Below are 60948 nucleotides of genomic sequence, written 5' to 3' on the forward strand. Positions count from 1 at the left end.
GTGCCTCAAAATTAAAAGTCAAAGTCCATAGTTATTATCAGTTATTGTGAAGCATGAATAAAACATGTCAGTCAGCTAATGCAAATGTGAGTTCAGTGCCATGCCTGCTATTCTTCACCTGTTCTCGATATGATGGGGACCAACTGGACTCCAAGATGGAATAAACTTGAATAAACTTTAGCTTGCTGAGCACATAAGCCAAAAAGGTTTTCTAACTTGTTTTATTTATGTGCTGTGCGGCCCACTGCACATGTGCACATTCATAGTTTTAGCCACGGGGCTGTTAATGCAAATTGCGCAATACTTTTGTTTATTTGAAACGCATGACTGTTGCACTACTGTTACTGCAGTAACATGCATCATTTTGAACGGCAAAATACAGAATCATTTCATCTTAGCAAATCTTCGACAAACATTAAAGTGATAGAGTCCTCTATGACTCTTGGCCATTGGGAGCAAATTAGGAAGAAGTGAGATATCGTTATAGAGCCTCGCAGGGCAAGGTTCGCTTCTTGTATCGTGCTTCCAGTCCATTTTAAACATGGCCATGATTGTTCCCTAGATATTACTTTAACAATGACAACGAAGGTTCTCTTACCTCAACAAAGTAGTTCTTTTTGTACCTAAACCTAACCAAACCTTAATCATTGTGGCGTCAGATAAGAAAGGCACCACGTCACTCTGTCAATACTACTTGCATGAAGCAAAGAATTTATTTACTCCAAAAATACTGAACATTATGCACAGAATGCTTGCATTCACATGTACATCACCTGCTGATAATGAACATATGTGCTTATCTGTCAGCAGATATTATCAGGCAGAGTTATCCCTGATCATCTTGCTGTTGCTCTGGTCCGGCCTGGGCCACCAGATGTCAGGCAGGTTGTAATATTAAACAGTGTGCTTTAACATTGAATGGCAGAACACCTGCAACAAAAGCAACTACAAAGAGGTTTCCTCTGACAGCATTTCCTCTCTTCTCAGCCTTCTACATGACCCCGGCACCATCTTGGAAAAAGATCTCAGCGCTGTTGCTCTGGACCAGACGCTGGTCCCTCGAGGGAGCTCAAAAGCAGCGCTTGCAAATTGAGCACCGGCAGGCAGAAATTGAGGGTGGAGTGATGGAGGAGGGCATGGTGCACCTGCCCGTAAATCTTGCAGAAGTTTTCCTTTCAGGAGAAGCACTTGAAGAGAGAAATAACAAACGCTGGTCAGAGGGCTAAGGGATAAAGCTGAGAGAGAGCGAGCAGCCAGTTGGCCAAGAATGATGTTTAGGAAATCCTTTACTGAGACGACACAACAGCCGGGGCCAAACTGGACACCTCAGAGATCCAAAAGTCAACCATGCAGACACTAAACGCCTGTATTTTCCAACAGTCTGTCTGAATGTGGATTGCTCTTGTAATGTTATACGCAATAAGTTTTGAAGATGACTAACAGACATCAATAACTTGAGAATGTCTGCGAACTATACCACTGCATACTTAAAGTAATACTGTTATTATCACGATTCTGACACATAGTGATGAAACGGCAATGCTGTTATCACTACTGGTATTAATAATGATGATTATTAAGTGAAAGAGTAAAAAGGTGAAAAAGGCGAAAAAGAAAGAGGAGACAAAGCCTGGTCACACCAGCATTTAAAGGTCCAGTGTGTTACATTTTGGAGGATCTATCGGCAGAAATTGAATATAATATTCATACGTATGTTTTGATTTGTCCCTTTCAAACAAATATTTACCTCAGAATGAACCATTTTTTATCTATAGATAAAAACAGTCACTGCTAGATGCCACTAAATCCTACACACTGGTCCTCTGAAATGGCAAAAGTTAGCCAGAAGGCTATTTGCTCCATTGACAAATCAAATCAAAAGGTGCTTGGAGAGTGTTGTGAGTGAAGATGCAAAAAGAGTTAGATGTAAAGATAATAAAAGGGAAAGGAAATACAAGAAAAGAAAAAGCAGAAAGGGGAGAAAAGGAACAAGAAATAGAATAAGAAAAAGGACACATGAGGAAGTTCTTTCAGCCGCTAATACCAATCATAATTTCTATACAATGCTTGCTGTAGTAAAAACCTAAACAAGTAGCAACAAATCAAATGTAAACTGTTACTAAACAAGCACAAGTGTCTGCTCTTAGTAAATATTGCCTCTTTATTATTTCGATGCCAGCTGTCTTCTCTGTTTAAACAACCACTCCATCATCTGATTCAGAAATAAAATAAGTGCACCACAATGTAAGCATTGGTTATTCAAATGGGACTCTCAGATAACACAGAGTAAAAACAAACAGCTCGCTGCCAAATGTGGCTCATGTAAAGCTAATTATAACACACCCTTTGTTTGCACACACCTGTGGATAACAACACAGTGCGTGTGCACATGCACAAGTGTGTGTAGATGTCTGTGCATGTCTGCCTGTTGTGTGTCTGATGCTTGACAGTAAAACTAAATGCAAACAACAGACAGACAAAATCCTTTCATTTTTTTGTAAGGCTCCTAAATATAATACAATACAAATACCATATAATACATGAAGATTAATGATACACAGATTTGTTCCAATATGTCATAGTTAAAACTATTCACTGTTTAAAAAATGATGCTAAACAATTTATGCCAGAATCTGCTATATTTTAGAGACATAATACATTTTCCGTCACAGTCTCATAAAAGATACAGCAATTTATCACTGAAATATTTTTGTAATGTAGTTTCTAGTTCGTTTTTAAGCATTTGCATTTAGCATTTTGTGTTTAAAGTAACTTGTGGTTCATTTAAATCCACTTCGTCTCATTTAAATGTTTCACTTACAGAAAACGACAGCAGGATATAAGAAAAGGCCTTGTCTCACTGCATGCTTTATTTGTGTGTTACCTTGGTACTTTATTCATACAGGAGACAGACTTTGTTTTGGGGCATATTAATTATGGTGTGTATGTATGAGATTTAACAACTGACCAGAGATAACTATTTACACACATGTATTTTGTAAACTACATATTTCTAAGAACTTTTTTTTTTCATTTTTAGCTTTGCTTAAATCAAATCAATCAATAAACTGGTTAATCATTCAATCCATGAGGTATTAAAAATAATGTCAATTGCTGCCCAGAGTGATGTGTGACATAAATGACATAAAACGTAGGAAAGCAATTTAATCTTGCCAATAGTAATGCTGTAACCACCAAATATTAACAAAATGATTGCTCTATAAATGAACAAAATCACTTGTGCTATCTAAATTCTAATACATTGGGAAGAAAGTCAGTTAAGCTCAGTTTAATCCCATTAAGATCAAGATCTCTTGTGCATATACAACATATACAAGATAACAAAAAGTCACACAAAGCAGCCATCACACACGGACCCACTAATTAAAACAATCAAGTTTAAAGTCTCTCACAGAAATTTTAGTTTCTAGCTAAAGTTTGGGTAACTTTTAAAGCTATCAAATTACCGTCTATTGCTAAAATAATTATACTTTTGACTAATTGTATTTGCTCTATACTGGGATTAATTGCTATTTAGAAAGTAAAATGACAAAGCAATGAAAAGAAAAGACCCAAAAGAAAGGGAAATATGTTCGAGTATTATTATTGGTACAAGGGTATTTATCAAAGAAAAAGAGTGAAGAAGGATGAATTCAAGGGGCCTTCTTTGCATCTGTGCCATTGTTCAGCCCATCCATTTAAAGTCCTGTAGACTTTGAATAAAATGTCACGCTAGTGATTCACCGGAGCCTTTTACGGAGGGTTTCAAGGTGAATGGAAGCCACAACCACTAATCCTTTCACTGCCAAATGACTGCGGCTGAGCCCTTTCCTGGCTCGGTGAATTTGAAGGGGGCGGCGGTTTTAACCACAAAGTTAATTAGGTTTGTTTATTTGGGTAAAATTTACATTCAGGAACTCTGTGCACATCCTTTATGGAAACTTATAAAAAAGGGCAGAATTGTTGAGGAGGGGAAGTTAAGATCAAAGTTTAAATGTGCGGCTTTGTTTATTGATATGTGAGGTATTCAAATGATGTGCTATCAGGATGGAGTGCTTTGAATGTCTTACAAGGTCATCTAAATGTCATCACTTAGATAGATAGATAGATAGATAGATAGATAGATAGATAGATAGATAGATAGATAGATAGATAGATAGATAGATAGATAGATAGATAGATAGATAGATAGATAGATAGATAGATAGATAGATAGACAGATAGATGGATAGATAGATAGATAGAAAGACAGATAGATAGATAAATAGAATACAGCATCTTGTGGAGTTTGGGTGTATTTGATGGAGCCAATAACACATTAAAAATATGTATTTCCTTATGACTTATTTACTTATTTACTTACCTAATATTGACACATTTCTGTCCTAAAAAGGTTTGGTTATAATATTTATTTTAATTTATTTGGATAAGATACACTTGATGTAAATGCAGACAAATTATGAACTGTGCTACTGTGCTAAAACAGGAGAGAAAAAAAAGAATTGCTCAGTCGAGTTCAAACAAACAAATGTCCCAGTAAAAACAGCTTTATCTTTTCATGATGAAAACAAAACAACGTTTCTGATATCAGAAGGATGCAAATGGGGCTTAACTAAACCTGTGCATTATTTGCATGGCCTTGCCTTTGAAACTCCACATTGCCATCATCAGACTTAGTTAGTTAGTGTATGTAAACGAGAGGTAGCACTAAATCACTCTGGGCTTGGCATGTTTGTTTAGAGCTCAGATGTCAGTGGTAATTCATTACCTGCCAGGTGCTTCTGTGTAACAGCACAGAGCTGCAGAGGCCAGTTTACTGAGGCAACTTCTGGTCACTGCTGCCATCTTGTGTTCATTTTAAGGAGAGCCTATAGACCTTTCAGAACTTTTCCCCAAAGTAGCTTTAAAGTTTTCACATAGAAACATCTACATCTACATTCTCCAAACTTTAACATGACCAACATGTATGAAAATGTCCAAATATTAGACCCTCTATCAAATGTTGGACTGTGAGTGTCAATTGCTGAAGTTTTCTCTCTGATCACACCTAGAAATATAAAACCATTCCGTAAATAAGCCATGTTTCATTCGATTTATGACATTAAATTCTATCGTTGACATAAATTCTTCATTGTAACGTGTTAATATAGACTTTTTTTGCTCATAGGTGCTGTACTTCTCTCTACTGCATAGCCCCGTGGCTTCATGTGTCTAACGAGGGTGGGTTCAGAATCCGAATCCGAATTAGAAATACTTTAATAATCCCAGGGGAAATTACTTTATTAAGTTTTAAATTTTATTTAAGTAAAAGTAGCAATACTACAATGCAAAAATACAAGTAGTAGTCCTGCATTCATAATTCTATTGAAGTAAAACTGCAGAAATCTTATCAGCAACATTTACTGAATGTATCAAAAGTAAAAGTGCTCATTATGCAGCATTAAGCGCCCCCTCAGTATTGTATTATTGGTGCTACTTTATACACAGTTACAATGCATCATATTTTATAAGCTTATGGGTTCTGTATGTAAACTGGTGCAGTTACAGCTGTAAAATAACTGTAGTGTTGCAAAAGTACAATATTTCTCTCTTAAATGTTGTGGAAGAATACAACAACGTAAAATACAACTACCTTTAAATAGTACTCTGTTACATTCCACCAGTGTATGTATGTAAACAACCGTATATATCTATAATTATAGAACATTTTAGGAAATAAATAAGGTTTATTAATGTTTTGTTAAAAGCAGGAAGAGGATTTAGCACTAATAGTAGATCAACACCTCTTTCCCATTTGCACTGGTATTTAACACAGTATTAAACACTGGTTGTCGGAATAATATTTTAATGATATTATTAGTTGATGCTTCAAACTAAATCACCAAGCTTATACTAAACCTTTACTCAAATATCGTCCTGTTTGCACTCAACCATGAACTTACAGAAATGGTTACAGGGCACGTACACGCCCCCCCCAAAAAAAAACACAACATAAGATGATTGACATGTGATTCAGCCAATCACGGTGGAGGTAGGCTGGATTTCCGGTGACATTGACAAATCAGTAATGGCTACACACAAAAAAGTTTAATATGTCAGCGAGACAACACCGAGGGGGAGTGAACTTATGGATAGCAGTCATATTTTGAAGAAACATTATATTTTCACCTAATTGTGTGCAGTTACAGTTCAGCCGAAAGGTAACATGACTAACAGCGCTTCATTTAGATAACTACTGGCATGTAACTAATTACTCAGCGTACAGCTAACTGTCCAAACTTTCTGACTTGGACTCAGTTCGCTTGATGGAGATTGTGTAACCAGAACCAGCGCCACCCGGGCTAAGCTAGCAGGCTAGTTGCTATGCTAGCGAACGTCAGCTAGCTAGTTAGCTGTTAGCTAAGTTCCCCAACGATCGAGCGATGCAGACAGCCTAAAGCGTCCCAGTTGCTTGTTATGTGAAACCGTATGCTTTAGAGATGTAACAATAAAGTTCTAGTCTATAGATAATGTCGCCAAGGTCATGTGAAGAGCTTGACTTTCATCTAAACTTTGATTTTGCCTGCATATCCGTGATGGCCACCAGTTTTGGGGAAGCCATGATCCAATCAGAGTAGCGTTAGTCCCACAGAGTGATCGTTACCAAGCTAACGTTACTATAACGACAGGAATAATCCGAAAACAGCCATACAACGCGAACGCTAGCTCCTTTATATGATCTTTATCTTTATCTTTATCTTTATATGATCTTTATCGTGCTGTTTTTTCTGTATGCTCTTGGAAATTGTGTTATGTAACGTTAGACATCTGTTTTAACGCTGTAAATACGGCCTGTCCAAACGTTACTTTTGCTGGCAGTTAACGTTAGTTGACAGCCCTGATGGTGGTCGTAGTTACGGTACGATACTGACACCCTTACTTGTGTAATGCTTACAATTATAATATATATTATAATGAATTATATAATTATATTATTAGTGTGAGGTTTGACAGCAGAAAGTAACAGATTGACAGTTTCTAGTGTGGCGAAGACAAGTGGCCAGTCAGGCTGAAAGATGTCCAGTGAGGGCACAATCTGAGCAGACACAGTGATAACCACTGCAGACAGACATTTGTTTACATTAGGGTTTGCAGTCCGTATACTCAGTGCAGCTCATATGTGATGGTGGATTTGATGTTGACATTACTCCGGGCTCTTCCTGGTTGAAAATGAGGCTTGAAGGTGGCAACACTGGCTATGATTCCAGAGGAGTTTTGGGGGGATTTTTGCCTTTATTGACAGTGGATATTAGAGAGAGGAGAGAATAAAGGGTAATGGCATGCAGCAAAGGTCCCTGACTGAAATTAAACGTGGATGTTGTGCTTACAGTATATGGCAAATACTGTAAACACTAGGCTGCCAGGATGCTGCTCGGTTTAAGTAATCTTTAAAAAACATAGGACATTTACAAGTTGTAAAAAAAGGGTTAGTTTTATTTTATATGATAAAGGGGCAGACATATATAATATATATATTCCAAAATATATATATTTTTTTACAGGCCACCTCAATTTTTTACACTAATGCCATCCAAAGCAGGTACTGTGTTACTGCATAGTGCTTAAAATGAAAATGCACAGTGAAAGGCTGCAGAAGACAACATAATCCTGTGAAACAGCAAAAAAAAAGCTTATTATGATCAGATTTTATTGACACTGCCTCAGAGGAGTTAAATTAAAAGACTTTCATAGACAAAATGCAGCTCAACTTGTATTGTTTGCCTTTCATTAAAATCCTGTCTGTACTTTTTCTCCCCTGAAGCTGTGTGGTGTCCTCCCAGCAATTCGGTAGATGTCCACCCCTTCAGACACATCAGGTGGTATGTCCCATCCTGGCCCTTCTCCTGGGGCAGGTCTATCCCCAGGGCCCATCTTGGGCCCCAGCCCTGGACCGGACCCCTCACCAGGCTCTGTCCACAGTATGATGGGACCCAGTCCTGGACCTGGAACACCCAACGCACCTCATGGCATGCAGGGCCAGGGACAAAGTGATTACTCTCAGGACAGCATGTATCCAATGCACAAGGTAAAGTGTGCCTAGTGTCTTTTGACATTACTACTGGTTACAAGGGCAGTGTTGTGGTAGTTATCTTATATCTCTGTGATGTCTTCAACAGGTCAGTTGTTTCTGTGGAGTTTTAATGAGACATATAATTAGATTTAAGGTAATTTAGAAAGTATCTCTTGGACATAGCAAGAAAGCAACGATATGTTTCTTTTATATTTATTTTAGGATCTATATGTTTACGTTATGCTTAATGTTATGTATACTTGTTATTGAATAGAAAGAGAAATGTGGTTTTGCTCTGTGCAAGGGGTAAGATGAGTCATTTGCTTTTAACAATATTGATATTTAATTATGTGGGATATTTGATTGATAGATTGATTTCATCCCACTTCAGTATTCCAGGTGTTAATTTCAGGGTTGCATAAGAATAAATATGAATTCTGAGAAAATATGTTGAATGAATCTTGAATGTTTTTTTTCCTATCTTCAGACCATGGAGGGGATGAATGACAAGTCCATGGCAGATGCAATGCACTTCGGTCACATGAAAGGTGTAGGGATGAGATCTCTGCATAGTGGTATGGGGCCGCCACAGAGTCCTATGGACCAGCACAGCCAAGGTATTTCATTGCATTGTTTTTAAAACTAAAAGCTAAAAGCAGGGATGTTTAATTATAATTGTTTTATTGATTCAAATTTGCATTAAGGCAACTTTTTAGCATTAGGAACTAAATCAGTAGTAATTCTTGTTCAAAGAGGTTATGATCCAGTCATTAACAAGAAAAAAAGCGAATATTAGAGGAAAGTCTTAAACAAATAGCCTAGTTTTGTGTCAGAAAAATATGTATTTTCTGCTTTTCTGTCTTTTTAATAATGTTTTAGCCCCTGAAATTTATTTAAGATGAACCACTGCTTTAAGAGTATTAGTGCAAATTCTGAGTATGTGAAAGTATTAAGTAATGAAGTCCTTCCTGTCTACTGTAGGATACATATCCCCACATCCATCCCCCATGGGTGTGCATGAGCATGCTTCTAGTCCCATGTCAGGAGGTGGAGGTGGTGGTGGACCTACACCGCCCCACATGCCTCCTTCCCAGTCAGGCCCTATGATGCCCATGGATCCCCAGGGAGCCATGTCCAACATGGGCCAGCAGGGGCGCGGACCTTCTGCTTTCAGTCCGATCCAGCTGCAGCAGCTCCGAGCTCAGATCCTGGCCTACAAGATCCTAGGCCGTGGGCAACCCCTGCCTGAAAACCTCCAACTGGCTGTTCAGGGCAAGAGGAGCCTACCCACAATGCAACAGCAGCAGCAGCAGCAGCAACAACAACAACAGCAGCCGCAGCAGCAGGCACCTAGTGCTAGTCCTTACAACAGGCCTGCAGGTAAGAACATATAGTTGTGAAGTGACAGAAACAGGTTCATTTGGTACTGTGGGTTGCTTTATTATGAGCAAGTGAATCTCGGTTGTTCAGGATTGTCTTGTCACAGAGAATGTTCTCCAAAAATTTAAAGATAAACCAGAATTGGCATGGTATTTTTTTGTGACTTTGCGATCCGATGCAAGAGATCAGAACATACTTGACAGCTCCGTGTCCTCCATTGAATGTGAGCCATGCCACCTCAAAACATGAACGGTTTATAGCTCAGTGTGCCCAAGCTCTCCCCTGAGAGCTTCCACACCTGTAATATAACCTGGCAGTTGCTGTAGTCTGGCATGAACAATGTGTCAGCTTGCAGTCTAAATACAGGTGTAATCATAACCAGAGACTTGATAAATTCAAGCTTCTCAAATCCAAATCATTTTCAAGTGTGAGAGATGTTTTTCATGGTAACACTCAGTCAAACACAATTTTGGTGTCAAATAAACTAACAACATATTTGGTATTTCTCACAATTTTTTTTATAAATGTAATGTTTGTTGCTTATATTAAAAAATATGATATCCGCCAATGTGTGTCGTGAAAAACATATGATGGAAATTATGCAGTATCACAGTGTCTGATGCATCCAAAATCCAAAAATGATTATAATTTCATATTTTGTCATATTTCTTTCTGGTGATGTTTATATTGCTGTAATTACTGTTTTTATGAAGGCGTTCTGTGGCAGATGATCTATAAAGTGTCAGATGTTTTTCCACCCTGATATCAATGAACTATCAGAGAAACACTAAACATTTGGGGGTTTATTGGTGGTTTAAAATGGGCCTAAAATGGTCAAATGGAAAGTAACGGGATATTGGCACAGATTGTTGGGTATACAGACAATCAATTCAAAATATTTTTTTATTATTATAAATTATTATTTAATAAAACTTGTTTTATCTAATCAGCAGTCCAAAACCTACATTTATTCAGTTTACAATGATATGAAACAGAAAAGCAGCAAATCTTTGAGAAGCAAGAAACAGAAAACTATCCATTCCACTTTATTACACTACTAATTTGGTATCCAGGTACCCTGCCCTGTATAGATAATGTCTTATATATTTGTTTTATGTAGGTAGTAAGGTTGGGAGGGGGAGAGAAAAAAGGAAAATGTTTGTCAAGACAATTATCGATAACAAGAAAGAAACGGCATGCAACAAAAATAAAACACATTTGTCAGTCTGTAGCTACCATTTCATCACATTATGTGTTTGGTTCACAAAACAGGCTCAGAGGATATTACCTCATAATTTGAAAATGCATCAGATTAATTATTACATATATGAATTGTTATTGTGTTGAAAGGTATGCCAATGGCACCTATGGGTGGTCCCCAGTCAAGTCCCTGCCCTACCCCAACCATGCAAGGACACAATCAAAGCACAGGACCCAAGCCTTGGTCTGATGGTAAGTCTCTATAAGTGTAATTGGTAGACCAATTACCAACCAGTGTGTAACATTTCATTTCATTTCGAGGATCTATTGCTAAAAATTGAATAAAATATTAGTTTTTTTTGCCATTTTCAAAGGCACTACAGGTTCTCCTACACCCTTGGAATAGGAGGGTTGGGTGAGGGGTATTCAGTTGGTTCCTCACCACTAGATGGCACTAAATCCTACCCACTGGTCCTTTAAGTGAATGTGTGGACTACTACTATGTTTTCATTCCACACATCATAATCCAGCGAAGTGAAAGGTTTGCAGCTGACCACGCTACACCCATCTGTTTGATGTGTAGTCTTACATCAGATTCTCTTTGAACGAAGACTAAAGTACATTTTTTTAACTACACTGGATATTGTGGAAAAATGCTGCAATCCAAGGTTGACTTAAAATACAGTGTACTTCCCTGGCTTTGAACTGCACAATTAGTGGAAATCAATTCCAAGTAGTAAGAAGAGTCTTTCTCATTGAAGCAGCTCTTTTTTCAGTTTTTGTTTCTCTAGGAAGCATTAAAAATGTATTCTTTGATTTCCAAGCTTTTGAAGCTTTTTATAAATATTTTTAAAAACATTATACCTTGTGCCAGGGGATCCCAGGTGGAAGGATTGTAGCCATCATTAAAATTAAAGGATTTATCTACCTCTGAAGGATTTCATATCTTTATTCATCCATCCAGGTTTTCTGTAGCTGTCAAGGTTACTACCACACATATAGCAACAAGAACAGGCATTTGCTTAAGGGACCACTGTGTAGGATTTAGTGGTGAAGTTGCAAATTGCAACCAACTGAATACTGAGAAACTTTGGTGTCTGCGAAACTCATGAAAAACGCAAAAGGCCCCATCTACAGCCAGCCAGCTACTGTAGAAACATGGTGGTTCAACATGGCAGACTCCGTAGAAGAGGACCTGCTGCCTCTGTAGATATAAACAGCTAATCTTATTCTTATTGTCAGGTAATTATACACGAATGAAAACATACCTATGAATATTATATTTCTGCCAATAGAAAAACACATCATAACCATAATTTAAATGTAGTAGTATAACAGTTAGACTCTAAAATAGTTCTATCATATACTGGGGGTACAAGTTAATGCTGCGTTATACATACATGTTTTAAAGTTTTAAATTTCAACAAAAGTTTGGAGAAAATCTAATGTAATAGTCAAATAAACATAAAGATACCAAAAAAAAAATCTCAACTCCCACTGAGGTCAATTTAAAAATGAATAAATACAAGAAATTAGGTAGTCAAAACAACAATAGCACCTAGAAGATGGCAAATTGGTCCCAGGTGAGGCACCAGACGGTAGAACAGGCCTCTCTTCTCATTTCTCAGTTTATACATCCTTGATTCCTTTCCTTGCCTCCTCTCCTCGTTTCTCCCTCCAACTTCAGATTCGAGTAGAGGAGTCGAGACAACAGGCATTTAACAAAATTACACATCCCTGTTTTGGAGCTACATGGTTTTGTTATAGCCTACCTCTGTATTTTAAGATCCTTTTCGGATGAGCATAACAGTGTTCATGACATCTTATATATTTACTTTTGATTCAATGTGACAAGAATGTAAAGATGTCTTACATTTTTATTTTTTTATTTAACACACACACACACACACACACGTATCCTTTAAATATTTTATTGTCTGAAGCACTACAAATGTTTGTATGTAAAGTTGATCATCTCATCATAACTTTTCCCTTAATCTACAATAACTAGTACAACTTATGAATTCAAAATGAACGCTTACATTTGTACAGTCCTGCTCCCGCCATGGTTTGTATATATATATATCTGGTTCAGCTCTTTTTTACGTCATAGACTTCCGAAAAAGATACACCTATGTATCCTCACTCATTGCTAACCCCACAAGCCTCCTCTGTCCTCGCTCTTCTCTCCTCTCTCATCCAGATGCATTTTAGGAATTGAGACATCCTTAAAGGGGGCCCTTGATTAAGCTAAATTGATTTTGGGTCACAGGACGGAGGAGAGAGGACACAAGGTGGCACAAAATAGAGAAATGAGAAGAGCCAAGGGAAGAAGAATATTAGTTTTTAGTTTTAAGTATAACCACCAAAATTTAAGGCACATTGTTTTGTTAAAGTACAAAAGTTCAAAAGCCTTTATTATCATGGCTACAATATTAACTGTGCAAGACCACAGTGTATTGCCATCACACAGGTCTTCACCAGGATCTTAAACCCAGAAGAAGAACGATGTGTGGTTAAAAGCTTTTTAAAGTGTGTACTTCGATAAAGAAACATGCCTGTTTTTTGTGTTTTTTTTGCAGGGAATCTTTTTCCCCTCTCGTGGACAGTGTTATGCTTACCGATAAATTGGGGAAGAAGGTTGCACACTGAAGATGGGTTCAGAGGGTTTTTTGTTTTATACTTCATTGTGTAAAAACAACAACCACATTAAAACCTTAAGGAACAGCTGGTAGAGCTAAAAAAAATACAAATATCAGATCAGTACTGGTAGATACTCAATATTAAATGATGATTTATTAATTATTTTGTGATTCTGGTCATGTCTGTATCTACCTGCCCCATTGAGAGTTGTCCCAATAACAGACAGTCATTGCTCTCCAGGTCAGGTTGGTGAAAATCAAGCCAATGCTCAGAAGCACCTCACCCCTGCTGCCAGTGGACGCCCATCCCCTGCACCTCCTCAGGCCTCTGCTGTGCCAGCTGGGCCCATGCCGGGCAGCTCAGTTGCCCCTCAGCCTCCCGGGCAGCAGGTGTCCCCCATGCTCCAGATGCAGCAGAAACAGAACCGCGTCACGCCAATCCAGAAGCCCCAGGGCTTGGACCCAGTGGGGATCCTGCAAGAGAGAGAATACAGGTATTTATCTTTATTACCCAATTACCACTGGTCTTATACATCACATACAGAACACATACTGCATATAAAATTCTTGAACAAGTCTTAGTCTTGAGAGCTTCCTCAGCAATCATCTAATTTTGTAATAAATTAACCACATAATTTACTGATTAATTACTAATGTGAAAGAAGACTTACCAGCCATTGATTGGCAGTCATTGTAAGTAAGTTGTTATGCTGTTAAAAGTTTAAATTCAGCTTCCACCTTGTTGGATATATTTATTGAGCAGCATTGTAAAGATTATATAAGACTGTGGCAGCTTCTGGGTCCTACATATACCACAGACAAACATAAAACACTCCTCACATTATATTCCACCAGTTGTTGGAGCTCTGGAACAAGTGAAGGTATAAAGAGTTTTTTTCCATGTCCCTCTTTGTTGAAATAATTTGAGATCAAATGTGATAGAGCAACCAAGATTTCAGGCTGCTTTGTGCATGGTAGAGTCAGAAACTTTCTTCACGTCTGAAGTTGTTTCAGTAATTGGCTCAGAGGAGGTAAGTGATTGAAGAACCTAGTAGGAGACATGTGGGTCACAGTCATGTCAAGTCATTTTTTATTTTATCACAAAGCCCATTATCACTAATCACAAGAACAAAGTGAGAGGGAGAGAGTTGGTGTTTTATCTCCTTTCCTTTGAACTGATTTAATTCGGACTTGAGCTGTGGAGGAAGCGGTACAGAAATCTTATGGCTCATCTTGCATGTGTTACCATTGAACTAAATAACGTGAAGGACGTTTTGTGTTGGAGCCTCTATGGTCTTTGGTAAAGTTGCTGTGTGCATACACAATCACAACTCACTGTCATCGTCTGTCATATTAGCCCGCAGGCTGTATCATTTTCTAGAAACAGAGACGTCTGATGGAGATTTAAAGAAGACGTAATCCTGTTGTGGCCTTAAGGCTTGTTTTTCTTCATACGACTTCAAGGCTCTTGTTTTGATGATCTCTTTTTCATGCTCTCAGATCACCCTTGACAAACTGCATTGGTCAAGAATTACTCAGAGACCAAAGAGAGCTGATCTCTCTTCACCTAGTCTGTCCAATTAGGCCATCTGAACATACAGTACCTCTGTGAAACTATTGGGAAAAAAACCCATCAACATTCATGCTACATTGTGATAGTTTATTGATAAACATCTGTGGCAGCCTGAGAGTTATAAAATCAAATCAGAGTTTATAAATTATGATGCAATGTTCCCCTTGGGTTAGTACGAGGTGAGTTAACTTGCATAAAAATACTACCAAATATTGATTTACGATTTGTATATAGATTCTCTGCTTTCCTGAACTTTTTTCTTTTTAGATGACAAGAAAATGTTAGCAGGTGTTGAATTGTAATGAGGGAAACAAAGTAAGCAAGTCACAGAGTATTTGCTGTAGATTTCAACATACAGAAACATTCTGCCAAGGTTGTGTTCATACAGCTGTACAAAGATACTCATCTGACTCTGAGAGCCAGTCCTCCCAAATTATACTAGCACTTCGAGTCCTCAACTGTAACTTCACTGGTTTTTAGAATACTAAATCGGTGACAGTAGGAATATTTTACAACCAGTACTAAAAGAGTCTTCACAACCGGCTGTATCTTACAATACAGTGGTATTTCCCCTATAATAGGGTAAATACTTAAAAATTATATAAAATAATTGACGTTTTGTGTGGTTGGTTAGTCAGTTCAAAGGATTGCACCACTATATCATAGATTTATTTTTCTATTATAGAATCAATTGCACAGATTATAGCCTAGCAGACACTTGATTTTGAGCCTGATACAGATAAAGAAAATGGGTCTAGCTCTAATTAGATCAATTCTGATTCTGATTCTGATCCTTATGACGATACTGGTAACCTCCATAATACTTATTCTGTCAGACCAATACTCTAATATGTAACAACAATGTTCATAATCTATATATTGTGTAAGTCACAAAAAGGCTGAACATTTTCTTATTCCAGTTTCTCAAATGTGAGCATTTACTGTTTTGTTTTGTTAATTGAATATCTTTTTGTTTTGGACTATCGTCTGGACAAAGCAACACATTTTAAGATGTCTCCTTGAGGTAGTGCATACCACGCTGATTCCAGCCAGGGAGCCTGTTGCATATCGTACCCCTCTCTGTCCACTTCCTTTCCGGTCTGTCCTATTTATGACATACAAAAATAGCAAACACATTTTTTTTTATTACACAGCCCTAATAATTTAGTGCACATATGTGTACACATACATTAACCTTCTTATGTCATGCATTTGTTATGTGGTCTTTCCATAGTAGTTGTGTTTTATTTCAAATAGTGTGCTGAGACCAGTTTGTTACAGTTTGACATGTCATCTTCATGATCCTCAGATTGCAGGCTCGGATTGCACATCGAATCCAGGAACTGGAAAGTTTACCAGGCTCTCTGCCCCCTGACCTGAGGACTAAAGCTACAGTGGAGCTCAAGGCATTGCGTCTACTCAACTTCCAGCGACAGGTATGCAGCAATTGCTCTATTTCGTGTTGTTCAGTGTTAATTTACCCAGAACGACTTGAGCGAGGGAGTTCAACCATTGACACAGTGTCAGGACACGTTTCTCATTTCTTTATTGACTCGTGCTGGTTGAATCCACACTGTAGGTGTATGTTTTTTGCCCTGGGTTTACTCTTTATGATCAAAGTTCCTCAGCAGCCGAAAGGTAAAGAGTGATGAAAGATAATTTTACTGTATAATAATGCAGTTTACAGAAGCTTTGAGCAAGATACTGAACCCTGAATTGGTCCAGAGGCTGTGCCATCAGTGTATGAATGTGTGAGAATGGGAGAATGTGACATGGAGTATATATATAAGTCTATATCATTTTTATTAAACTATGTTTAATATTGCTTAGTTTATTATTCTTTTTAGCTCTGCTTATTATTCAACATTAAATGTTTACATACCTAGAAATTGAATTTGATGTGTAACCTCATATCTTCAGCTGAGGCAGGATGTGGTGGCATGTATGAGGCGAGACACGACCCTGGAGACGGCCCTCAACTCGAAGGCTTACAGGCGCAGCAAGCGGCAGACGCTGAGGGAGGCACGCATGACTGAAAAGTTGGAGAAACAGCAGAAGCTCGAGCAGGAGAAGAAGCGCAGACAGAAACATCAGGTGATTCACACTAGAGTGTTCATACTAAAACTCAGAGAGGGGCTGCTTTCAAGATTTAACAAAAATGGTCCAGTGTGGTCTTAGTGTAGAACCAGTAGAGCAGCAGCACTATTTTCTTGTACTGGTTGCACAAACCATGAATACCCTGGAAACAAGTTTTGTCAGTATTATTTAGATTTTGATACAAAGTATGAATTACTATTACTTTAATGTTTGAAGCAAGATACAAAACTTTTGCCATTCAAATGTTTTCTGCTAGCTGCAACTGAAAAGTTTAGATGAAGAAGAGGAAATGTTGAAACAGACATCAGCTGTCTGTTTCTTGACAGTCGACATCCACATTCAGAACAAAATTTAACAATGCCAGACAGCTGAAGGCTTGCAAGGCAGCATCAAACACTTTCTGCATGTTGAAATGAAGTGGATGACAAAACTGACAAAGAAAGTGGAATCTGGCAAGACAGCGCCAATTGAGATTTTTGTAGTTTGCCGTGTTGTCAAAACAGTATTTTTACTTAACAAATTTATGACTTTATTTTTCAGGAATATCTCAACAGTATCCTTCAGCATGCTAAAGACTTCAAAGAGTATCACCGCTCAGTGTCCGGTAAAATCCAGAAAATCACCAGAGCTGTCGCCAACTGGCACACCAACACAGAGCGGGAACAGAAGAAAGAGACTGAGAGAATCGAAAAGGAGAGGATGAGGAGACTGATGGTGAGGACCCGGAAGTTTTTTCACATTATATCAGGAATAATATCACAATCCTAACACCCTAAGCCAATTTTTGATGTCAGTCTCTGCTTTATTGAAATTGATTGCAAAGAAAACATTTTAACAAGTGATTTATTTTAAATTAATTTACAGCTTTCAGAGGTCAGAATAAATCAGGTCAACTGACCATATGCAGACATACTGACTGGACAGCATTCTATGTGCAGATGAAAGGGACACCCAGAGCAAACTGACAAACACTGAATAAATATATCAGTGTACAGCACTGCTTAATTAATGGTGTACTGATTTAAAAGTAAAACAAAATCTATGACTCCGAACAATAAACTGCACCAAGTACAGTGGGTATAAGTGATGTACAGTGCACAGGACGGTTGGTTCTTTCACAGTTGGTTAAAGATTTGAGGCACTCATGTGATATATTGGATTGATGCATAAGCACACCAGAGCTGCACTAATCATACAAAGCATATACTAACTAGTTCTGAATGAATATTATCAGATCAAATTTTTTGGGATTATGATCCTTTAAGAAGCTCTGATCCTCTTCCACCATTAATCTCCTGTCACCATCCCCCACTCAGGCAGAAGATGAAGAAGGCTACCGAAAACTAATTGACCAAAAGAAAGACAAGCGTCTGGCCTACTTGCTGCAGCAGACAGATGAATACGTGGCCAACCTCACCACCCTGGTGTATGAACACAAAGCTGCTCAAGCTGCCAAGGAGAAGAAGAGGAGAAAGAAGAAAAAGAAGGTAGTAAGAGAAATCGTCAAGTGGTAATTATTCTGACAGAGATTCAGAGGATGTTGCTTCATGCTGATGTATGTCAGATTTCTATTCTTCTACTTGTTTACTTGTTTGTGTTATTCTGTATTTTTCCTATTGAGTCAATAGCAAAAATGCTACAAATGCTCTGTATTCTATTCTATTTATTCTATTTCTATATGAATCACATAGTTTAAATATAGTTTTATTTTTTTTGGACCTTGACCAAAGCTGTAATGTTGTTGGTGCTCTTGGTCTTTTAATATTGCTGGGTATACACCAATCAGCCTATAACATTATGACCACATTGGCACGCTGGTGCTCATAATGTTACGCAGCCCCATACTCAACTAACTGTGATGCAGTGTTTGAGTGTTTAATTTACCGTAGTTTGTCTCTTTGATCGGACCACACGGGCCAGCCTTTGCTCCCCACGTGCATCAATGAGCCTTGGCCACCCATGACCCTGTCTCCAGTTCACTGCTTTTCCTTCCTTGGACCACATTTGATATTTACTGACCACTGCAGACCGGGAACACCCCACAAGAGCTGCTGGTTTGGAGATGCTCTGACTCAGTCGTTTAGCCATCACAATTTGGCCCTTATCAAAGTCAGTCAAATCTTCACGCTGCCCACATCAACTTGAGGACAAAATGTTCACTTGCTGCCTAATATATCCCGCTCACTGACAGGTGCCATGGTAACCAGATAATTAGTGTTATTCACTTCGCCTGTCAGTGCTCATAATGTTATGGCTGATCGGTGTATATCCTTACATAATATCAAGCCAACCCTCCCTCGGAGCACTGACCATGGTTTAACTGTGACATAAATTATGCGTTATAATCACTTTAATCTCATGGTTCATTATTTTGTTATTTTCAAGCGTCTTTCAGAATGCAGCGTGGTTATTGTCAGATATCACGTGGCCGCCTTGTGATTTAAAGCGTTAAAAGGGTCTCAAACACAGTGACACGGTGGGCTGAGAGTACACGCTACCCTGCATCATTTCACACCTTTCTGTCTGAGAGGCATAACTAATCAGTGAACTCATCTGGTGTTGTATCTGACTGGAACAAACACCTGCAGACTCTCAGCCTGACTCTCAACACCTGGTCTGCAACCCCTGACACTGATGTTAGGCATTTTAAAAGGCTCTTTCTGTAACCACATACTGTTTCACCTCAGTTGATCATGTATGATTATGATTCTGAGACTAGCACATAAAAAAAGGAAGAAATGTATACAACATGATATTTAATCATCTCTAAAGAGCGAGTGACTTTGCCCTTTAACGGAGTAACGGAGGAAACTATGCCACTGTAAGCAACAAAAGGTATTTTAGAGCCACAATCACTAATAAGGCTGGTGTTACCTATACTTTAAACATACCCTGCTGTTATTTAGAATAACATTTGTAATGATATGTCAGCTGAATTGGTTTATGTGTTTGATGTCTAGAAGGTGGATGGAGATGGTGAAGGCACCAGCGCCATTGGACCTGATGGAGAGGTGAGCTGCAGTCCTTTTTGTTGTAGCTTTTATCCCATTTTGGTAATTTAACATGCATACCTATTGTGTAGCTGTTTAAAGTGGCTATAATCAACACTTCTATAATGTATCAAATGACAGTGTGCTGTCAGTGTGAAAGGGGTCGCTTGTAGAGATGAACTGACAGAGAATTGTCACCCAAATCTGCAGCTCCCCTCTGCCTTATGTAGCTTTATAGTGACGCACTGCTCTCATCGCATTGTTTACAGCTGCAGCAAGCAAAAAATCTTTAAAAACCCACTATACACTACTGCTCAGCACCAAACAGCAGACAGACATGGTTAGAGACTAGCTGGTGAACACAGTGGAGCACTCAGCAGCTGAAGAGCATAGAGAGAATATTTCCCTCAAGATGATGATGTGTTCACAGCTTGTTTCTGCTACCCCTGAGTGGCCAAAAATTATTATTGGAATAATTAGTGTAGATTCAAAGACTATTTCACATTTCACATTCCTACCTGATTAACAGATGGATCTCAGGTTGTTATTTTATCCTTGTTCTTTTGAGGATGTTTAACTATCAAACAAATCTTGTTATGGTGATATTAATTGCTTTGCTGCTTTCACTGATGTATTATGTCTGCTGTAAGATTAAACCTGCACTTTACCTCACTCCTCATAATGTGCTCTGGCAGCAATGATAAAAAATAACATCAGATGAAACAGTAATTATCCTGTCAGAGCCAGACTACACCCTAGGTGCAACTGAAGCAAAGTGAGTCTCTTGTAAGTAATGCAACAAAAAGAAAAAACTTGCAGTGTTTGTTTTCCGTCACAGCTTCCATCAGCTTACAGCTAGCTCCTGTGAGAAATAGATACACTAAGGCTTGATGGCTAATGTTTGAAGAAACACTCATTAATGTTGGATTCTGCTGAGGGGGGTAATGACAGGTTTGGAACTGGGATTTATTATAGTTTAAAACAATGTACTGGTGAAGCAAGGACAGAACCTAAAGCCATGTTAATCTGAATTAGAATATAGACAGAAATTCAGGCTTCAGGTGATTTAGTGTCCCTAATATAATGATTTTATATTGTGAATTTGGCTACATTAAAACTCAGTATATGTGATGACAGTCACCAGGGAGAGATTAAACTGAGGTTCAAATAAGACCGTCTCCCTTCCTCCTTCTCTCAGCCTCTAATTACAGCATTTGTATACATTCACAAGTGAATTTCACTCTTTGTCCTTGTGGTTTGTTTTTCCTGCAGCCCATGGATGAGAGCAGCCAAATGAGTGAGCTGCCAGTCAAAGTCATTCAGACGGAGACTGGGAAAGTTTTGCAAGGAACGGATGCTCCCAAATCCAGCCAACTGGAGGCCTGGCTCGAAATGAACCCTGGGTGAGGAGACACATTACTGCATAGAAATGTTGTCAGCCTCTGACATATTACACAAATTAAATTAATGGTATTTTTGTCTTTTGCAAAGTAATTATAAGTGAGTTTCTGCAGGTGACACTCTGTTCAGCCCAGTGTTAATTTTGACAGCAAATTCTGATTTAGTCTTAGTCTTAGTCTTTTGAATAACACACCATTTAGTTTTAGTCATATTTTAGTCATCTGAAATCTTTTAGTCTTAGTCTAGTTTTAGTCGACTAAATATCATAAGAGTTTTAGTCTTAGTCTAGTCTTAAGTCTTTTAGTCTTATATTAGCAGATTTTAGTCGACTAAATCACGGTGGTTTATCTGATGAAATAATCTTAGCGTGTATGCTAACCTTTGCATGTATTTCTGGATGAGTCGTCTGTAAATGTCACATTTTTATTTAGTTTTCGTCCGTGAAAAAGGTTCGCTGACGAATATTTTTCATCATAGTCTTCATCAACGAAATTAACACTGGTTCAGCCATGGTGGTTATCATTGCTTATGCTAACTATGTAGTTTTAATGAATAAAGAAGAACTGTTAGTAATGCAAGGAGCAAATCCTCTTGCTTGCCTAATGATTTCTCTGCTAGAAACTTCTTTCTCATGAAAGTGTTGAATCAAGACATACCCATTTACAAAAAAAATACAGAAATAAATAATTGCTTTTGCAGGTATATTGTGACCTTAAAAAAGTTTAGAATGATTGAATTGTGAAGCTTTGTGCTTATTAAGGGTGTATAGACTTTCAAGGTTGAGTGAGGATTCAACCAGATGCCATCCCAAATTAACTATTGGGTGCTGCTGCTTGTTAATTGTGCTGAAGGTGTGTATTATTTTGATGTGTGGCAGATATACTAAGTGTACTTTTTATTTCCTTTGTTTTCCTATTCCTGGCGGTTCCTCCTTTAAAAACCAGGTATGAAGTGGCCCCGCGGTCAGACAGCGAGGAGAGCGGCTCAGAGTTTGAGGAGGAGGTCAGTGACTTTTTCATTAATGAACTCCCACAGTGGAGGATTTTAGATCAGCCTCCCTCCCCTGTGGGGCTTCAAATCGTGCACATTGTTATGTTATTAAATGGGATTTTTTGCACATCTCAGTCGGACCGACTCAGTATATACATACACACACTAAATACACACATCAAAATCCACCAGGGGGCTGTAGCTGTATGCACTTCAGTAATGCTATTTCTGATGATTTTGCTTTATCCCTATCAGAGCTACTTCTGTGATTTGTCTGTGCTGTTATTATATGTATACTCTCAGTCATGTGTTATCAATTTTTCCTTATAAGGATGAAGAGGAGGTAGCCAAGGCAGAAGCAGAGGAGAAGATAATTGATCCCAATGGAGACCTGGTGTTTGTGACGGCTGCCAAGCACATTATTGAGTATTATACTTACTATACTTATCACTATCTCAGATTTATTTGGCATAGCACCTTATTTTTAGTCCAGGAATTGGATCAGTAGAACAGAAATTATAATAAAGTCATATTGTATGTTAAGATATTATCATTTAAATTTAAGAACAGTTTTTTCCTTCTTGAAACAATTTCAAAGAAACTCCTTCTAATTTTCCCAGCGGGATCCTCACCGTGGGGGTAGATTAGTTAGTTGTAGACACTAAGATTAAAGAAAAAATAAAATTGGATGAACATATAAATAAAGCTTTATTGGGCCTTGTACTGAATCTAGATGTTTCCAGAGGGGATCTTAGTGAGGAGCTCTGGCTGTACTCCAGCTGAGCTCATGGCGCCAGACTCAGCTAAGCTTTGAAAGTGATCATTAAGATCAATCTAAGGTGCACAGTTCAGTCGGGGGTTTCAAATTCTCTCTTTTTTTTCTCCTACATCTCACACACATTTAGGTCGGCCAAGCAGGACGTGGATGATGAGTACAGTGTTCCTACCGGACAAACCAGCTCCCAGTCTTATTATGGTGTGGCCCATGCTGTCATTGAGAGGGTGGAGAAGCAGTCGTCGCTGTTGATCAACGGCACACTCAAACATTACCAGGTACACACATGCACGCACACAAATTCTCTCTTATTTCAGCTTTTTGCTATTTGTATTGCTCACCTTTAAACAGTGGTTGTTATTTTACATTACTTCTTTTTTTTATCCGCTATTTCTTCAAATTAGTTTCAGATTGAATGTTTATCACCTTTCTGCAGAACAATGCAAGAACAAATTCACATTTTTATTTTCACTTATCATTTCTTATTTAATTTGTTTTTCTGCGTTTCATTTTTCCAACAACATGACTCATAAAAGCAAAAAAGCTTTCGTCAAATTTTCACCACTTTATTTCAGATTTATATGATGATGATTTGTCCTTGAACTAATCACCAAGGAGGAAGGAAAACTGACTATAATAGACATACTGAAATGAAAGGAAGGAAACGTTTGGTTATCTAACATAACCGCAGTTCTTAGAATAATATGAGCGAGGTGTCTCGCTATGGGATGCAGCCTCCTGCAGCCCTGATAGAAGCATTTATCTCAATCCGCCAATCTTGATTGGCCGGTGAAGGTGTTCATCTGCGCCGCACCCAGTAGTCCCACCTACTATATATAGTGTGCGCAGATAACACTCGCGCAATTCAATAAGCAAACCTCTTCTCACCGCCCAGCAAGAAGGGTTGTCTGGCGAGACACCTCGCTCATATTATTCTAAGAACTGCGGTTATGTTAGATAACCAAACGTTCTTCTTCATAATATTCACTCTGTGTCTCGCTATGGGATATGGTAGCTCCCGTATTGCCAGACAGCTTATCGAACAAGTACCGGCCAGGGGGGAGGGTCCATGGGTTCCAGTTAGGACTCCAGGACTGCGCTAGCCACGCACGGAAAGGCGAATCGGAGATATTGCCTGTGAGGGGGGTAAATGGGAATGTGGAAATACGCGTCTTTCAGATTCAGGGACGAAAACCAATCGTTCGGTCTTACTAGATGCACCAGTGCCGCATGTGTCAGCATCCTGAACTTGTATTTCCGCAGAAATTTGTTCAGAGCCCGCAGGTCCAGAATAGGGCGGATTCCTCTTCCCCCCCGTTTGGGAACGAGAAAATACCTGGAGTAAAAACCTGACAGACTCTGTTCGGGAGATACGACAGAGATTGCTCCTTTTTCTAACAGAGAGAGGATTTCTTCCTGTAAGACTCGAGCTGATTGTCCCTGTGCTTGTGACTGTATCACGCCGGAGAAACGGGGAGGTACAGCAGCGAATTGGAGCCTGTATCCATGAGAAACCGTGCGTAACACCCACGGAGAAGCTGCGGTTGCTTTCCAGCTTTCCCAGAAAGCGGAGACGCATATTGCAGCCTCTGCTCTACCACAGGAGGTCCCGACAGCGGTGCTGTGGCGCCCTCCTGCGGTAGAGCGGGAAAACCACCCCCCGCAGTGCCCGTCGCTCTGCTCCCCGGGAATGGTGATGCCCATCCCGGGGGGCGAGCTGCAGAGGGCTCGGTGGCCACACTGCTTATAGACGGGGTATTTTCGTCCTTTTTGGCTTTTTTTGTTATCTGCACCCTCGGCTCGTGGCCTGGCTGTGACAGATTTCTTTTTATTTTCACATATTTGGGGACACGTGTTTATGTGTGTGCTTGTTGACATTTTGCTCGGGGCACAACAGCGCAAACCTCCGAGGCGATGTCTCTACTCTCGCGGACCGCCTCTGGAGTGGGCAGCGGCGGCGTGGGACGCACACGAACAAGCCAAAACGGTGGGCCTGCGTAACGGGGAACGGCAGGATGCTCCACCCGGGGAGAGGAAGGCTGTCAGGCCGCTCTCTTTTTCTTCCTCGCCTGGGGGACCGAGGCCGCGGCGGTCTGGGGCGGCGGCGGGACTGCGGTCGGGGCGAGAGATTTTCCGTGCCAGCCGGCTCCGGGTTCCTTCCTCGGCGGGAGGGGCGGGCCGGGCTGTTGCGGCCGCTTCGGGATCTTGACATGCGGCGGCTGGGAAGCAGCTTGAGCGAACGATTTGCGCTGCACTGGAGGTGAAGGCGTGGGTGCTTTTCGGGGGAGACAAAGTTTCAGGGCTTCGTTGTCCTTCTTCTTTGCCTCACACCTCTGCTGCATCGTGGCCAATGCAGAGCCGAAAATACCCTCCGGGACGATTGGCATATCCAGTATGTCATCTCGCTCCCTGTCAGTCAAGTTGGCGAGGCTGAGCCATCTAGCCCGTTCCTGAATGACGAGGGTCGCCATCACCTTGCCCGTGGCCTGGACTGAGACGCGCTGGATGCGGAGGGACAAATCAGCGATGACCGCCATTTCCTCCCACGCGTCGAGGTCCTGCTCGTCAGCAGACGCCCCAAACAGCTCTGTCTGGTAGGCAGTGAGGATGGAGAGAGCGCTGAGAGCCCTGGCCGAGAGGGCGGCTGCCTTGTACGCCCTCTCGTCAGTGAAGACTGGAACCGCTCGGGCTTGGTTGGGAGCGTCGGACGCCTGGAGGAGGCCGCAGATAGCCGGCTCGTGCTGCCCGGGCAGAGATGCGCAGCTACGGGGGCTTCAACCAGAGGCATCGAGAGGAGACCCTGGGCTTCCATCGCCTCGCAGTCGAGGGAAGCTGCGCCCGGGATGGGACTCCTGTTGCTGTACGGGCAGTTACTCCAAGTTTTGGACAGCTCGGCCAGCAACTCGGGGAAGACAGGGAGAAGCTGTTTCACCGCACTACGGGCCAGGGGGAGCCGCTTGCCTTCGTAGCGGGACCGGGTGGGCTCCGCTACTGCAACCGGCCAGGGGACCTCCAGCTTCTCTGCCGCACGTTTACACGTGTGGAGCAGGTCCACATGGAGGGAGGGAGCTGGAGAGCTCACCCCACTTTCCTCCCTGTTGGTAGGCTTCGACAGCTTCGGCTTTTCAGCCGGGGCTGGGGCCACGAAGGTGTCGTCTTCCTCCTTGTCCTCTGATATGAGGAACGAGGTGTCATCGTCATCCTCTGCGAGGCCGATTTCCAGCACGTCTTCCTCGGGAAACGGGGGAGCTCGGAACTGCTCGCACTGGGCGTCCCAGTCGTAGCCAGTCTCCGGAACTTCCCCGGCCATGTCCTCGTTTTCCTCCGCGGCTGCGCCTTGGTCAGCGGTGGGGAGAAACGGGTCACAGTCAGCGAGGCTAACTTGGCGGGCTAGCCTGCGTCTGAGGCTCTTGACCGTGAACATTTTGCAGTGTCCACAGGACCCGGGAATTTCGAGGGCTAACCTGGCGTGGTCAACCCCCAGGCAGGTACTGCACACCGGGTGGGTGTCCTTCCCCGAGATTTTATTCCCGCAGCGACAGAGCCGACAGTCTCCTCTGGTGTGAGGATCTTTAGCGGCCGCCATCTCGCCGACAAGCTGGAGTGCTAGCGGAGAAAAGGGCCTTGGCTAGCTGATGTGCTAGCGTGGGGTCGAGAGGAGTAGCTGGTGTGCTAGCTTAGCTCGACCGACTCGAGCGTCCGTGGTGGGGAGCCGAGAGAAATTCCACCGTGGAGGGGCCGGAAAAAAGAATACTTACTGGTCCGGTCTGATGTGAACGGACAAGGCAGAAGCCAGAGCACAACACTAGCATCCGGTGACGGAAGCTAGCAAGATCCGTCTAGTGAACAGTTAAGCTAGCGAAGCTCCGACGTGAGATAAGCTCTCAGGTGAGAAGAGGTTTTGAATTGCGCGAGTGTTATCTGCGCACACTATATATAGTAGGTGGGACTACTGGGTGCGGCGCAGATGAACACCTTCACCGGCCAATCAAGATTGGCGGATTGAGATAAATGCTTCTATCAGGGCTGCAGGAGGCTGCATCCCATAGCGAGACACCGAGTGAATATTATGAAGAAGAACAATCCATCTATGAAAAAGTTGACGGTAATCTAAAATAGTAATGTAATATTTAGAGAAGGAGAAAATCCTTGTGCTGGAGTATTAGATTTTTCATTATTGATTATGTGAATGGTACACATTATAACAATATTCACATGCCCATACGTACATACAAATGGTGCTAAATAGCACTAAAAGTGGTTCTATTAATTAAGAGTTATTGGTCACTTCAGTTGTTCCTCCTATCTATAATGGTCATAAAGCGATTTAGCTTTACAATTAATGAGGCTTTAGTACAGTATTTTTGGTCATAAATTCCCTTCATGTGTCTCCACCATGACTTACCTCACTGTCTGGAGAAACAAAAAGAGGAAATTCTGCATTTAAAATACTACAGCTTTGAAATTCATCTTTATATTGAGCCAGGAATGCAGATTTTGTCCCCCATCTGTTAGAATGATGTTAGAAAGGGATATTTTTTCCAAGTTCATAAGCCCAAAGCCCATGTTGATGTCTTTATTTGTCTTGTATAGAAAAGCTGGAGGCAGTGTGTTTCTGTCTGTCGATAGACTAATCGATTAGTGAACTAACCTAAAAGAGAGTAAAGGGTATTGTAAAGCAGGATGATGCCTTCAGCCTCCTTTTGTGATGTGTGTGTGTGGAAAGGCTGTATTGTATTTTGATGGTTTACATTTTTATAGCTAATAACAGTCTTGGTGTTTATGCAGTTCTTCTGCCACACTTGAGGCTGTCTACACACGTATGAAGTTAAGCTGGAATCAGGAACCACATATGTCCTTGTCAGCTCTCATCGTGCATCATGCAGTGTTCAAGTGGCAAAGAGCTGCAGCTGTCATGTGGGTTTGGTGATGGATTGAGGGTGTGATCCAACATGTTGCTAGGAAACTGAATATTGAATCATGGTCAATTTTAAAGACAGCTGTCTGCTCATAACATGCTACCACATTGTTTACCAGTGTGACGTTATAATCTCCACTCTACTGTTGTAAGTGGGGATCGTAGTTAGAGATCGTTTATTACACAAGATAAGGAACTGGTGATTGGATGCTGCTAACATTTTTCTTTCTTCCAGTCAGGTTGCAGTACTAGCACTCTTCAGATTTATGGTGTGCCAGGCTTTAAATTAGATACGGTGGCAGCTCCTAGGGGAAATTGGAGAGATTTCAGCTGTATAATAGATGGATAAATTGCATACTGTGCCAACAACCATTTGTGTAACAGCAAATATTTACAGAAACTACACATTAATATAGAATAATTTTAGTTTAACATTTTCTATTCATTTTATCCTCTACCAGCATTTTTTATTTGGAATTACCTGTGCTGTGAGGCATTTTGTTAACTAACACGCAGCTGGTAATTGGTTGTCGACCACCTTTTCTGCTGCTAGTGCCCTCATGCCCTTTCCTGTTTTTCTAAATGGTCTTTTGCTGATTGTTTTCCCCCAGACCCCAGGGAAGCTACACAGTGATATTTTGCTACCATCACTTGGGATATAAAAGTGGCAATGAGATTAAAGTGCGTTTGCAAAATTCACTTTGAAAAGCAACAAATTGACTTCTTTAGGTGCATATAAAGGTTTGCACAATCATATGTCGGCTGGTAGAAAAAAAAGAAGCACATTTAAAAATCCACTTTTATCCCTAATTATTTTCTAGTAGAGCTGAAATGATTGCTCGTTTAGGTAAATTGTCGATCATCAGAAAATTCTATATATAACATATTCTACTTTGATAATAGAATAATTGATAATGTCATTTTCTCCTCAAAAGACAGTCTTGAGGATTTGCTGATTTTCTGAAGATGTCACCTTTGGCTTAGGAAACTGACAATAGACCAAACAATTAATTGACAAAAAAATAAAGTAAATAATTGTTCGTTACAACCCCTATTTTCTAGCAGTTGTACCTTTTTAGACTGTCACTACTTTAAAGTGACAGGAGAAAACAAGAAAGAGCAGGACGTGACATGCAACCTGTATGTTTTGGTTGCATATTATGCATATGAGCCATCTGAGCCACCAGCAGAATTTTTTCCTATTTAGTATTCAGATTGTCATGCCTGCCCTTTAGGTGAAATGTTTCCACTTAAAACATTCAGTCTCTTTGACATGCAATTAGACATAATTAATTAATTGATAAAGCACTTCCCAAAGCACTCTCTGTCTTGATCAGTTAATGCTTTTCTTCTCTTTTATGTGCTTAAGGAGAAGAAATAATACAGACAAATGTCCTGAAGAAATGACCACAGTGAATGATATGTTGTCTGCAAGAAAATTATTTGGCATTTCTTTATTTCTCTGTGTTATCTAGATCCAGGGGCTGGAGTGGATGGTTTCCCTGTACAACAACAACCTAAACGGCATCCTGGCTGATGAAATGGGCCTCGGCAAAACCATTCAGACCATCGCCCTCATCACCTACCTGATGGAGTACAAGAGGCTCAACGGTCCCTTTCTCATCATTGTTCCTCTCTCGTCAGTACTCCTCAGCTGCCATCCATCAAGGCTCTAATAATGCAGTGTCATGACATCCTAAAATATTTCTAGCAAGGGACCGATGTACGCAGTGTTTAAAATCAGTCTTGGAACTTATTTTAGATTGAAATAAACACAACCCTAAAACAAATTTCACAAAAATAAGGACACATTAAATTGTTTCAACCCATAAATGACCTGTGTTAAAATGAATTGGTAAAAATTGTCTTAACACTCCTTTTCCTCTGTTATTACAAAGATGCACATATGGGAATCTCTTCAATCATTTAGCTTTGTAAAAATGTGTGTTTTCCCTTGCTGTTTTACCACCATTCATCCCTCCAAATTCTTCAAACACTAACCACTCAAGCCTTCACTTGGAAGCAGCAAGGGACCACCTCCCCAAGGTGGACCAGGGAGCAGTTAATTTGGTGCCTTTTTTTCAACCCTTCTTCCTCCTGCGTTCTTTCATCTAACATAGCAGGTGTAATTGCCAATTTCATATTTCATCTAATTACAATTATTAGTTTTCATTTTCAACTGTAGGTCTTAAAGGATTAAAATTAACTATATGTTGTTTTTTGCACTGCTTTTTGTAATCAAACTGAGCACAGCAGAGGCCTAAATTTGACTTCAGGGCCTCTGTGTTAAATTTCCTTTTTAATATGCACAGTGAGCTAATGTGGAGGAACGCCTTAAACTTGCCCTCTTTCAATAGTAATTGTGTGTTGGGAAATTAAAAATCCTACATCCTTGTCCAAGTTAATGGGCAAGGAGCTTGATCTTCCCAGGGGACCAAGTTCTGAACAAAGCCCTCTCTAAGAAAAGTCTCTCATTGTAAATCTGCAATCCATTTGACCCTTTGGAAAGTTGTTGTGCTTCAACACTGCAACAGATTTTTTAATTCATCTGATGTTTATCCAGTAAATTATGTCCGAACATTGAGGATAGACATTTTCAATGAGCACTCTTAATGCGTGATTCCTCAAGTTGCCCTTGCCTCTCCTATTCATATCTTAGCTAAGACTGTTTCTATAATTGCTCTGCATTCAGACCCCCTTCTTACATCTTACCTCCAGAAGTTGTGGTGATTGTCATTGATTTCCTTTTTTCCAGGACTTTGTCTAACTGGGTCTATGAACTTGACAAATGGGCGCCCTCTGTGGTCAAAATTGCTTACAAGGTAAGAAAAATGTTTTTTATATCAGTTTTATTCTGAGACATTTGTATTGCTTTTTGCTGACTTATGACAGAAAGTTGTGTTTTCTTTGTGTCTCCACAATGGAAGGGCACCCCTGCTTTGCGCCGTGGGTTTGTCCCTCAACTCCGCAGTGGAAAGTTCAATGTCTTGCTGACCACCTATGAATATATCATCAAGGACAAGCAAATACTGGCCAAGGTGAAGGAGAGCAAAGCTTTGTTGTCCTCTCTGTATAATTCACTTTCTCACTTGCACTCTATTGCCATTTTGTCCTTCATAAACACATAGACACACTCTTTTATTCACTAACAACTTTACCAATCAGTAGTTCAATAACTGTGCCAGAGTTTGAAAGTAACATTCAATGACCAAAAGGCTCTGCCTTTACTGCTGAATTTGAGGCGATAGTAATAACAGACTCCAGGTAAAGGCAGAACTAAAAATTGTGAGTTACAGCAGGAACTCCTCAGATCCAGATTCAGTTCATTTGGGTCTAAAAACTGCAAGAGGAGCTTCATTATTGATACAGTGAGCAAGGAGTCTGTGGATCTTAGGGGCTCTACAGGGAACATCTATACAGCCATACAGAAGCACATGACATTATAATTGGGAAGTCCATTATTAGTTTTCTAGACAAGTAGTAGGATCATTAGACTCACATAGGTAAACTTGACACCAGAGCTGAACTTCAAAACAAACGTGATCTTTTCTTCCAATTTAAAATATGGCTGCAGCAGCACCACTCTGTATGAGCCGTAATTGATATATTGACTTTGAGAACAGAGCACTGCAGTAGTAGTCCTACTTGTAATAAATTGATACACAGCTTCAGAGTGTCACAAGGAAAGTCTGATGTTTGTAATACTCTGTTGATGATAGAACGCTGTGTTAGTTGCGTTCCTTGTATCCGATCGAAAAGATAAATTAGACTCAGTTTTAACACAAGTTTGTAAAGCACTGAAAAAATAGAGCCACAGTTTAGTCCTTTCTTAGTTAGAGGGCATCTTTCATCATCCATACCTCAGTGTCTTATTTAATGTGTGGTCAGCAAATACAGGGTCAAGAGTTCTAGTTACTGTTCAACAAAATGTTAACAGGTCAGCAACCTCACACGACACTGAGCTTAGTTTGGAGAAAATGATTTAGCTGATTAAATTATATTGCTATATATGTCATAAAGTTTCAACGCTATAAGCTTTATTATTGAATCCACAGTGTATTTATATACACAGTCTCTGCTGCAGACAGTTTCAGTACTTCACTTACACACACAACCTGGTGTGCTGTGTGTTTGGGCACAGGTACATGCATACTAAGTGCAGTGTTTCCCACAGAGTTAGGTTGTATTTGTGGTGGTAGCTGACCGTGGAAAACTGCACATGGAAGGAGGCACGCTCGTGCTTTGTTTTAGACTCGGGTCAATGTGTCACATGTGGCACGTACTCTACCAGTTGAGCTACTGTGCATCCCCACCCAGGCTATTTAAAAAGTAATTATGAAATAATACTGTATATAAGACAGTCCATTACAAATATTTAAATTGCCAAGTACTTTGTTACAAATAAATAACTGAACCAAATATACAGCTTGCTTCACAGTGTACAATATATATCTATCCTTACTAGCTAGGCTTGCTAATAACTTATTTTAAGCATTGGATCTCCGAGATTTACAGCATTGTGTTAAGTACGTAAATAGATTAACTTATCAGAGTTAACTTGAATGCATCAGTTTTGGACAAATATGTGCAGAGATGTTCACGATACTAACCATTCATGAACTCCCAATTGATTCTCTTCAGGAGTTTGGCCGGCCATCTTCTCTGCAAGGAAAAGCCAGCAGCAATCTTTCCTCACGTTTTGATTCATTCATTGTGCACAGAGAGGAGGGCCTATTCACAGACAAGTCGGTTGTCAATATGTTTAAGAGAGAGAGAGAGAGAGAGAGAGAGCGAGCAGTGTGGGGCTGAACGAATCAATGTGCTGTGCGCAGCTCTACATTAAAATATAATTTCACTTATTTTAAATTGTAAAAAAAATAGAAAGTCAAAATCAATCAATGTTGATAATATGGCGGGCCACCATGTATGGGAAACACTTGAGGGAGTTGTGAGGCAGGCTGGAAAATTAAATAATAAGATCGCTCAATACGTTTTGCTTCAGACATGAGGCTCTTAACTCACCAACCCACACTCAGCAGTTATCAGACGCTGTGGGAGCTGTTAATTCAGTCCAATAAATTATAACTGTAATTACATGCAAAAAATGAAATAAAAAGGACTTGAAGCCTTAAAGACTCTTTAGGTCGCATTGGCACGCATAAATCACAAGTGAAAAGTGAGCTGTTCCATAGCCAACATAGACAACTGAATTGTTTGAAACAAAAGTGTAACTGCTCTCTCAGATTCTTCAAAAATTCTTCCTGTGTATACGTGACTTAAATGTTCTCACCAAATGTGTTTGTTTCTCAGATATGGATTTTTACTGACTATACTATGTCCATAGTAGGACTGTTAATGTATTTAGGTACCTGCTTTACCATTTACAAGAGATAGAGCAGGAGGTTTGCATGCTCTGCAGGAACTGCAAAAATCAGTTGCATAAGCATCGACCAGAATCCCCTTGAATCCAGCACCTTGTTCACTCCATGGCTTGAAGTGTTAAGGCCAACATTTGGTGGCCAGGTGCTGAAATAACAAAATACTCACAGGGTGAGCAAAAGGTGTGCTATTTTAGTAAAGGGGTGCATGTTGATTTGTTCACATCACTGTCTGCACAATTATTGTATGCATATGAAATGAGGAGAGGGAATAAGAAACTTCTCATTTGTATGCAGTAGTGTTGTGTGCCCTAAGGGAAGTCAGAGTAGGAATTGTTCTTCTCTGCAGTCACTCCTGAGCTCCATTGTGATCACGAATGTTTCAAATGCAAATTTGGACATGGTGTTTTTGTGTTTTTCATTATTGCAAAGGGTCCCATAAGTATTTTTTCCACATACAGATTCGTTGGAAGTACATGATTGTGGACGAGGGTCACCGCATGAAGAACCACCACTGTAAGCTGACCCAGGTGTTGAACACCCACTATGTTGCTCCCCGCCGCCTCCTTCTCACCGGTACACCACTGCAGAATAAGCTGCCCGAGCTGTGGGCCCTTCTCAACTTCCTCCTGCCCACCATCTTCAAGAGCTGCAGCACCTTCGAGCAGTGGTTCAACGCCCCATTTGCTATGACAGGAGAGAGGGTAAGTACGAGGAGAAATGGCCTGGATTCTTAAGTCTATGATTCATTTTGGTGTAATCTCAACGCCTTTTGTTGGATATGGCTCATACAGTAGATCAAGTTGTTTTTTAAATTCGTTTTTAAGGTATTGGATATGTGTTTATCTTAAGTACCAGAATCACAGTAAGAACAAAGCATCCAAGGCTACGCAGGTAGAGTGGTGAACAGATTCATCCAATCATTTTTATCTTCTAAGTTGTTTTAATTTGATTAATGAGCAGAGACCAACTCTGTTGGATAAAAAAATTCAGCTTGTGGCTGTTAAAAGTTATCTTCTTACCTCCTCGGAGTACTCACGGAGGGAATCAGTGCAGTGCCATAACATGCATTAAAATCTAAGAACTTTCTAAATACACTTCTAAACCTGAACTTTTTTAATTAATAACTTTAAAAAAAAAAAAAAATTAAGATGAGTTGTAGATTTTAACATATACTGGAGCCTATTTTTGGCTAAACATGGATATATTGTACATCTTCTTAAAGCTGATAAAAGGTCTCTTTAAATCTCTGTTTCCAGAGATCTTTTCATCCCTTCACAGTAATCATGCCTGTCATTTCTACTGAAAAGGTATGAAATCCAAAGGAACTGTCGTAAAGTGTGAGATTTTACAATTGTTATGTCAAGGCATAAGAGATGCCCTGGCCTACAAATCTTATTCTCCAGATGTAAGAAACCGGTTCTATAACGACCCCAAAAAAATCACATCATCATGATTTTTTTTTTCAATGAAAATGACATTTGTAATGCAAAAATAATCAATCCCACACTAATCGCGAATTATATCGCAAATGCTTGTGTTTCCAAACCATAACTCATAGTAATGGAAGAAACAGCTGCTTCAGCCAGCCAGTCTCTACAAGTTGAGTTGAAACAAACCTTTAACCTGCTGGTTCAACTGAGTTTGTTTTAGGTTGGGCTCAAACTGTCAGGTTACTTTTTAAGGTAAATACAAATAAAAATAAACATTTATTTTCTGAGCACCAAACAGCATTAAAAAAAGATAATGAAAGTTAATCATTAATTTATATTTCTCCATTGTTGTTCCTATGGCTTTCATTTTAGCCATTGGATTCATATTAAAGGTCCCGTGCTTGTCTTGTAAACAAACAACAGCTTTGTATACATTCAGTTTTAATCACACAAACGCATTGTGTGTGTTCTGAGGTCTTAAGGCACATTACAGGGGAAAAACAAGCGTCTGCTAAAATCACGGCAATCGGTTGTGCCTACAAAGGTCAGCTCGCATCAGAGGTTAACAAATGTATACTTTTGTCGCAACCCTACTCCAGTTGGCTTATCGTGGACATCCACACGGAGAAGTCGCAACACACAACATACACAAACATGTTTAATGCTTTTCTTGGTCACACAGTATATTTTGATATCAGGTTACACTGCAGTTCCAAGGATACATAAGAGGGTCACATCCTTGTCACCGTTGTGTTTATACTGCTGCCCAGTATGTTTAACACAACATTAGGTGGTATATTATTATATTTACTCTCTGACTTGTTTAGGTCGACCTAAATGAGGAGGAGACCATCCTGATTATTCGGCGTTTGCACAAGGTGCTCCGCCCCTTCCTGCTTCGCAGACTGAAGAAAGAGGTGGAGTCTCAGCTGCCAGAGAAGGTGAGATTGAAGCTAAATATTTCTACTTTGATTTGATGTAGCATGATTATATTTATTGCAGGGTTTGCAGTGACAGTAAAGTACACTTTGTGAAATATAAAACAGTTATCATTAGGAGCATGTTTTTTGTATGTTAAGTATAATGAAGCACGTAGTTATTGAAGATCATTCCAAATGGTGTGGTTATTCTTCTGCAGAGTCAAGTGCATGGGTATTTTGGCTCAGTACACACAGACACAATTTGGCACAGTCTTCAACACTACTACTTCAGCAATTATCATCAGCTGTAGCCTTGTATCCAGTTATAAGTATTAATGTGGATGAAAATGATCTTCAGATTCATGGGTGGCTCCTATTCACTTGTAGGAGGCTAAGAGCATATTGACAAGCCCTGGGAACCAAGAACTTCATGTTTTATTAATTATTATTATTAAGTTTTTATTGTTGAACTTTATGTTTTCAGCATGGACACTGATGTTATTTGTTAAGTGATGTAAAATTAGTAATAATGTTGTGAATAAGAAAATAAAAATAACACAGTTTAATTCAACAATTGATCTTCCAGTTCACATTGACATCTTTCTCAGTGCCTAATATAAATTATGTTTAACATGAGCTTAACAGGGTTCCCAGTAAATCAATCAAAGTTTACTTTCTTATACTGACTTAATATGATTTATAAATGGGTGTCTACTTTTTAGTGCAAATTAAGCTTCAATTTAATACTAAACAATTCCGAGGTATAAAAAAAATTGCTTCTTATGGTTAACACCAGTGAACGCTTTGTGGTGTATCTATTTTTAATATATAACATGGCTTACAGACATTTAAATATGCAAAGTTATTTAAAAAACTATTCAGCTTCATGTTCACCACCACGGACAGCCGTACGTTACGTATATACCCCTGAAACATGTACAAACTCTGTGCATCGATTGAACTTCACCTTAAGAGATTTTTTGTTGTATGTATAAAAAGGCAAGGTATGTAAAGTGTGTACATAATGCGCATATAATAATATGTATTTTTCTGACATTAACTTTTTTTCACTCATAGTGTCAAGAATAGGGAGAGTATTAAGAAGGTGGTGTCCGCTCCAACAGCTTCGCCAATGAACAGACATCATGTATAACTGATGAATTGTCCTCATTGTCATTCACTTAGGTGGAGTATGTCATAAAATGCGACATGTCTGCTATACAGAAGGTTCTGTACCGCCACATGCAGAAAGGCATCCTCCTCACTGATGGCTCTGAGAAAGACAAGAAGGTAAGTATACCAAGACCCCTGTGGCTTCACTGTATGTCTGTGCTGTGTTTTATCAGCTTGCTGACAAACTAAGCTGTATAGCTTAGAGCACAGTGATATTTACAGTCTCCTGCTGGTTGACATCAGATGATCACTGAGTTTTGTTGTATAATTGGAGTTACAATTAAAAAAACGTATGTGTGATAAACGAGATATTGTGTTTGCTAAAATAATCTTATTCAACTGCTAAAGCAACATCTTGGCTTTTAGCTTCAGTCACTCATTGTGATGTACCTACAGAGAATTATCACCTGAATCTGCAGCTCACCTCAGCTTTCCAGAACTTTATACAGAGTTTTGCTCATTGTTTAGCTCAACCTTACTGCTATTATTAATTCTCACTGCTTCATTTTGTGTGCCATTTTCAGCCGCAGCTGTTTTTCAGACAAAAAGCTTTAGAAAACCTACCGTACACTACCTGCCGAGCACCAAACAGCAAACAGACGCAGTTTGAGTAGTGCAGGATGTGTAAATAACCCACAGTTTGCTATATTGACCTAATTAACTGATATGTAAATGTTCACAAGTTGTTCCTGCTGCCCTGAAATGGCCAAAATCAAGCTATTGCAGGTTAAAAATCACATCACATCAAGACAAGACAAGTAATTTCTTTTATCTATGTTATAAATTTTTCCCAGGGCAAAGGAGGAGCAAAGACCCTGATGAACACCATCATGCAGCTGAAGAAGATCTGCAACCATCCATACATGTTCCAGCACATTGAGGTGAGTGCTGCTAGTCCACCATCACTGATTCTGACTTTTACAAGCTTGTGAATACTGACATGACTGATGAAATAGGTTTAATTTTCAATGTGTTGACGCGTCCCTTACAAAACTTGTATAATTCCATTTTTTTTATTATTTAACCCAAATCTCTAAACTTTTCACTCTTCCAGTAACATCTGGGATGGTGCCTCACATTATTAATGATTTAAGATTGAATAACACAACAACTACAATCTGACATCACTCTTTTAAAGTGAAGGACTGTCTGCAGGGTTATAACTTTAAAACTAGTCCTGCATGAGGTAACTTTAGTAAACATGCTGATTCAATTTAAGAAGAAACTGATAAGCAGTCTGCATTAACAAAACATCACTAACTTCATTTTAAGATTGCTCAGAGAAAGAGATCATCTCTGAAACCACTAAATGTTCCCTGTTACAGGAATCTTTTGCTGAGCACTTGGGCTATCCAAATGGCATCATCAGTGGGTAAGTTGGACAAAAATCAACTGTGTTTTACTATATTATCCTTCATAATCCGTTTATACACCAGCCTGCACTAATGAAGAAGCACTTATAGTTAACAGAGCTGTTACAATACAATATACAATAATACAAAAAGGGTTACACTTGACACACAAAAACAAAACAGTACACTATGTTGTTAAAGGGCAATTCCATTTTTGCACGTGTGACAACATAGCATCAAGGCATTAACAGCCAGACTGCTAACCGCTGTCAAACTTGATGCTAAAGATATTTTAATAATAAATATATGGGTATTGATTACTTATATTACATGTTTTGCCTGATTACTCCCACCCAGGCATGATCTGTATCGAGCTTCTGGGAAGTTTGAGCTCCTAGATCGCATCCTGCCAAAGCTACAGGCAACCAACCACAGAGTCCTGCTCTTCTGTCAAATGACCTCACTCATGACAATCATGGAGGACTACTTTAGCTACCGCAACTTTCAATATCTGCGCCTTGACGGTAAACTCACACTGTTGAAAAATTCTGTGCTTATTAAATATACAGATGTTTACATCTTAAAGTGTAACTAAATGCCTATATTCTGCTAGTGACACAGAAGGTAACACCGACCAGAATGACTGACTGTCTCTCAGCTCAGCTGCCTGTAGTCAAAGCTACCCAAGCTAACCAGCTGTGAGCTGTGGCTGTCTGACTCTCCGTGTCCATGCTGAAAACACAGAGAACATTTAGGTAGCAGCTTCTCATTTTTAGCCAGCGGCTGATCATATCAGCCTAATTTAAATGTGGCTCCAAATGTTCATTGCAGTCTGGTGTTTATACTTAGCCAAATATCATTTGTAAAGGAAAAAGCTCAAAAACTATTTCAAATTGTATAGTTTTGAACCAGGATCTTCAGTATTTGCATTATAAGTATGGTACCCATAATATAGTATATAAAGAAATATGACTTTTTACCAACTAGTCCCTGCAACAAGACACATGATCATAATCTAAGATTAAGTCAGATTCTGAGCTCTTATAATCCCTTTATCCCTTTGTGTATTTGTGTATTAAAAAGATTTACTCACTCATACTAAAAAAAAGAATAATCTGTCACACTGAGGTGTCAGAGAATTCCCATCACATTCACTCAGCATGATACCCACACTCAGCATCTCAAACAAAAGGTAATTCTGTTATCCACTAGGTCTGGCAACAAAAACCTGAGTTCACTGAGAAGATGTTATTGATTTTAGATGTTATTTTATGGCTGTTTTATGAAACAGAATAGAAGGTGCAAAGTGAAACCAAATTTGTCTCTCACTGGCTGCTGTATGTGAGCGACTGATAAGGCTGATGTGTAGTGAAAACACATAGCATGGAATTGCAAACATGACAAATAAAAAGAGCAAAGTGTGGCCAGTAAAAAAATAAATAAATCCTGTATGTTCTAAGCAAAGTGGTCCTGTACCAAATAAACTTTAAGAAAGAAAGAATTGTGTTTTTTGGGGAGTAATGATGATTTTGAGAGACGCTTATAAAAATGAAAGTCAAACAAACTGTTTTAGTTATTCTACTTAAAGTTTCAAGTCAACTCATTCATGTGATTGGTATTTTGGTCTACAACCAAAGAAAGAAATGAAAGAAAGCAATCAGTTAATCATTTTGATAATCCTCCTTTATGCACACCGTATTTCAGACACAAATTAAGAGACTCAAATATGCAGCTGTGGACTGTGAACCTTCTTCGTTAGCATAATTTAATCAGGCAATCAGACATATAAACTGGCCGTTGAATGGTTTTATCACATTTTGAACCCTGCTTAATTAGAGTCACTACATGCCCTTTTCAGACACCTTTTAAACAGTTTAATTGGTCAGAGATGAGCCACAGTATACAGGTGACATTTTTACTTTCCTGACAACAATGTGCTTTGGACCAGAAGAACAGGAAGTTCACGCAGACTTTTCAAAGTGAACTTGATAGGCTCAGCATTTCAAAATGATGATGAAGTTTTTGGTGTTTCAGGAACCACCAAGTCTGAGGACCGAGCGACACTGCTGAAGAAATTTAATGAGGAAGGGTCTCAGTACTTCATCTTCCTTCTCAGTACCAGAGCCGGGGGCCTCGGCCTCAACCTGCAGGCAGCTGACACTGTTGTCATCTTCGACAGTGACTGGAACCCACACCAGGTACGTCGATATATATGTTATGTATACCGTCCATATATATATATATATACACCAATCAGTCATAACATTATGATCACTGACAGGAATATCATGGTTGTCATGGCTCCTGTCAGTGGGTGGGTTATATCAGGCAGCAAGTGAACATTTTGTCCTCAAGTTGATGTGTTAGAAGCAGGAAAAATGGGCAGCTTGAGGATTTGAGCGACTTTGACGAGGGCCACATTGTGATGGCTAGACGACTGGGTCAGAACTGCAGCTCTTGTGGGGTGTTCCCAGTCTGCAGTGGTCAGTACCTATCAAATGTGGTCCAAGGAAGGAAAAGCGGTGAACCGGAGACCATAACAAGGCTCACGTAGGGAGTGAAGGCTGGCCAACAGACGAGCTACTGTAGCGCAAACTGCTGAAAAACAATACTGGTTCTGATAGAACAATGTCAGAACACACAATGCATCACAGTTATGGGGCTGCATAATATGGGTGCCCAGGTGGTCATAATGTTATGGCTGATTGGTATATATATGTTCTATATGTTCTTGAGGTCTTGTCCATTGTTAGAACCTTTCAGCATTAGAAAAGTATTTATTTCATACAAATAGTATGATACAGTAATTTTTAGTTTTCGCCTCCCCCTTTTTCCACAAACAAAACTAACCACACCTATACAACGCAATGAAAAGAAAAAAAAAGAAAAGCTAAACTTGACTTTGTCTAATGCAACTCTTTAGCAGATATTTCATAGTGTTTGACTAGACAGATTCACAGTAGTGTAATAGTAATAGTGGTTTGTTTTGTTTGTCTTTTCATGTTGTAAGATCAGGAACACAAATTACAGACTTGATATTTCTTCTCACGCAGGTGCATAATGTACCTGTATGTGTTAACAGAAGATGTGTGTTGATGCAGTGTGTCATCCTTTGATATCAGCTTGGTGTGTCAGTGCTCAAACAGGCGACAGGAGTGTGTGATACAGAGCTTTATGTTTGCTTTGATTTACTGACAAAGAATAATGGCTAAATTGCTTTATTTAAAAATAAAGCCCAAAGACTATGCTGACATCGTTAGAAACTGAGTATCCGCAGTAGACAGTTATTCTGACATTGGCTCTCCAAAGATTTTAATTAATTTCCTCTTTTATATTGAGGCAACTGAAATGATGATGACGAATTGTTCATTTATCTGCTGATTCCAGGACCTTCAGGCTCAGGACCGGGCTCACCGCATCGGTCAGCAGAATGAGGTGCGTGTGCTTCGTCTCTGTACTGTCAACAGTGTGGAGGAGAAAATCTTGGCAGCTGCCAAATACAAACTCAACGTGGATCAGAAAGTCATCCAAGCAGGCATGTTCGACCAGAAGTCCTCGAGCCATGAGCGCCGTGCCTTCCTCCAGGCCATTTTAGAGCATGAGGAGCAGAATGAGGTACAGTTTCAGTTTGTAACTTATGTTCATTTCATATATTTTATTATTTATCTTGGAAGTAAAAGCATCTCAGGAATAAGATGCTTGATCAGGCATTTTTATACAATGAATGTAGGAGACCCTAAATTGATTTTTTACCCTCTAGTTAAATTATGCATGGTGGTTTTGATTGAATTACTGCAGGCCCACCAGAGACAGCTCCTTAGATATGATCAGCGAGTTAACCATCCTTCACATATAATATTACATGGTTATGTAATGAAATCTCAGCTATTTAATTGGTGTTTGATAAAATCTGTACTTTACTGATTTTGAACTGAGCATGTGTGGCTTCGATTTTGCTGAAACAGTTCCAACTGAGACTCAAATGTCTTCAGGAGACTGTCTTTTGATGTATTTCCATATGTAACTCTAGGAAGAAGATGAAGTACCCGATGATGAAACCCTCAACCAGATGATAGCCCGCAATGAAGATGAATTTGAGCTCTTCATGGTAAGACACATTTTTAGAGTAAATCTGTTAAAAGTTTTAATTTTCCAAAAGAGGGGAAGCCAACAGCTGGTTATCTTACATCTACCCCAAAATAATTGTAGGTTATCTATCATGTTTAGTTAAATGTCATCATTTGTTCAGGCACCTTCAGACTTGGCAACAACTATCCCTAGACAGACATGTCTTCTTGAATAGTAAATTATTGAATTGTCATGGATACAGGACTCACTGCCATCATGTCATTCACAGTCCATCATTTGACAGTTTTACAGTTCTACACAACTCTGTTTGTGACATCAACAACATCTGTGTTTGAAATGTTAGTACAGTTGTTCGTTCTCTCTTGACTCAGATGCTAGTAAACCCCAGCTGAGGTTGCAAATCAAGTGCTTGTTTTTAAAAAAACTTAAACACTAAACAACCTCAAGCTTCACGGGTTCCTAGTGGTGTTGCCTCATCATTCGTGTTTCATCCAGCTTGTAATGGCTTATTACCATGGTGACTGGATATTAAATATTCATAAGCATCTGGAAGCAAGCCATAGAATATGGTTGACACAAATTGGGTTACTTCTTAAAGGGGTTTGTCCAAAGGTGCGTTTTCTGTTGCGCATTAAGAGGTTACAGCAAAGCTTAGGAGCCTACACCCAAGCTGACATGTGCCATCTCAAAAATAAGGAACATGTTGAGGCAACAGAGGTTACTGAGACTGCAAAAACTGATCTGAAACTGGTTAGCTTGGTTCAGTAGTTTCCTTTTTAGTAACACACATTTAACTAATCCCTCTCAACTGCAAACCCTTTGCTCACTGTAATCCCAGTTCTCTGTCACAGTAATGACCTAGGCATCTAGCTTGTTACTCCACCAATATGAGTACATTTGTCTTATATGACAAAGTAAATGAAAGAAAGTAAACACAGAAATGTGGGGATGTAATTAAAACACAATATGGCCTAATCATGTATATTTACCTGATCATTATCTTACCTCTCTGTAGCGCATGGACATGGACAGACGTCGGGAGCACGCCAGGAACCCAAAGCGTAAGCCTCGTCTAATGGAGGAGGACGAGTTGCCTTCTTGGATCATCAAAGACGACGCTGAGGTAGAACGGCTCACATACGAAGAGGAGGAAGAAAAGATGTTTGGCCGAGGATCGCGCTGTCGTCGGGATGTGGACTACAGTGACGCGCTGACCGAAAAACAGTGGTTGCGGGTAAATCATTCTATGATATTTAATTTTGTCTCAAACATGTAAGAGCATATGGTGATAAATATAACTTCTGTAAAACTTTAAAATGGCTAAAAATGTAGTATGTATTTTTTAAAACTGCAATCTAATTATATGTTAAAGGGCCAACATGAATAGTACACACAGTGGCAGCAAAACTTTTGGAAAAGTTTGTTTCTTTTCCACTTCTTCACTCAGTACCGCTGTAGTTAATTATAGTAATCTTGTATAATATACTGACTGATTTGATATGCATGAACTCAGTTTGGATAATTAACTTCTCTGGGCTTCACACCAGTTGGAGTCAGTGAAAATTACAGTCTAATATGTAATTTTACATTGTTCTTAATTAGACCATTAAGCGGCAGTTTGATTTCTTTTGTCTGAAACATTTTCTTTTCTATTTAAAAGAAGTAGCTTGTTATTCTTTTTTCATTCAAAAGACCAAAATCAATGTATTACTCTGTCTATCAATACTTTCCAACTTCCCTGCGCTGTCTGGGGCTCTCAGTCCTAAGCTCATTTGTTTCTGCTGAAGACACATATCTCTAAAAATAAGTTTCAATATATAGTTTAATTTTGTTTAAAAGCTAAAAAGTTTTTAGAAACCTTTCTCAAACAGGATTACCGTCATCAATGGTAAGCAGATCGGGCCTTATCTATGACTGGATTTAATGCCAAAGTTAGCTCAGCCTGATGCTAATGGCACCCAGTCACCCACACCAAATATATTGTGACACACTCCCCTGGAGAGACATGTCAGGCCTGGCAGATCCATTTTATTGACTGTGGCTCAGGTGTTTCAGGGAAACAAGAATAGAACAGAAAGAAACATTGTGACCGGTTGACAGTATGTTGGAAGTGTTAGCTGTAGTTCAGAGTGGCTCGAATTAAAAGAAGAAAAATATGCAGAGACCTGCTGAAGAGGTTTAAGTTATGTTACGGAGCTTGACAGCCAGAGTTTAAAATACTGCAGTCAGGGAAAGTACTTACGACTGTTACGTCATTTGTTGTTGTGTTGACTAGGGATATATCTGATGACAGAGATGGTTTGTAAAAATTGTGCACTTCTTGACAATGATCCTACAATGAATGGACAAGTTGAAGTTATTGAGGATTAACCCTGTCTCTGGTGCTTTTCAACTCAAGGCCATTGAGGATGGAAACCTAGAAGAGATGGAGGAGGAGATCCGTCTGAAAAAACGCAAACGCAAGAGACGTCAGGACAAGGACTCATCAAGCAGAGATGACGGGGGGTCCAAGGCCAAGAAGAAACGTGGACGTCCACCAGCTGAGAAGCTCTCCCCGAATCCCCCCAAACTCACCAAGCAAATGAACACCATCATCGATACGGTCATCAACTACAGAGATGGGTAAGGAGAATTATTTACATATGGGTTCAGTCAGACTGAACTGCCACTTCACTTTACTGTGCTTAAATCTTTTTGCAAGTTGGGGTAATTTTTTATTTAATAATCTTTACTTTACCTTAGCAATTGACACACTGGTCTTGCCAATATAATTTTTTGTCAACACAGAAGTTGTGTTAGTGGTCACTAAGAAAAAAATTATGTTTTTAGGGCAATTAAAAGTTTCTGTTGGTCGACCTAAAAGAAATCTCATCCACACCTGACGCTATATTTATAGCTCATTTTCCATTGAGCAGTTACTCTTCTGAATCTTGCCGGGAAGATGGCGTCTTTATTTTTAATTGCATTCAACCGGGGGAAAAATTGTCAATGGGCACCACACCGAACTATTCAGAATGCTGTTGTCCACCCCTTCTATATCAGTGAGGGTGGTGTAAATATTATAGACACTTCTTAGTATAATTAAGTACAGTTCCACAGCACCACTAACTACAGGCTTCTTAAATACACACATATATATGTATATATGAAGGAATGGTTTACAGCTAACTGTAATAGACTGCAATAGTTTTGTTTGCTGAACAAACCTAATAAACTTGCAAATGAGTTTATTTTTGGCGTCATCCCCACCATCTGGTGTTGAAGGACACTAGAGGACACTGGATCTCCGATTACAGAGAGTGTACTGTCTACATAGGGAGGCCGTCAACTGTGCTTCAATTGTCAATCTGACTGAACATTTTGATATCAAACAATACTGCTCTCTGCAACAGAAGAATAATGGCTTGATACAAGTAAGGGCAACCTCAACATCTTGTTTCAAAGTGTCAAATCTAAGGACTTCTTGCAGTCTAATTACACTGATACATTGGGCTGTGAGGAGCTACATGCTTCTGAACGCATACTGTGCTGACATTGATGAAGGACTAAAAATATTACTGTTGTCCCGGTGACATGCTTCTTTCGCCACATGGCAAGTGAGAGGTAACACCTACTTTAGCCATTAATGCAGTAGCACCTCACTTGTAAACCTGTGTATAGCACTGTAATGTGTTGAGGACAAACTGTAGAACCGGTTATATCTTGAAAATATAATTATCTGGCTCTAGGCTCTGGTGTTATCAGCTCCGACAATAAAGACATTGGAATAAAAATATTAAGTAAAAGCCACAAGCCTTTTCACCATTTAATCTATTTTACTGTTTTAGATCTCCATGAAATCCTCATGTTTACCTTCACAGCAGCATGCTAACAAAGGATTGACCAAGAACTTGACCTATGACCCCTCTGCTCTCTTACTAACTTGGTACTACGTTTCCTGTCATGCGTTTTGAGATGTGCTTGAGATTTTTAATAAATGATGTATTTCTTGTGATTGTAAGAGTTTGATGACTTAAATCATAAGCACACAAGTAATTCCTGCCGGGTTTATTTAGCTACCCCAAAGAGCCCTTTGACGTATAACCTATTACTTCTCTCTAACCTCCGCAGTCTAATGGTCTTTCTTCACAAAACCTGATACTGAATAACTAACACAGACTACCTTAATCTCTTTGATGGGTGACCACTAACTGTAATTAACTCAAACACCAGATTCATTTACAGACAGCAGAAGATAGTGTAGAGACTACCCAAGGGGAGGTGCTATTGCTACCAATTACTGCCAGTTGTGCTTAATGAGACCAACCATTGTTTTTACAGTTCTAGACTAGTGTTGTCACAATACCAAAATTATTGTTTCGATACCGATACCAAGTCAAGAATTGCGATTTCGATACTTTTTCGATACTTTTCTGTAGCAGAAGAAAATGGAAATATTTAAAATATGATGGTGATAAATTTGTCATAACAGAGGACCTAAATAGTTTATGTGTGATTGTAACAATAACTTGTGACTAACTTAGCATCTCTATATGCAGTGGTTATAGTGATAACTGCTAACATTTACTTAACCATAACATTACCATAATTAATAATAGGAAATAATGAGTTAACCTAATGTTATTTAAGCTGTGATATATGGATTAATATAGGCTAATGTATCCTGTACTTAAACGTCTGATTTCTTTGATGGTTAACTTTATATTTTAGTCCATAATTTCTTACAAGGTGTTTCACAAATACACCTCCTTTGCGTAGGTCTGTGCTCTTTAAATGCTGCAATAACCTAATATAAATAAATCACTGACAAACATGCACATGCTCTGATTATAATCATATAGCCTATAGATCATTTTAACTGATGTTTTGTGTGCTTTATTTTAGCAGCTTGCAAATTATTAACGTTATCTGTGAAATTTGCGTTTTCAGAGATGTTGAATTAGCCGTAGGCAGGCTGGTTGGCCATGAGGATAATGCCCATAGTTAGCCTACTATTTCTCTAGATAGCCTCGTCAAACTACGGTGGTGCAAAATAGTGACTTCTCACAAAATAACCATAGCCTACTCACTTGATTTAAGGGCATGAGCGTGGTCGTGTTATCTTTCACATACTAACCTGTCGGTCTTTAAACTCCTTGTACAACTCGGCGTGCTTGTCGGCCAAGTGTTTCGCCAGGTTCGAGGTGTTGGCTCCCTTTGTTTACATTCGTTTGTTACATTAGCACTGACGACAAACAGGTCTCGACTTATCGGTAGCTTTGCCCTCACTGTCAGCAAGGTAGTACTTCCATATTACACTCCTCGCGTCATCTTTTTCTACCAGTCGTGGACCGGTGGCCACAGATCACTTGCAGCGATCTCGTTACAGTGTTTGTCACATGACAGCTGCAGCTTCTTTGCTGCGTGCGTGAGGAGAAAAAACACAGACGTCCATAGGGAGACACTGGAAGCATGCGTTGCACACACCAACATGAAATACGTCTCTTACAAATCTGGAACGCGGTCATTCTTAAAAGTATTGATACTATTAAATTTAGGAATCGTGGCTTTTTTAATTTCCGAGAATCGCGATACTTTTGAAGTATCGGTGCACCGTGCAACACTATTCTAGACTAGTGTTATCCCGTGTCCCTTCATGTCAGTATATGAACTGACTTGAGAAACAAGAAAAAGTTTAATTGGAACATATTTAAATCGATACTTTGTCGATCTGTATGGGGTTTAAAAGTTTTATATCCACTCTCATGAGGGCCCATTCTGTGCTTTATGGTACACCTCTAAAAACTTTTTGAGTGCACATTTTTCTTCTGTTTGTGAGAGTGTGCTTTGTGATTATACAATGGAAAGTACCGATTTTTCCCTGGTCAGCAGGGTAAAAACAGACATGAGGTCATGTCTTAGGAACAGTACAGTGTAATAAACATGTATTCTTCAGTCCTACAGTCCTGAGAGTTAGTGTGTGGGTGTGTGTCTGTCTGTGGTCGGTTCTGTTGTGTTGAATTTTCTTCTTTGCCCATGTGCATAATTATCTAGTATGTGTATGTCTGTCTGTAATATTCACCCGTGCATGAAAGAACATGTGCATTTGTGTTCCCATTACTCAAATATGCACTGTGTCAGAGCTTTTTCCAGGAAACTGCTACCTGCCTTTCCAGAAGTCAAATTCTTTCCTCTCCCAGTTGATGGTTGTTCATCCCAGAGCATCTCAATCATAGCTCTGGCGCTCACTCCACTAGACTGGGACGGAATTAGGAATTTCCACTCCAGAATTTAAGGATTCCTAAGTTGCAATGCTGTTTCTCCGGAAAACAAAGTAAACCTCCAAACATGAGTGCAAGCCTTAATAAACTCATATCTCCCAGGCAACAGTCTAGGGTATATTTCCTCCATTAATCAGATTAAGGTGTAAGCCTGTAGAGACCTCTTATAAACACAACACAGAGATCACTGTTCAAATACAGTATGTCTCTCACACACACACATCACCACTGGTTGTCACAAATCCCCCTCGTTCGAAGCCTTCGTGGTCACAATTTCCATTCATTCCAGGGTCTTTCGCAGAAGTCAATTGGGTCTGTTCCCAGGGGTCCACATTGCCATAATGCTGGGCTGAGAGGCATTGCACTTCATACATCAAAGATGTAAAAACCCGTTTTGAACATACCATCCACCTTTGTGGTTCCAACACAGTTAACACAGTGGATATAAGCTCATAGAACATTCAGAACTCAGAGGCACCGCAGGGGTGTGATCATACAATATATCATACAGTATATGTATACAATATTGTCATCTGAGATCAGCAGCCATGAAATCAAGCTGAGGTACTCTGCTGCTCTAAATTTAGTCATTTGTTGGATTGAGGCTCATTATTAAGTTTTATTGTTTAAAGATAAATCCAGGAAAGTACTATTTTGCTATTTTTAAACACTGTAGTTGAATTTTGGTTTCAGCTGTAAGTCTCGAGTGTAATCAGCACACATCTCCCCATTTTTCTCCATACATCACTGAAAGTGAACCTTGGTTACTGTAAACTGCAATGATCTGTATCCTTGTAGTAATTTGTAGTAAAAACAGCAAATTTAGGGTGCTTGAGAACATAAATCCAGGTGAAAACCAGTTTAAACTGAAATATGAGGATTTCCGTCGATTAAGATTGTTCCGGTCGGAGTTCTTGTCCACTTTTTTCTTATTGAGTGGCGGGTGAAGCTCTGAACAGTCGAGCAAATAAACAGCAAGCAAATCTTTAAATGATCTCCATTAGATCTGACAGATCAGTTTAAATATACAAAATGAATACTCAAGTTTATGCTAATAAAGTCTCAAAACACAACAGTGAGAAGTCTTATGTTGGCAGAACTGAAATAAAGTAATCATGAATAAATCATTTAAAGCAGATGGATCAATGTCGCAGACCTTGGTGTTAGCATAGAAATCTTTTTGCGGGAGGAAGCAATGGAGATAAGCAGCAATTGGTATTACTGACATAATCAAACTCTGTTTACAAGGTTAATGTAAAAACCATGAACGCTCATTTTCTTCTCACTAACTTGTTTCTTTTCCCATTTTCCTAAACTCTGGGGAAATTAGTTGGGTAAAAATTGCAGTTAAAGACAGTCATGTCAATCTTTGTCTCTGTTGCAGAAGGATAATGATTCAAGGACCCTTTGATTCCTCACACCCTTGTTATTGTAGGTTTGGCAGCTGTCTACTACACACTGTCTCAGAAGAACCTTGAAATGGATTGTGCACCAAATATGTTTAGTTTATAAATATAATCTTGTAGGTGAGAAGTGGAGGGACAAGGTATGAAAAATCTGTTTCTTAAACTTAAAGAAACCCTAAACTTAGAGCTTACACCCTCCTTAACGTATTCATGTAAGGAGTCTATACGTTAGTGTATACTTTTCTGGAAAATGAATAGGTAAGAGCCACAACAACTCATATATTTTGTTTCATTGTACAACTGACCCTGTTACAGCTCTGCGCTTGTGTATTTTATTCCACACCTTCTCTCGTTTCTGTATTGCAATTCTTTCCATGTATTCTGATGCTTGTTGTTTACCTCGCTGACTTTGGCCCCAAGCATAAACACTATATTATTAATTGTGCTGCATTATTTATGTAAAACAGATATTATAACAGCACACTCCCAAAAGGCCAAATTGCCATTAATGAGCCAAGGAAAGTTTTGAACTTTAAGTCACAGGAAACATGAAGTGTGTGTATATATATATATATATATATATATATATATATATATATATATATACACATACTGTCACAACCTGGCTCAAAAGTGTGTGACAAAGAGGGAGACCACACAGTCTGTGAATAGTTAACGCAATTAAATTAAGTAAATACAAAATAATCAATACAGTTTAATATGTCTGTCAGCAAATCAGTATGTCTGCAATGTCTGTGTGAGTGAAAGGTGAGGTGTATATGTATGAATGTAAAACCCAGAACACAAACAAAAATCAATAGTTCAGTCAACAGGCCAGGGGAAGAGAGTTGAGAAAGCCTTACTGGTCTGATTTATAGCCTCCTGAGCCCAGCCTGCTCAGGTGAGCTGCATCAGGGAGAAATCTCAGCTCCACCCCCTTACTTCCTGAAACAAAGAAGGTAAAACAACCAAGACAGAGGAACAGAATAAGGCCAACCCTAAGGCTGTCACAACACCAATCAGCCATGACATTATGACCACTGACAGCTGAAGTAAATAACACTGGTTATCTCATTATTATCATAGCACCTGTCAGTCGGTGGGATATATAAGGCAGCAAATGTATTTGACATATCTTCTGCTTGTTTTGCTGTATTTTCTTGGCGGTCGATGGGTAGCTGAGGTACAGGAGCTGGAACCGCCCAATAATTTCAGGGTTTGCTGACTTCTTCTGTCCATGTAGAAGTGTCCTTGAACAAGACCTTAAAACCCACTTGCTTCCAATGGTTAGGCCAGTGCATTACATGGCAACTCCACTGCTATCTAGATAGATCCAGATCTGGATGTGTGTGTGTAAATGAGATGCAGCCTATATACCATTTCCTAGCCAGCTTTTTAATAGCTCTATCCTGTTAACACCATAAAAATTGTATTTGACCTTATAACTGTCAAGTAGTATATAAATCTTTTCCTGTTGTTGTTGAGGAAACCCATATTTTTATATTTCTCAGCCCAGAATTTGAATGTTTAAATTTTAAATCGTTAATATTTAGGATTAAGAATTTCAAACATACAGAGGAAAAGCTGGACACAAAACTATCTGTAGTTTTAAGTAATGGTCTGCTTTTAAAAAGGATAGATTACAAATTTAATAACAATGTGAAACTATTTTGTTTTACCAGGTCAGGAAGACAACTAAGCGAGGTCTTTGTCCAGTTACCATCCAGGAAGGAGCTCCCAGAATATTATGAGCTAATCAGAAAACCTGTGGACTTCAAAAAGATCAAGGTATGTTAACTAAGATGACTTCTGATGACATTTTCTCTTCTCTCTTTCTTTTGCCAACAATCAATATTATTAACCAATAATCGTTAGTTGCAGCCCTAATCAACTTTATGACTAGTGTCATTTAGAAAGATTTACATATTTTAAAGTAAGGGAAGACCAATGCCTCGAATATCACATTAATTGAAGGCTCACAGAACCTGACAGGGATGACCGTGAATCAATCTGTTGCTCCATGCTGATGTTTTGTCAACAGGATCGTGTGAGAAACCATAAATACAGGAGTGTGGGAGACCTGGAGAAGGATGTCATGCTGCTTTGTCACAACGCCCAGACCTTCAACCTGGAGGGATCCCAGGTCAGAAACTCCCCAATGTGGAACTGATGTTTCTTCTTATTAATATTGTCTGGGAGTTGTGGTTTGAGAAGACAAGACATTTGTAGGCATCACCATGGACGTGGGTTGAGATACGTACCACATAACGTCCCTTGTTGCATGTCATATCAGTTGTGAACCTATCGTGACGTCACCCCTTGGTTTGTGGAGAACTGTTTTGAAGCCTTGAGTTAAGCAGTTAGACGGAGCCAGCATAAACCAGCATGATGTACTGCAAGTTGCTCTACGCTCATTGGCTGCGCAATTTTAACTCGTTTGTAGCAGGAAACAATAGCGGCTCGCCTGGTCTTACACAATCTCGTATTAGTAATCAGGATCTTGATTCATATTTGATCAGCACTGCCTAGTTTGACAGTTTGATCTGAGTTTGGTGCGCTGCGCTGGACAGACTCACTGAGAATGACCTGTCAGTCAAAAGGTAGCCACACCCAAAAGCACACGCGGCTTTATTGTCTATTTAACTCTAAATTGGAGCATAATTTACTAAATGAACATAATAATGTATGGAAGAAGATGTGAAACTAGCGTTTGACATCATAAACCTGTTAGGAAACTGTTTCCTGAGCTCATAAATTAAGTGACAAGTCGGCTCATTCTCCATTAGACCCTTATGATATGCATTTTCACTATTTTCTGTTATTCTATAAACAACGGTCATGGAAAACATAAATGTTTGTTGAAGCCCTCCTCCGAAGTGACTCATCTTGCCAGCACCTTGACACCGATATCCTCTTCCTCTGTTCCGATTCTTTAGTTGTTTTCTGAGGGAGGCTTACAAGGCTTACAGTCTTGTAATGCATTACACCAACTCAATCCAATAGAGTTCCTCTAGACATTTCATTGTTTTTTGAGGAAACAGCCCATATTTAATTGTTGTGATTTGAATTGCCACTTCCCGTAGTGGAAGAGTAAGTATCAATTAATTCACTGCTACTCACTCCATAAGCCTCTTATACATCAGTCTCATTTTTATCTCCATTAAAGCTTAATCTCTCCTCTTTTATTATCCCTACTCACGTCCACCCTTGGTCCAGCAGTCGCTTCTGTCCTTTGTTTCCAACTGATACACGTTATTCAAGCTGTTCAAGGTAAACTCTTTATAACATCCGGACTTCTCTCCCTGCACACAGATATACGAGGACTCCATTGTCCTTCAGTCGGTGTTTAAGAGTGCCAGGCAGAAGATTGCCAAGGACGAAGAGAGTGAAGAGGACAGTGATGAGGATGATGAGGATGATGATGAGTCAGAGGCGGAAGGTAAGACAGGGCATTCATACAATGTTCAAACTGCAGGAAGAAAAACATAATGTAAAAGACATAGATGGAGAATAATATTGTAAATATTATTTTAATCGGAAATGAAAATGAATTCTTGGAAAGAAAGAAGAAGGTCAAGAGTTCATTTAACTCAAGGTCCGAGTCCCCTGAGCCTAAATGTAGGTAGAGACTTAAATGAGCATAAGTTTAGTTTTCTAAGCAAATAATGATGAAAGCAGTTATGTAAGAGTTGTCTGGTGGGACATTTAATCACTCCTGCTTTTACCTTGTGCTCCATTCAGCCAAGTCGGTGCGGGTTAAGATCAAGCTGAGTAAGGAGGCGCGCAGCCATGACAAAGGCAAGAAGAGGCAAAGCCGAGGGAAGGCCAAGCCGGTGGTCAGCGACGACGACAGTGATGAGGACCTGGATGACAATGTAGGTCATTCCACTTCATTACATTTCACTGTATCATTAGCGCATCTTTCAGCAGAAGAGTTCACAGTTCACTCATGAAAAGGCTAATTCTGGCAAAAAAGGTTCAAACTCAACCTTTATGTGAATAAAATTCTAAATGGGAAAATGAGAGAAATTAATTCATATGGAAAAAACTGACATAAATAAACAAAACAGCTATCAAATAATTTTAATAATATTGGCCACCACGTCTTAGGAAAGCTCAGAGTAGCAACTTATCCCTAATTGTTCTCTTATCAAACATGACAGATGGTACACTGAGCACTGTTTGACAATATTGAACATAGTGGATCTTATTTGTGGTCGTCACGATCTGAAGTCCTACTGTTTTCCTTCCAGCCGTGTAATCAGCAGCTCTTTCACACATGGGATGACAGGTGTAGGCAATAAATTTCAGATAAATTGTTGATAGAAGAAACACAACAGCAGTGCTTTAGGTTATCACAAACATTTACAGTGAAACACTACAACTTGCATTTCTACCACAGAATCTCTAAATACAAAGCTCACAAACATCAGTTTCACAGCGGTAAGTAATGAAGTTTAGGTTTGAAGCATGTGAATGGAGTGCAATTAGTGCTTCAATAAAGGATTATTTTAATGATGAATTAATCTAAAATGTCTTTCATGACTTGATAAGACTGATCAATTAATTGTTTAGTCCATAAAAAAGGCTGTCACATTCTATAATGTTGTCAAATTGGTGGTTTTGTCCAACCTTTGGTCTAAAATTCAGTTTCCAGTGATATAAAAAGCAACCCAACCTCACATTTGAGTAACTAGAACCAGTTTGGCAAATCTTGCTTGATAAATTACTTTGTTAAACCATTATGAACACCAACAGTTAATTTTATCTTATTGGAATAATCAATTATTTCAGCAATTGAAAACAGCTCAAATGCTAAATACTGAAGTTTGATATTACAGTAATAGTCTTTAGTCTGCAGTTGTTTTCTCTGATACCTTTCCTATTAAAATGAATGCTATAATGGCTGCACATGGGTGACAAAATGTGTTCAAGTAAATAAAATAAAATCCATCCAGTGAATCTACCTTGTAGTAAAACTAATTGAGTTCTTTAGTTGTATGCCATTATATATTCTATCATAAAGCCATCCCTCAGTGTCCCTCTATCCACCCCTCTGTATTTTACTGTATTATACACACATATCCTGTTTATCCTCCTCTTCACTGGACTTGTACTAACAGTCTAGCATCATATAATTGGCTGCCAACATACAAAGAAACCAGCAATGGGAAATTAAAGCCATGGTAACCACCATTAATGTATCCATTTTTATTTAATTACCATCTAACGGATACCTTGTATTCTCCTTTTTCTCCTCCTGCTTTTCCTTTTTGCCACGTGAGTGAAACTGCAGTTATTCCTTCATATATAATACCACATACATACATAACATGCACACCACACATTCAAGATTTTCCTACAGTCTCTCACTGAAATCTATTTATTATTTTATTTAGATACTTTATTGGGATGACCAGTAGATTCAATCCTTGACAAAAGCTGTGAGACACAAAATGAATGATGTCACTTGGAGCCTGTCCACACGAATACACGGCCTCACCCAATACGATGTCGTTTAAAAAAAAATCTTCTTAAACACGACATTGTTTCCTGAAATATCTGCGTCCACACAGATTCACTGAAACAACCCAAAATGCTGTAGTACATATGCCAGGCCTGTATGTGGTGCTGTGACGCCTCCACACCAATACACTAAAACTGTAAGAGAAACCATGGAGCATGCGCTGTTTAGTAGTAGTCCGCCATTGTTGTTGTTGTTATGACGCATCTAGCGGCGGTTGCTGAGGTTAAAGGCTAGAGAGGCGGGGCTAATACGTCATCGTTTCTGAAAAAATCAGTTTTCGCCGTCCAGACGACTCCGGGCAATCCAGCGTTTTCAGATTTTCCCACTCTGGGACCCGTTTCCAAAAAATACAGTTTTCACACCCTGAAAACGCCGTATCCGTCTGGACGCGAGGCCGATACGATACGAAGTATTTATCCAGATTCTAAAAAAACGTATTTGTGGGGACGGCCCCTTGGTGTAGCTGCTGATCTCCACCAAACGTGTGACACATAACACTTAACATTCACACCATAAATTACTCTGAATTCAGGGTGACAGTCGCAGTTTCCGTGTCCAGGTTAGTGTTGTTGTAAAGCCAGCATTTTGTATAAGGGGGTAAATTCAGTACTACAGTTTCATCAGTGCAACAATCACACACACCTCATGCGGCAACCAGCCAGGTGTGCGGAGGTGTGAAAGCATACTTCCATCCCTTTTTGTGTGTATAAACGATTGTAGCACCATAAATGCCGTGGAAAAGTAGAAGTATGATCCCCATTAAGCCCTTTTGCCCCTCTCTATGAAGGCAGGTTTGTCACCTCGCCTTTGATCCTGGCATTACAGAACAGCAATTAACAGTTTTGGTTTAGACGTGGTTGAACAATACAGCCTATTTAGTTCAGTTTGAAATTTAATTTACTGGAAGAATAAAAGCAAGGAGTATATTGGAGAATAGTCTTTCTAATTAAATCACTTTTATTCTTTATATACAGTTTGCTAATAATACTTCTGTACTTTTAATGGAGTAGCTTTTCGTTGTGTTATTATCACTTTTAAGTAAAGAATATAAAAACATCTCAACCACTGGAGATGAAAACCATCACCTTTGTTATTTTAATAAAAAGAAAAAGTATGAATATTTTTCATTTGCATTTGATCCAGATCTGGCAAACAATTTCAGATCTATTCTTAAAAGTATTCAGATTTTTATAACGTTAGATGCTTTATATAATACATATTATATAATTGTCTTGCAGTTCGTGGTCACACAGTAGACCCTTTTATTCCAGTATCAGCCTTTTCAGAGTATAAACACAGGGCTCCGTAGCTTCCTGGAGTAATTATACCTTTCCCTTTTTCTGTCATTTGGATGACATTTGCTTTCAACCACGACTGCTGAGTATCTTCCATCAAAGCCCTCACATCTAAGGACATACTGATTTGCATGTTCATAGGTTCAGTTGGATACTTAATTAGAGCTTAAGTTTGTGTGTGAGTGAAAAGGTCAACCAGTAAGCCTGTATCAACATACGGAGACAGTGAGATAAATACAGTATGATGGGCGAGGTAAAGACCTGCTGGTTGTAGGTCACTTGAAATTAAAAGTAAAACACATTTGTCAGCAGACTTATTTCATTGTTCTAATTTCTAATTGTATGCTATTTACAATACATTTTCATATTTATTACATGAGCACTAACCAATGTTCTTAAATATAGGGCATTGCAAGTTGTGTCATCACCAAAAAAAAAAAAAACACAACTTGTTTTTTGTGATTTTAGAAAAGTACTGAATACCGGTAATCAAATGTATTTATGTTTTCTGATGCTATAAAGGTGGAACAGGCTGGGGTGTAAATAATTGATTGCAGATAAAAGCTGATTAACCTGAAAATTGAGACTAGAGTTATAAAATCCTGTTTGTGAATAAGACAAACTGTTAGGCTTTGCTGTCTATGATTACGACACAACAAAACAAACAATAGAGCTAATTATGAAAAGATTCATTCATTCATTTTATATTGTCATATTGCACTGCCCTAATTAAGCACATTACAAAGACATTTTGATTTCATTAATACGGCTGTGAGTGCTACCTTAATATTACATCTATAGAGACCAAAAGTTGTTTCCTCTATGCCTTCAGTGCGCAGCCTGAGGCAGATGTGTATGAGGGTAATGTAAACAGTTCAACCAAAAAAAGATCATGGTCAAAAGCTCCATTACTCTGTGAATACAAATGCAGTGTGTGATTTCCTCAGCTGTCTATCAGTCATGGTGGAAACATTCACTGACGTGTGCAGTGTGTTCAAAGAAAAGACTGTCTCTCTTTATCTCTCAACCCACTCGCTTCTTACCCACAGATTTAAAAACTGAACTTTCCTTTCCTGAATTTCCAGACTCCATCCTCATCCTCATCCTCATCCTCCTTTATAGCTCCCCCTTCAACAGCTTCTGCCCAGAAACTAGACAGAAGAGGATGTAAGGAAAGGGCACCGGCTTCACCTTCAGACCTTCTTTCCTCTGGAGATCTTTATTTCTTATTCCAGGGTGTTAATATATTCAGCTTGTGATGACTTCTGCTACCTCTTGTTGATGTCTACAGAAAATAAACCTTTATCTTTCCTCTGCCTCTGCTGTCTTTATACCTCTCTCTCTCTCTAATGCTCTTTATCTCTCTCTCTTTCTACAGGATCAGTCAGACAAGAGCAAGAGCGACGATGAGTGAGGACTTGAGGATATTGTTTATAGCACTTATAAACAAAAGGACAATATCTTCCATTACTGTTGTTCAGATTCATATTCTGTATTTTTTATTTTATTTTACTTAATTGACTGTCTGAAGTGTGTATTGCCGCCCCTTCTCCCACCAGCTTGGAAATGTTTTACCAATAATCGATAAGCTACAGCAATACCAATCTGCTTATATTCCTGTTTTTAAGACAATTTTGTAGTATATTTTTTAACTCTGTGCTTTACAGATTTAAACTCTGTATGAAAAAAAGGAGAAAAAAAAGGTCATGCTCTACGTGAATTTGCTTTATTTGTACTTGCTTGCTTGCACTTTTAAAAAGTGAAATATTAATATCCACATTTTTAAAAACAACAAAAAAATAAATATATATATATATATATATATATATATATATATATAGAGCCAAGCACATCCAAGATAATTTGGAGAGCCATTGGTGATAAAAAAAAAGTAATCAATCAAATTGAAAAATAAAAATGTATTCATTGTTTCACTTCTTGCAGTGCCAAATGTTGGAATGTAGAGAAATGTATTGTGTTGCTAAACCCCTCCCCCAACCAGCGATTGTGCAATCATAGCCTAGCAACCGTAACAAGGCACAGCAGGCCTGTCAAGCTTTAGATTTCTCCACATGTTGAAGCGGCAGGTTTAAAGGATGGATTGAACAGTGTTTATCTGCTCTAAAGTAAGCTGCAAACGTTTGATTGTCCAGTTTAAAAGTCCTCTACAAATATGATGTATTATTATTATCATCATTAAAAACACGATCAGTAGTTATCAAGCGTTACATAGCTAACAATAACGTAACTACTAACTTCAGTGTGTAATATCCACTCAAACAAAAACTGCAATCATTAGCATGTCTGACTAACTAGCTTACAGTAGTAACTTTCCAAGGCCAAGAAACCCATCTATAACTAACTAGGTTACATTATTTTGTGGCGTTATTTGATACATGAAGTAAAGTCTGGTCCAGAACTGGAACATCCACTCTATAGTATTTCCCCACTGAGTGGAAGCTGGTCCTAGATACGATCAGAGTTCAGGCTGACATTACCCCCCCCCCCAGCCAGACTCGTTACCCGAGATAGTGTTATATTTAGATAGTAAATATTCCACCGTTGTTGAAATCTGCGAGAATGAAAAGCTTGACAGACATAGCAACAGTAATTATGAAGGGCGGGGCTTAGCAAACAGTCAGTTACAAGACAACAAGATTTTAAGTGTATACTATTAAACTAAAGTATATTTACAGCCAGCGCAACAAAATATCAGTTGTTGCTTGAAATTGTATTGAAGACGGCCATAAATTGCCATAAAACTGCTTTTGTTGAAAAAAATGTAACCTTACATTATGTAGGCGGCACAATGTTTAGGTTAAGTCCATGTGTTTCATTTATCATTTCTTCTAATGCTTTTAAGTTGGTGTGTATCAGCGCAGAAGCTTTGAATTTTGTTCGAACTTTTTCTCTCACTCAGAAAGGAGTGTTTGTGTTATTTTGATTGAGAAACTGATCTGAGCAGTGTTTGTATTTTGGCAGAATATTAATGGGGAAACACCTTGTATAGTTTAATAAAACCAGCATCTACCGTAGCATTAAATGTAGCTCTAAAAGCAAATGTAGTGTCTAAAAGCAAGTTGCACCATACGGTCTCAATCAGATTGTAAAAAACTAAATCTTGCTGGATTTTTATAGACTAGTAAAAACAGTAGATAACAGTAAATATAACAAAGAAAACAGTATTACGGGATTAAACATTTGAATGACATTGAATATAACTATATTTTAATGATTTACATATTTGGATTGAGGTGTGTTCCTATAACAAAAGTTTTCGAGCCTTAATTTCATTGGTTTTTATATGTTGTTTGTAGCATGAACTCTTTTGGCAATATACTGTGTACATGCAGATATATCATTTCTGTTTGTGTAATATGTGCTTGCCGTCTCTCCATAAGTGTGACTTAATCTTTGCTTTCTTTGCACAGTGTCTTTGTGGTTGTATTTCATAGCCCAGGGCAAATAAAATCTCACAGATTTTCAGCACAAAAAATGTTTGAGTTTTTTTGTTGTTGTAAAGAACCAGCTCTACCATCTGTTAGCGTAACTGGTTTCGCAATGCTCGCTGCTTACGGCAGGGGTCTCAAACTTAAATTGGCTCGAGGCCACTGCCGGTATTGTCTCATGGGAGGGCCTCTTCAAAGTTCAAGTTCTACAAGTAAGCGCAATATTCTGAAAAAGTTTCCATTACTAACATTATACTTAAAAAAAATGCAGAACAGCAGTTTTTTTAATGCAATTTTATATCATTGTTTTATATCATCTTTGTCATTTGAAGCCAAACAATAAAGGAAGGCCTTATCAACAGGCATATTTGACCTTTGCCATTTTTTTTTAACCCAACAAAATACATATTTTAAAATAGAGTTGTGTTTCTGTTTTGATAGTATATGAAGAGGTTGTTTAAATTAATATGGAAATTATTAATAATTAATATGAAATTAACTTGAAAAAATGATTTGAAAAAAGTTTGAGATCCCTGATTTATGATATTTATTTTACATGCTATGTGAACTGGAAAGCCCTCAAAGTCTAGAAATTTTATCAAGAAATAAACTATTTTTTTAGAAAAAATAGTTTAGGAACATGATATCTG

The 60948-nt window shown here is 39.1% G+C and overlaps 1 protein-coding gene across 3 annotated transcripts; it reads left to right on the forward strand.

Annotated features, from left to right (window-relative positions):
- The first annotated feature begins 6098 nt into the window (after window positions 1–6098).
- On the forward strand, window positions 6099–60345 carry smarca2 (SWI/SNF related, matrix associated, actin dependent regulator of chromatin, subfamily a, member 2). 3 transcript variants are annotated; one of them, XM_051423010.1, is made up of 34 exons: window positions 6099–6200; window positions 7802–8065; window positions 8538–8667; window positions 9032–9430; window positions 10781–10882; window positions 13514–13766; window positions 16155–16281; window positions 16766–16939; window positions 17483–17656; window positions 18259–18429; window positions 19903–19953; window positions 21205–21335; window positions 22278–22335; window positions 22655–22749; window positions 23214–23376; window positions 29492–29655; window positions 30772–30838; window positions 30944–31054; window positions 33856–34098; window positions 35655–35768; window positions 36933–37037; window positions 37715–37801; window positions 38246–38292; window positions 38630–38796; window positions 40307–40470; window positions 41660–41887; window positions 42303–42380; window positions 43377–43595; window positions 44760–44983; window positions 51710–51815; window positions 52069–52170; window positions 53340–53466; window positions 53769–53902; window positions 58228–60345. In XM_051423010.1, exons 2-34 carry the CDS (start codon window positions 7832–7834, stop codon window positions 58261–58263), a joined length of 4785 nt encoding a protein of 1594 aa, XP_051278970.1. In that variant the 5' UTR covers window positions 6099–6200; window positions 7802–7831; the 3' UTR covers window positions 58264–60345. The 3 variants fall into 3 exon arrangements, with proteins under 3 accessions (XP_051278970.1, XP_051278972.1, XP_051278971.1); XM_051423012.1 differs by having other exon boundaries at window positions 23229–23376; XM_051423011.1 differs by lacking the exon at window positions 6099–6200 and adding an exon at window positions 6682–6898.
- The last annotated feature ends 603 nt before the right edge of the window (window positions 60346–60948 follow it).

This window comes from Dicentrarchus labrax, unplaced genomic scaffold, assembly GCF_905237075.1.
Source record: "Dicentrarchus labrax unplaced genomic scaffold, dlabrax2021, whole genome shotgun sequence".
Taxonomy (NCBI): domain Eukaryota; kingdom Metazoa; phylum Chordata; class Actinopteri; family Moronidae; genus Dicentrarchus; species Dicentrarchus labrax.

Bases quoted from the DNA above. Each gene is read 5' to 3' on its own strand.
- smarca2 (XM_051423010.1), top strand. From the start codon at position 7,832: ATGTCCACCCCTTCAGACACATCAGGTGGTATGTCCCATCCTGGCCCT. The intron at 21,336-22,277 runs GTGAGGAGACAC...TTTAAAAACCAG, and splicing joins TGGCTCGAAATGAACCCTGG to GTATGAAGTGGCCCCGCGGT. The intron at 34,099-35,654 runs GTAAGTACGAGG...TGACTTGTTTAG, and splicing joins TTGCTATGACAGGAGAGAGG to GTCGACCTAAATGAGGAGGA.